Here is a 72,089-nt window from a genome sequence, read left to right on the forward strand (position 1 = left end):
ATATCAGGGTGACAGAAGCGAAGAAAATCCGCTTCTAGGTGGACTCACATAATTCAAACCCACATTGCTCAAAGGTCAATGGTATCTGTGTCTTTTTATATTTGCCTCAAAATTTTTAGAATTACTAATTTCAATGGGACATGCTCATTTTAAAGCATTCTATTAGACAATATCTGACTATTATGGATTCTATTTATTTTGGATTAAAGTGATATTAAGTAACATTCAATCTATCCAGTACTCTCTAGAGCAGTGATTGCATACTCCATAGTCCAGAGCTAAATAAATAACTTAGGAAATGTTGGGTCCTATAGTCAAATAGAACCACACGGTCCTTGTGAAATACATTGGTGTTACCAAACTGACTGTGTCACTCAGCAGTGAGGTCTAGTGTCGTGAGAGCTTCTAAAAGAAAAAAGCAATCCATAAATAAAATTAAAGTTTGAAGTTTAAATGCCAGACATTATGTTGACTTTTACAAATATTTTCTAGACCTAATACTTTATACAATATTTGGCCTATGGCCCAACAGATTACCACCTCCATGGATAGTCAATGCCAAATATATTCCAAATTTTTCTTGAGAAGATCTGGATGCATGACCTTATTATCTTGACTTGCTAAATTGTATTTTATTTTCTACCATCATATCTTACAGAATTGATATTTATGAAGTGCAAATTGTATTTAGTATATTCTCTACATTTTCCAACAAATTGCTAAGGTAGGCTGAAAATCTGTAATCAATGCACTTCACTGTATTAACCAAATAAATAAGAACCTAACAGAAAAAGTGCATGAATATATCTAATATGTAAAATGCTTTAAACAGAGTGCAATGTCCATTCATGATAAAAATTCTTAGCAAACTAGAAAGAGAAAGAAGCATTCTCAGTCTGAAAAGGGATATCTATAGAAAATCTGCAGCTATTAATAACATTAGACTTCATGATGAAAAACTGAATTCATTCCCCCAAGAATCATGAAAAAGTTATGAATATTTGTTCCCACCACTCTTAGCATCTTACTAGAAGTTTTAGCCAGTACAAAAAAACCCCCCCAAACAAGAGAAAGAAATACTCCTACACAGATTAGAAAAGAAGAAATAAATCTGTCTCTATTTGCCCACAACTTTGTTGTCTATGCAGAAAATCCCAATAAATGAAAAAAAAAAATCCCCAAAGTCTCATTGTAATAATAATAGGTTTAGAAAAGTTGCAAGATATAAGGACAATTTATTTTTTATTAAATCATAGCTGTGTACTTTAATGCAATTATGGGGTACAATGTGTTGTTTTTATATACAATCTGAAATACTTTCATCAAACTGGTTAACATAGCCTTCACCTCACCCTTAGTAGATTTAACATGTACCCTTGTAAAATGCACCATAGGTGTGGTCCCACCAATTACCCTTCCTCTACTCATTCACCCTCTCCCCTCCCCTCCCTCTCTTTTTTCCCCTTCAACTTGGGCTAGAGTTGGGTTATAGCTTTCATTTGGAACTGTGGGTGCTTAAAAATTAGTTTCATAGTAGGGCTGAGTACATTGGATACTTTTTCTTCCATTCTTGAGATACTTTACTAAGAAGAATATGTTCCAGCTCTATCCATGTAAACATGAAAGAAGTAAAGTCTCCATCTTTTCTTAAGGCTGCATAATATTCCATGGTGTACATATACCACAATTTATTAATCTATTCATGAGTCGATGGGCACTTGGGCTTCTTCCATGACTTAGCAATTATAAATTGGGCTGCAATAAACATTCTGGTGCAAATATCTTTGTTATAAAGTGGTTTTTGCTACTCTGGATATATACCTAATTGAGGAATTGAAGGATCAAATGGCAGGTCTATTTTTAGATCCCTAAGTGATCTCCAAACATCTTTCCAAAAGGAACGTATTTGCATTCCCACCAGCAGTGGTGATGTGTTCTTTTTTCTCCCCCATTCACGCCAATATCTCTGGTTTTGGGATTTTGTGATATGGGCTAATCTTAATGAGTTAAGTGATATTTCAAAGTGGTTTTAATCTGCATTTCTCTGATGTTTAAGGATGATGAACATTTTTCATGTGTCTGTAGGGCGCGCACCTGTTTTTTTCAGAGAAGTTTCTCTTCAAGTCCCTTACCCACCCTGAGATGGGATCACTTTTTTTTTTTTTTATTAAAATGTTTGAGTTCTCTGTGGATTCTGGTTATTAAACCTTTGTCAGAGAAGGTTTAATAACCTGCAAATATCTTCTCGCATTCTGAGGGCTGTCTGCTTGCTTTAATTACTGTGTTCTTGGCTGTGCAGAAGCTTTTTAGTTTGATCGGGTCCGAGCAATGTATTTTTGGTGTTGTTTCAATTGCCCGAGGGTCCTCTTCATAAAATATTCTTCCAGGCCAATTTCTTCAAGTGTTTTCCCTGCAGTTTCTTCTAGCATTTTTATAGTTTCGTGTTGTAAGTTTAAATCTTTAATCCAGTGAGAGTCTATCTTAGTCAATGGTGAAAGTTTTGGGTCCAGGTTCAGTCTTCTACAGGTTGCCAGCCAGTTCACCCAGTACAATTAAATAGGGAGTCTTTCCCCACTGAATGTTTTTAATTGGCTTACTGAAGATCAAATGACAGTAAGTGGCTGGGTTCATCTCTTGGTTCTCTATTCTGTTCCATACATCTACCTCTCTGTTTTTGTGCCAGTACCATGCTGTCTTGATCATTATCAACTTATAGTATAATCTGAGGTCTGGTAGCATGATTCCTCCTGATTTGTTTACATTTATGAGTAATGTCTCAGCTATTTGAGGTTTTTTCTGATTCCATATAAAATGAATTATTATTTTTTCAAGGTCTTTAAAGTATGAAAGTGGAGCTTTAATAGGGATTACATTAAAATTGTATATTGCTTTGGGTAGTATGAATATTTTAACAATGTTGATTCTTCCCAGCCAGGAGTATGGTATGTTTTTCCATTTGTTAACATCTTCGGTTATTTCTTTTCTTAGAGTTTCATAGTTCTCTTTATAGAGATCTTTCACATCCTTTGTTACATAAACTCATCAATATTTTATCTTCTTTGGCCCTAATGTAAAAGGAATAGAGTCCTTGACTGTTTTTTAAGCTTGACTATTGTTGGTATATATAAAGACTACAGATTTGTGAGTATTGATTTTGTAACCTGAAACATTGCTGTATTCCTTGATCACTTTTAATAGTTTTGTAGTTGAATCCCTGGGGTTTTCCAGATATACAATCATATCATCTACAAAGAGTGAAAATTTGATTTCCTCTGGACCTATTTGTATACCTTTGATTGCCTTTTCTTGCCTGATTGTGATGGCTAAGTCTTCCATTACAATGTTAAAAAGTAGTGGAGACAGTGGGCAACCCTGCCTGGTTCCTGATCTGAGTGGAAATGATTTCATTTTAACTGCATTCAATATGATATTGGCTGTGGGTTTGCTGTAGATGGCCTCTATCACTTTAAGAAATATCCTTCTAAACTCATTTTCTTAAAATCCTCATGAAAGGATGCTGGATATTATCAAAAGCTTTTTCTGCATCAATTCAGAAAATCATATGGTGTTTCTTTTTTATTTTGTTTATGTGATGAATTATATTTATAGATTTATGTATATTGAACCAGCCTTGAGACTCTGGGAAAACCCACTTGGTCATGGTATATAATTTGTTTGATGTGTTGCTGGATTCTGTTTGTTAGGATCTTGTTGAATATTTTTGCATCGATACTCATTAGAGATACTGGTCTATAATTTTCTTTTCTTGTTGGGTCTTTTAAGGTTTGGGGATCAAGGTGATCATTGTTTCATACAATGTGTTGAGTAGTATTCCTTCTTTTTCTATGTTTTGGAAAAGGTTAAGTAAGATGGGTACTAGTTCCCCTTGAAAAGTTTGGTAGAATTCTAATGTGAAGCCATCTGGTTCCGGACTTTTCTTTGGGGGGAGATTTTATATAGTTGATGCTATTTCAGAGCTTGATATAGGCCTTTTCAACATTTCCACTTCATTCCAGCTAAGTCTAGGAAGGTGGCGTGCTTCCAAGTATTGGTCTATTTCCTTCAGATTTTTGTATTTCTGAGAATAGAGTTTCTAGTAATATTCATTAAAGATTTTTTGAATTTCTGAGGTATCTGTTGTTATTTCATCTTTGTCATTTCTGATTGATGATATTAGAGATTTTACTGCTTTATTCCTGGTTAGTCAAAGGTTTATCTATTTTGTTGATTTTTTCAAAAAAACAACTTTTTGATTGATTGATCTGTTGTATAATCCTTTTGTTTTCAATTTCATTTAATTCTGCTCTAATTTTGGTTATTTCTCTTCTTCTGCTGGGTTTCGAATTGGAATGTTCTTCCTTTTCCAGTTGCTTGAGATGTCTCATTAAGTTGTTAACTTCCTCACTTTGCATTCTCTTAAGGAAGGCTTGCAACACTATAAATTTCCTTCTCAGGACTGCTTTTGTGGTATCCCAGAGGTTCTGGTAATTCGTGTCTTCATTATCATTTTGTTCCAAAAATTTGGTGATTTCCTTCTTAATCTCATCTATGATAGATATCTAGATATCATTCAGCATAAGGTTATTTAGTTTCTATGTTTTTGTATGAGTATGCAGATTCCTGTTGTTACTGAGTTCAACTTTTATTCCATGATCGTCTGAGAAGATGTAAGAAATAATTTCTATTCTTTTACATTTGCTGAGGTTAGACTTGTGACCTAAGATGTGATCAATTTTGGACGATGTTCCATAGGCTGATGAGAAGAATGTGTATTCACTTTTGTTAGGATGGAATGTTCTGTAGATGTCTGTTAAATCCAATATGTTGAATGGTTAAATTTAAGTCTAAAATTTCTTTGCTTAGTTTCTTTTTATTTATTTATTTATTTATTTATTTATTGTTAAATCATAGCTATGTACATTAGTGCAATCAAGGTATAATGTGCTGGTTTCATATACAATCTGAAATAATATCATCAAACTGTTCAACGTAGCCTTCATTGTATTTTCTTAGTTATTGTATGTAGACATTTATATTCTGAATTTAGTAAATTTTACCTGTACCCATTCTAAGATGCACCATAGGTGTGGCCTCACCTATTACCTTTCCTCCACCCTAACCTCCCCTCTTCCTTCCCCTCCCTTGGCCCTTTTCCCATATTCTTCTGCTATAGTTGGGTTATAGCCTTCATGTGAAAGCTGTAAATTAGCTTCATAGTAGGGCTGAGTACATTGGATAGTTTTTCTTCCATCCCCGAGATACTTTGCTAAGAAGAATATGTTCCAGCTCCATCCGTGTAAACATGAAAGGGGTAAAGTCTCCATCTTTCTTTAAGGCTGCATAATATTCCATGGTATACATGTGGCACAATTTGCTAGTCCATTCGTGGGTCGATGGGCACTTGGGCTTCTTCCGTGACTTAGCAATTATGAATTGGGCTGCATAAACATTCTGGTACAGATGTCTTTGTTATATTGTGATTTTTGGTCTTCTGGGTATATACGTAGTAGGGGAATTATAAGATCGAATTGCAGGTCTATTTTTAGATCTCGGAGTATTCTCCAAACATTCTTCCGAAAGGACTGTGTTAGTGTACATTCCCACAAGCAGTGTAGAAGTGTGCCCTTTTCTCCACATCCACACTAACATCTCTGGTTTTGGGACTTTGTTATGTGGGCTGCTTTTACTGGGGTTAGGTGATATCTCAAAGTAGTTTTGATTTGCATTTCTCTGATGATTAAGGATGATGACCTTTTTTTCATGTGTTTATGGATTGTGTATCTGTCTTCTTTAGAGAAGTTTCTCTTCAAGTCCTTTGCCCACCCTGAGATGGGATCACTTGTCCTTTCTTGCTAATACTTTTGAGTTCTCTGTGAATTCTGGTTATTAGACCTTTATCGGAGGTATAACCTGCAAATATTTTCTCCCATTCTGAGGGCTGTCTGCTTGCTTTACTTACTATGTTCTTGGCTGTGCAGAAGCTTTTTAGTTTGATCAGGCCCCAGTAATGTATTTATGATACTGCTTCAGTTGCCTGGGGAGTCTTCCTCATAAGGTATTCACCCAGGCTGATTCCTTCAAGAGTTTTCCCTGCACTTTCTTCAAGTATTTTTATAGCTTCATGTCTTAAGTTTAAATCTTTTATCCAGTGAGAGTCTATCTTAGTTAATGGTGAAAGGTGTGGGTCCAGTTATAGTCTTTTACGGATCACCAGCCAGTTCAACCAGCACCATTTATTAAATAGGGAATCTTTTCCCCACTGAATATTTTTTATTGGCTTGTCAAAGATCAAATAACAGTAAGTAACTGGATTCATCTCTTTGTTCTCTATTCTGTTCCAGACATCTACTTCTCTGTTTTTGTGCCAGTACCATGCTGTTTCTCTATAAATAGAACTATGAAACTTTAAGAAAAGAAATAGCTGAAGATGTTAACAAATGGAAAAACATACCATGCTGATGGCTGGGAAGAATCAACATTGTTAAAATGTCTATACTACCCAAAGCAATATATAATTTTAATGCAATTCCTATTAAAGCTCCATTGTCATATTTTAAAGACCTTGAAAAAATAATACTTTGTTTTATATGGAATCACAAAAACTTCAAATAGCCAAAATATTACTCAGCAATAAAAACAAAGCAGGAGGAATTATGCTACCAGACCTGAGACTGTACTATAAATTGATAGTGATCAAAACAGCATGGTGCTTAGTTTCTTATTGGAGGATCTATCTAACACTGCCAAAGGGGGTTTAAAATCTCAGAATATTATGGTGTTGGAGAAAGTCAAGTTGCTCATGTCTGTTAGAGTTTCTCTCATAAATGTAGGCCCATTCTGGTTGGGTGCACAAATGTTAATATTTGAAATCTCATTATGTTGAGTGTTTCCCTTAACAAATGGATTAATAAATTGTGGTATATGTACACCATGGAATACTATGCAACCTTAAAAAAGGATGGAGACTTTACTTCTTTCATGTTTACATGGATGGAGCTGGAACATATTCTTCTTAGTAAAGTGTCTCAAGAATGGAAGAAAAAGTACCCAATGTACTCACCCTTATTATGAAACTAATGTAGGACCTTCACATGAAAGCTATAACCCAGTTACAACCTGAGAATAGGGAGAAGGGGGAAAGGGAGGGGAGGTAGGGGGGAGGTAGGTGGAGGGAGGGGGATTAATGGGATTACACCTGCAGTGCATCTTACAAGGGTATATGTGAATCCTAGTAAATGTGGAATGTAAAGGTCTTAGCAAAATAACTAAGAAAATGCTATGAAAGCTATGTTAACTAATGTGATGAAAATGTGTCAGACGATCTATGAACCAAGTGTATGGTGCCCCATGATCATATTAATGTACACAGCTATGATTTAATAAAAAAAAAAAGCTGCAGAAACATCAACAAATATGAATTGACCATCCTTATCTTTCCTTACTTTTGTTGGTTTAAAGCCTATTGTGTCTGTGAATAAAATTGCAACACCTGCTTTTCTTTTTTTTTTTAATTATTAATTCATAGCTGTGTATGTTAATGCAATCATGGGGCACCATACACTGGTTTTATAGACCGTTTGACACATTTTCATCACTCTGGTTAACATAGCCTTCCTGGTATTTTCTTACTTATTGTGTTAAGACATTTACATTCTACATTTACTAAGTTTCACATGTACCCTTGTAAGATGCACCACAGGTGTAATACCACCAATCACTCTCCCTCTGCCCATCCTCTCCTCTCCCTCCGGTCCCTCTTCCCATTCCCCCTATTCTTACGTTATAACTGGGTTATAGCTTTCATGTGAAAGCCATAAATTAGTTTCATAGTAGGGCTGAGTACATTGGATACTTTTTCTTCCATTCTTGAGATACCTGCCTTTTTCTGATTACCATTTTCCTATATTATAGTTGACCATCCCTTTACCCTGAGTCTATATTTATCTTTTAAGATAAGATGAGATTTGCGTATGCAGCAGATATCTGGCCTGAGTTTTTGTATCCAGTCAGTCAACCTGTGTCTATTTAGAGGACAATTTAAGCCATTCACGTTAATTGAGAATATTGATAAACCTGTTAGAATTTTGGGTATGGAGTTTTTTGAATGTCCAGTGGACATTTTTAATCCTTTCACTACTGTAGAAGCTGGAATTTGATCAAAAGTTTCTGAGTGAGTTTACTTTGGTGGTAGAGGATTGTGCTGGTCATTATGGAGGATAAGTCTGAGAATATCTTGGAGAACTGGTTTAGTTATGGCAAATTTCTTCAACATGTAAATGTCATTGAAGTATTTAATTTCTCCATTGTAAATGAAATTCAGTTTAGCTGTATACAGAATCCTGGGCTGAAAGTTATTTTGTTTTAGGAGATTAAAAGTCAATGACCATCCTCTTCTAGCTTGAAAGGTTTCAGCAGAGAGATCTGCCATCATTCTAATATTCTTCCTCTTGTAGGTTATGGTTTTCTTGGGTCTGGCTGCTTGAAAAAGTTTCTCCTTCATATTAACTTTGGTGTAGTTAATTATAATGTGTCTGGGAGATGCTTTATTTGGATTGAGTTGTTCTGGGGTTCTGAATCTGTCTGCTATCTAAATTTCAGAATCTCTTGCCATGTTTGGGAAGTTCTCCACAATTATCTCTTGAAGTAGAGCATCTGGGCCTTCTGAAGCAACCCCATCACATTCAGGAATTTCTATAAGGCTAATTAGTTTTCTTTGAATTGTCCCAGAGCTCTCTGAGAGAATGATCCATTTTTGCTCTCCACTTCTCTTCCTCTTCGAGTGACAAATCAAAAGATTTGTCTTCAATTTCACAAATCCTTTCTTCTGCCTCCTCCCTTCTGTGATTGAGGGATTCTACTGTATTTCTCAGATCTTTGAGGGCTGCAAGTTGTTGCCTCAATGTGTCAAAATCTTTGGTAATTTTGTCTTTGAATTCATTGAATTCTTGAGACAACTTTTGAAATGCTCCTTGAATTTCTAATTCCAACTTTACCTCTATTCTCTTCATCTTATTTGCAATCCAAATTTTGAATTTGATTTCTGAGATGTCAGCCATTTGATTATGAGTGGGATCTTCTGGGATGTCCACCTTGTTGTTCCTTGGGGGAGTTGATCTACTCTGTTTATTCATGTTGCCAGAATTTTTCCACTGATTCTGCCCATGATTATTTTTCATCGTTTGGCTAGATAAGCAGATAAGGTGAAATTGGATTGAGGGCTCTTGGAGTAGTGATTAACCAGCCCTTTGCCCAAGAGCTTGGACTGGTGACTGCAGGTTTTCCCCCTACAGCTTTGCAAAGGACCTGTATAGTACTATGTCTGAGACACTGGGGACCTGCTTGGTGCGGTGGAACTAAGTGGCTCTGTCTTGTTTTCCGCTGGCCTCTATCCAATCCTAGTGAATCAGTAATTTTGGGTTGAAGTCTCACCTGTTGTTTGTTTCCTGGAGGTCACAGCTTGCCTCAGCAGGGGTGATGTGTGCTGTTCAATCTTCTCTCTTGGCTCAGCTCCAAAGCATCAGCTTACTTGCTAAACTTTTGTCCTTTAACTCTCCTTCTAGACGGGAGCCTCTGTATAAAGCTGGCTCCAGTTGACCATCTTGCCTCTCCCAAGGACAATTTATAAAATCAATTGTAGACTGCTTATTTTGGCTCATGCCTGTAATCACTGTACTTTGGGACTTTCTGCAAACTAGCCACAAATCATTGGAAATCTAACTTTTAGAAAGTATATTATACAGTAACTGCCCTCCCAAACAGAAAAAGATACTGACAATATATGTGTTGTGTTTATATAGGAACACCACAAATACTAATGAATTAAATCAAAGAAAAATAAATGGAGAGACATACTATGTTCATTAACTGGTATAGTCAAAATATGAGTAGTTAAAGATCAAAATTCTTCTCAAATTAATGCAATTTGAATCAAAATCCTACTAGGAATTATATGGTTATACACAAGCTGACTTCATAATTTTTATGGAAAGGCATAGGATTATTTAAGATAATTTTGAAAATTTTCTCACTCTTAAAATTTTAAACTTAGTATAAAGCTCTGGTAATCAAGGCAGTGGTATTGGCAAAAGGATAGTCACACAAACAAATAGAACATAATAGTGAATCAATGAATAAACCTAAACAAATACAGTCAATTGATTTTTTGATGCAAGTCTAAAGGCAAGTAAGTGGAGAAATAAAAACCTTTTCAAGGAATGCTAAGGAACAACTGAAATGATTTCTAAGTTTATATTTATAATAAAAAAGATGAGCCAGGTGCTGTGGTTCACACCTGTAATCCTAGTAGTCTGGGAGGCTGAGGTGTGTGTATTGCCTGAGCTCAGGAGTTCTGAATCAGCTTGTGCAAAGAGTGAGACCCCCATCTCTACTAATAATTCACTGAGCATTGTGGCTTGTGGGTTCCTATAGTCCCAGCTACTGAAAGGCTGAGACAAGAGGATCTCTTGAGTCCAAGAGTTTCAGGTTGCTGTGAGCTATGACACCATGGCATTCAACCCCACCATAACTGAGTGAGACTCTGTCTAAAAAAAAAATAAAATAAAATAAAAAGAAAAGAATAAAAGATAAATTCAACAACTATAAAATTGAAAAACTTTTGCTTTGCTAAAGACACTAAGAGAATTCAACTCACAGACTAGAAGAAAATACTTGCAAATCATACACTTAACAAAGGCCTTATATCCAGAATACATAAGAAAACTTAACAATAAGAAAACAAAAACTCGCTTAAAAATGAGCAAATGTCTGTACATACACTTCATTAAAGAAGCTATTTAGAAGGGAAATTAAGCACAGGAATGGATGTTCAACATTATTAGCCACCAGAGAAATGCAAATTAAAGCCACAACAAGATAGCACTGATTACAAGGAATAAGAAAAATAAAACTTGAAAATTCCAAAGGATGGCAAAGATACAGAGCAGTAGAAATTCATCCCTTGTTGTTGAGTATGCTTAGTGATACAGTCACTCTCTGGGAAATAGTTTGGCTATTTCTTCTAAACTTAAATATACCATTACCATGGCACATAGCAATCACATTCTTAGGTATGTGCCCTACAGAAATAAAAATTTATATTCATACTAAATCTTGAAAGTGAATATTTATAACATCATTATTCATAATGACCAAGAAATGGAAACAATGAAATACACCTTGCTGGAGAATGAATAAACAAAATCAATACACTAGATATGTGCACAGATATGAGTGGTTCTTCACTGCAGTGCACCAATGGAAATAATTCAGTCTTGAAAGTTTACTTACTGCACAATTCCATTCATACAGGTTTCTGGAATTCACAAAACTACAGAAACAGAAACTAAAAGACTGTTTTCCAGGATTAGGGGTGCAGGAGTGTTTGACTGCTCTGATTCTGTTTGTGGTGGTTGTTATATGAATCTATGTATGTGTGAAAGAATAATAGAACTATACACCAAAATAGTGGATCTTACTATTTCTGTACTATACTAATAAGACACATAGTATTCTGTACTTACTGATAGAATATAAATTAAAATAAATGTAATTGTTAAATAGCTGCCAAAAATAGAATTGCTAAGAATTTTATTCTTAGCAATTTTAAGAAAACATCCTTCCTATGTTACTAAAAATTTTTATCTCATATTGAAATCCCAATAATTCTAAGCTAAAATGGAATCAAATGAATATAGAATAAAATGGATGAAACTTAGTTTTAAAATCTTGAACATAAAATATCTCAGGTAAAAATCAGAGTAAAATACACATATAGAGACATTCTTGATGTCAATTTGTAGGGCAGGGATATTCTAAAGGTATAGAGGCTGTTTCTCTGGGATGACAATAGACTTTTACAGATGAACTCTTGACACCATTAGAAAAAAATGGCACTTTATTTTTGTTTGTTTTCTTCTTTTAGTACCTATGAATTCTAATGGTAGATATGTCAACCAGTTATATTTTTATCCAGCACACTTTACCAAGTACATAATTTTTCCTCACATGCAATCTCGGGCTGTGCATCTCATTGATTTACCGTAGTGAGCTTCATGGCAGGCTGAATTAAAGCAACTCTACTCAATCTGTTCAGATTGGAAACATGTCAGGAAGAGAGCCTTTGGTGGGTTACCAACAATTTGCCAAATTTGCTCCAAGCTGACAAGTAACAGCTAACTCCCTTGGATGGTTCTCTTAGAGGTATGCATAGCATCTTATACACACACACAAACACACACCTTTATTTGGGTAATAAAACTCACTTATGCAGATAAACTCTCAAAATATGTCTTGTGGAAATAAGTGGTTACCAAGGGTTTTTCTTTATAAACTCTCTGTGAATGAGAGAATGTCACAAAATTACCACAAGAGTTCTAAATGTGCATAGTTGGGGTATGAGGACTCATTTCCAAATGCTTTTGACTCATGTTGTGACATGTAATTGTAAAGCACACAAATGTTAAATATTACTTAATTCAAAATAGAATTTTATTATAATTTCCTTAGCAATAAATACTAAAATTGCAATTCCATTCTTGTAAGAGTGAAAAAATATTTTATTTTCAAGGGGGTCATTATACATAAGATTGGAACCAATGTAGGCACTGTAAATCATGACAGGCATAATTACATTATTTCACTTTGTTGCTGCTTTATAGTGTAGTGAGTTGAGAAATGTGCAGCATTTTTGAAGGAATCTAATATTAGCGTTGGTATATGTGTCTTTTAAAAGATCTATATTGAAATTTTATTGGATTCTAATTTAAAAACACTACTTAACAAAAACAGGGAAAACTCAATATAATTAGCTCTAAGAATACTGGATGCCAAGATCAGCATAACCAAGTAAGAAATAGAGGCAGGTGGTCTTTGCAGAGAACATGAATGCCACCACACTAAAGAGTCCTCACCACCAACTTCTCCTGCATTCTTCACTCTCGCTTTATTCTCCCTCAAATACTTTTCTTTCACACCAGTTACAGAGTTAGAACTGTAAGTTCCCTATCTGAAAGCTCACTTCAGGTGTGTTCTCCATATTTTCCTGAAATTAATGTAAACCCTTTAGAGCCTTTTAGATTCACTCTATGAAAGATATTCCCTTAGTACTATGTGCATTTCCTGTTGGCCAGAGTAAAACTAATTCTTTACTTGAACCCAGACAATTGATCGCATTATCATTTGGCTGACTGCTTTGAGCCCATCTAGTTAGTCTTTCTGACAATAATTCATACTCATCTTGATGGGCAGCTCTTTTGATCTAGTGAATTGAGTACTTTCTGCTGTATTCTAAGTAACACCTTCATGGCTCTAGTTCATTGGTATAAAAATCAAGCACAGGAAATATCTCAAAGTACAGAGCAAAAACAAAAAATAAATAAAGTAAAATCAGTTAGAAAAAGATAAATAAACCTTAGAGGTGGATCTAGACTGAACATAAGGAACAAAACTCTTGTTCAAAAGGAGAAAGGTAAACAGATATGAGAGGGACAATATTAAAAAATGTACCCATACATATATTGTGAGAAAATTTCATTCAGCAAATAAAAGGTCTGGACCTGAAGATTAAGGAATAGAAAATTTCTGGTAAAAATATATCATACATACACATATATATTTTTAACAAGGTCCTGACAAAGAACAAATTATCCCCTCTTCCATAGAAAACTGCCTTTGGAATATTTGTTGGTAGTCATGAAGTCATGAATGCTGGAAGGCATGGGGTTATCAATAGCCTAGTGAGGTAAAAAGACTTGCTTTAGAATCCTATACTCAGCCAAGATAATACTTACCTGCCAAAAATTTTTTATTTTAAATTAAGGATATTCAGGAACTTAGTATATCACTGAAATTCCCACCGAAAGAAAAATATTAGAAAAAATATTCTTTAAAAAATAGCAAATGAAGCTCTACAAATCATTGACTTTGGGAAAGGGGCAGATCTTGGGAAGAGAAAACAGGGATGAACAATTCATGAATTCATCCTAGAAAAAGTGCTGCATATGCTATTGCTGAATATCACTATGGTCACCTTTGGAGAACTCCCCTTGGGAAGCTCTGAACCAATGCCAGTGCCTAGAACACCCTTCAAAGTAATTTTAGAACCCCTTTTCTGGAATGGCCATCAGATCTGAGCTGATATTACCCCGGATGTGTTGAATGTCATCAAAGTTTCTTCCTTTCAATATTTTCTTTATCTTCAGGTAAAGTATAAAGTGATTGCGAGCCAGACCAGGTAAGTAGGAAGGGTGTTCCAATACAGTTATTTGTTTACTGGTTAAAAACTCCCTCACAGACAGTGCTATGTGAGCTGGTGCATTGTCATGATGCAAGCACTGTGAGTTCTTGACCAAAAGTTCAGGTCATTTTTGTAACTTTTCACACAATGTTTTCAACACTTGCAAATAGCAAACCTGATTATCCAGTTGGTACAAATTCATAATGAATTATCCCTCTGATATCAAAAAGGTTAGCAATATTGTTTTGACTCTTCATTTAGATTGATGGAACATTTTTGGTCATGGAAAATTGACTGACTTCCATTGTGTATTTTGACACTTTGTTTTAGGATCATATTGGTACACCATGTTTCACCCATGTTTTATCACCAGTAATAACACAGCCTAAACCATCATTTGCATCTCCAAAATGTCTTGGCAAACTTCAACTCTCCTTTGCTTTTGTTCATTGGTCAGCTCCTCTGGGATCATTCTTGCACAGACCTTTTGTACGCCAAGATTTTCAGTAAAGATTTTCCTTTTTTGTCTATTGATTTTTACTTAGTCTGCTAAACTCCTCACAGTCAACTGGTGATTTTGATGCACAATTTGATGACATTTTGCAGTGTTTTCATAAGTTCTCCTTGGTACTGGCTGCCCTGACCTCTGTTGAGCAGAGACACTTTCTTTCTCCTCAGAAAAATACTACCATTTGTATGCTGCTGTTTTCTTCACAGCATCATCACCATGAAATTAGACTAACACACCCTAATTTCACTTCCACTCTTGCTAACTTTAACAAGAAATTTAATGTTTGTTCTTTACTCCAATTCAAGTTCTGACATTCTTGTGATGATATACAGAAACATGAAGCAACAATAATGAATGCCACTCAGCAAGACATTGCCACACATCAAGTCTAACACAGCTGTGAGACACTAATATATCAAGATTATAAAACCTTGTCAAGCTGTTTGTACAGTGCTGCCAGAGTAAGCACATGCTGGCAAGTTTGTGAACTTATCAGACCTTGTGTATGTGTATTTAATAAGTACAGAGCATCTGGAAATGTATAATATGAGTTGAAGGAAAATTATTGAAACGGAAGAGACATGAGGTAAATACAATAAAAATTTTCAGAATTATCCCAGCAAAACTTAGAAATGGAGAATAAAAGCAACAGGAAAAATTTCTGAATTTCTCACTAAATGGAGGGAAAATGTAGGGGATGAGAATGAGAATAATAAGAGAGGAAATATTCTGTTGTGGATGAGATTAGAAAGAAGATGAAGATAATTAGAAAACTCTACTGGATGGCAGATATGTAAAAATAATTTTAAAAACGATTAGTCTTAGGCTTGGCACCCATAGCACAGTGGTTACAGCGCTAGCCACATACACTGAAGGTGGTGGGTTTGAACCCACCTGGGCCAGCTAAACAACTGCAACAAAAAATAGCCAGGGTTGTAGCAGGTGCCTCCCAGCTACTTGGGAGGCTGAGGCAAGAGAATTGTGTAAGCCAAAGAGTTTGAGGTTGCTGTGAGCTGTGATGCCACAGCACTCTGCTGAGGATGACATAGTGAGACTCTGTCTCAAAAAAAAAGAGAGAGATTAATCTTAAAGTTTTCAAGGATGAAAGTAAAATGAAGAACAATTGTGAGCTAAGCAATAAAAATAAATCAGTAAAAATAAGGAAAAGAAAAAAATATAAAATATATAAATAAATAGAGTAGATGGAGGGGTTCCTTCTTATACATTTTAAAACATACTGATAGCTCTAAAATTAGGATATAATCACAATTAATAAATATAAACATTTAATAATAAAAAAGAAATGGTTAAGGGGTACAAAAGTTTTAGTCTTGCAAGATGACTAAGTGATGGAGATCTAGGATACAGCCCAGTATACTAACCATTCGGTATTATGTACTTAAAAGTTGCTATGAGGGTAGATCATAGATTAAACATTTTACCACATACACACAAGGCACACTCCCCCCACCCCCACTATCATCCTCATCATTATCATTATCAAGGGGATGGCAGGAAACTTTTGGAAGGTGATAGGGGTGCACATTTTATAATTTTATACCACCTTCAAACTCCTCAAAATGCACACCTTAGATGTGTACAGCATTTTCTCTTAATCATACCTCAAGGCAAATGTTTAAGAAAAATATACAAGCTTAACTATAATAAAACTAATATATGAAGTATGTAAATGTACTTTGTGCCATGATATATAGAAATTGTAAAATAAAAATAATAAAAATATATTAAGAAAACCTCAATGAATACAGTAAAAGTAGTATATCAGGGAATAATAATATTTAAAATGCTGGTATTTATAGAGAAAAGATAATAAAAAATATAAGTAGATAATGTCTCTGTAATCTTAACAAAGGCAAAAAATAGCAAAAATACCCTAGAAATGAGAAGGGCAATAAAAAAAAATAGTAGGGATGAATACAGACATTGGTTGGCAGAAATTTGAAAAACTGAAGAAATAGAATGTTTGCTTGCCAACATATTGTCAAAGTATTAAAACTGATATTACAAATTTGAAGAGGTTAACTACCATTATGGAAATTGGAAAGGTGAACAAAGTTAGTATGAAAGAAGATCAGTAGGCAGATGGCTCCAGAGATGAGTTTTATGTAACCTTTTATGTAACCTTTAAAGAGCAAATGATTAGAAAATATAATATAAAATATTATAAAATATAATATTTAAAAAAAATAAATATTTAAAAACTAGGATAGCTTTATTTCTTTCCCCTGATATCATTACACTAAGAAAGTCCAAAACTTTTGAGAAAAAGTAGAATTCTTAAGAGAATTTCATAATGTGAATAAATACAAGATAAATATCCAAAATAGCTTTTTTTTTTTGCAGTTTTTGGCTGAGGCTGGGTCTGAACCTGCCACCTCTGGCATATGGGGCCAGTACCCTACACCCCTTTGAGCCAGAGATGCCACCTCCAAAATAGCTTTTTTATACTCTAGTAATAAAGTCCCAAAAGTGAAAATGGAAAGGATATTCCAATTACAATAGGGACAAAAAACAGTCTTAAAACACTAAGAATATATAAATTTATATTACATCAATAAATAAATAAATAAATAAATAAACATTTAAATAGTTAAGATTAAATTCTTAAAATATCAACATTAAAATATAATTTCCTATTCCAGCAATTGTTTATAAGTTGAATGCAAGTCCATGAACATTTTGATAGACTCGTTTGAAAGTGCATAAAATGATTTAAGTCCACAGTGGATAGTAAATATCTTAGATAAGATAATGAAGTTATGACAATGAAGAAAATGAAAGCCTTGCTTACTAGGTATCATAACTCACTATGTTCCTCAAATCAGTGAGATACAGTAGTTCTTTCTTATCCATGGTTTCATTTCTTGCGATTTAGTTACCTGTAGTCACCCATGGGCTTAAAATATTAAATGAAATGCTCCAAAATAAGCAATTAATAAGTTTTATATTGTTCCTGTTGTGAGTAATGAGATGAAAGGGGGGCCTTTAGTCTATGTCCAGCTTCTTGTTTCACAAGGATTCAATTATTGTGAAGAGGAGGATTTCCAAGAAAGAAAGGAAATTTTAATGCAACAAATTTTGTTGGGAGAACGGGAGTAGCTGCCTCAAAGTCATCTGCTCCACTAATTGAGATTTTTTTATTTATTTATTTTTATTAAACCATAGCTGTGTACATTAGTATGATCATGGGGCACCATACACTTGGTTCATAGATCGTTTGACACATTTTCATCACATTAGTTAACATAGCTTTTGTAGCATTTTCTTAGTTATTTTGCTAAGACCTTTAAATTCCACATTTACTAGGATTCACATATACCCTTGTAAGATGCACCGCAGGTGTAATCCCATTAATCCCCCTCCTTCCCCCTCCCTCCCCTCCCTTTCCCCTTTTTCCCTATTCTTAGGTTATAACTGGGATATAGCTTTCATGTGAAGGTCCTACATTAGTTTCATAATAAGGGTGAGTACATTGGGTACTTTTTCTTCCATTCTTGAGACACTTTACTAAGAAGAATATGTTCCAGCTCCATCCATGTAAACATGAAAGAGTTAAAGTCTCCATCTTTCTTTAAGGCTGCATAATATTCCATGGTGTACATATACCACAATTTATTGATCCATTCGTGGATCGATGGGCACTTGGGCTTTTTCCATGACTTAGCAATTATGAATAGGGCTGCAATAAATATTCTGATACAAATATCTTTGTTATGGTGTGATTTTTGGTCTTCTGGGTATATGCCCAGTAGGGGGATTACAGGATTGAATGGCAGATCTATTTTTAGATCTCTAAGTGTTCTCCATATCTCTTTCCAAAAGGAATGTATTAATTTGCATTCCCACCAGCAGTGCAAAAGTGTAAAATACTAGAAGAGAGTGTAGGGAAAATCCTTGAAGAAATTGGGTTGGGCGAGTTTTTTATGAGAAGGACCCCCCGGGCAATTGAAGCTGCTTCAAAAATACACTATTGGGACTTGATCAAACTAAAAAGCTTCTGCACAGCCAAGAACACAGTAAGTAAAGCAAGCAAACAGCCCCCAGAATGGGAGAAGATATTTGCAGGTTATGTCTCCGACAAAGGTTTAATAACCAGAATCCACAGAGAACTCAAACACATTAGCAAGAAAAGAACAAGGGATCCCAGTGCAGGCTGGGCAAGGGACTTGAAGAGAAACTTCTCTGAAGAAGACGGGCGCATGGCCTTCAGACATATGAAAAAATGCTCATCATCTTTAATCATCAGAGAAATGCAAATCAAAACTACTTTGAGATATCATCTAACTCCAGTGAGACTAGCCTACATCACAAAATCCTAATTGAGATCTTTTAAAGGGAGAAGCCACATGCGTTGGGGCAGGGTGTGGTGTTGCTAACAAGGCACAAAGGTACACTGGAGATAGGCTGTGGGAATGGGGGGTCTTAGTGTCAGGAAGTCAAGCCTGGAGGTCTTCCGAATCTCAGCTCATTGTCTTGTAGAAAATCTACCACATCTGGGAAATAACTCAAAAGATCGGGTAGTTAGTTAAAGGAGAAGAGTATTAAAAAAAGTATATATATATAATATACATATTTTATATATATATAAAATCATACATCCAGTTCCAAAATCTGGCACTGACATGCTGTATGCTGCCTGGACCATGAGTCCTCCCTTTGTCCAGCATATCCATGCTATGTATATACTCTACCTGTGGTCACTTAGAAGCTCTCTAAGTTAACATATCCACTGCCTAAAATAGAAACTCTAAATTTGGTCTTTTTCAAATATTAAGACCACTGAAAGTCTGAGAAAGACATATAAGGCTTATCTGGTATGTTAAAAATGTATAGGAAATATTGACAAATATGAACTGGTGGTTAATTTTGTGTTTATTATATACATATATATTTTTTCTAATATTATAAAATATTGGTCTACCTTAGAGTATGTTGTCAGTAATAACTTTAATTCGTCTCAGAAAGGGTTTTCATAACTGGCTAAATCCAAAATTTGTCTTTTAAAGAAAGTAGTAGAAAGGCTAGCAAGTTCTCTCGAATTCAAATTTCTGATGACTTTGGAGGTTAAATATCATGGGACTAGACACAAACTTCCAGGACTTTAATTAGAAAGCTAGTATGTCCATAAGCATTGCTAACCTAACTTCAGGCAGAACAGAAATCAGTTACATGGAACTGAGATGACTTGTTATCACTTTTTGTTTGAAACATTGCTGGTTCTTTCTGCGTTCTTTTTTCCAGAAGTCAAGAAAATCATTTTCTGTCTTTTGAGCTATTTGTAGCTTTCAGCAATGTATGTTCTTACAAGCAAAATTTAAAACATTTTTTCTCTCTCCTTGATTTCTCCAGAATTTGAAAACCATTTTTAAATATTTTCAATTTCTGTCAATACAGTTATTTGCATAAGTTCAATAAGAATCTGTTTTGTACATGGGGTGCAGTGGCTTTTGCCTGTAATTCTAGCACTCGAGGAGGCTGTGGTGGGTGGATTGCCTGAGCTCACAAGTTCAAGACCAGCCTGAGCCAGAGTGAGACCTCGTCTCTAAAAATAACTGTAGTCCCAGCTACTCAGGAGGCAAGAGAATAGCAAGAGAATTACTTGAACCCAAGAGTTTGAGGTTGCTGTGAGTTATGATGCCAGAGCACTCTACTGAGGGTGACAAAATGAGACTCTGAAAAAAAAAATCTGTTTTGTTCTATAGGATACAATGAAAAGCACTGTTTATTTTACCAAGACTTTGACTGGAATAGCATTGTCAGAAAGTGTCCAGAGTGCATTAAGGAATTAAGGTTTATTTTATAAGACCAATAAAAAAACTCATTGGAAACACTGTCCAGATACCTCATCAATAACATTTCCTGATTGATCTGTGGTGAGTAAAGAGTGCCACTTTCTGACAGGTCCAGGAGTCACAATTTGCTTTGGGACTTCGAGAGAAGAGGAATTTTACCCAATGCATACAGGTATTTAATGACATAGATAAAACTTGGGCTCATGGAAGGCTTTCAGGTCTAACCCAAGACTCCTTATAAAAAGTTCCAGCAAAGCAATTTTAAAAGAAAGAAAAGTCTAAATGGCTAATAATTATTCTTGCTGCACTGTATGCAAATAATATGACCCAGTATACTAAAAGTACAGTTTATTTTGGCACTTAAATTAGTTCTGCTATAATTTATTTTGTAAAGAGAAAAATTAGAGAGAGAAAAGTAGTTCAAAAGGAAAAAAACTGCAGCCCACCTGTATTAAATTCCAGCCTTGCCTGCAATGCCAACTCATAAAATGAGACATAGATGTTTAACTAAACTAATCTGCTAAACGGGACTAAGAGAATGGCCAAAGAATATACAATTATATACAGTAGTTATATTTGCCCTGAAGCCTTATGGTTCAACAATGCTTGCCTTGTTGGCTATACTGGAAAAAATTGTAAAGTATTAAACACAATCTGCTGTGTCTATACAGTTATCTGAGGAAAAATTGGAACCTGAATAAAAATTTCCTAGTAAGTGGTGTGGCTGCAATATGGCCTCATAAGTGACCCCACACCCAACTGATGTTCAGGAATATTCACTTGAATTGCCCAGAACTTTGGATCAGTTCTACGGGGACGCTTCAAACTGGGTATTATCTTAAGAACTGTGCTAAGATTATAAATAAGAATACTAATTTTCTCATTGTGTGAAGCTTAGCCTCGTAATCCAGAACTTGTAGATATTTGTAGGTGACTGCTAAATGGTTTTATTCTCTTACCCAGGACCCAAACTTGACTTCGTCCCTGTCGGTGTAGGAAAGCCAGAAAGCCACAAACATAGGCAAGGTGGCTGAGGTCATGCAGAAGCCAGATGAAAGCCCTGGAGATTTCTATGAAAGACTGTGTGAAACACACAGATTGCCCAAACCATTGTACGAAGCCATAAGGAAAAGGGCCAACTGAGTAGAAATCTGGCCAACCAAAAGCCTTAAAGAGTCTAAAGTAAAAACTGCAGGCAGCCCTGGTGCTAGGCCTCCCTGACCTGGCCAAGCCTTATGAACTGTACATATCAGAAAGAAATAGAATAGCTGAGGGAATGCTCACCCAGAGGGTAGAATCCTGGGCAAGACCTGCTGGCTTATCTCTCTAAATAACTTGATGGGGTCTTGAAAGGCTGACCCCCGTACCTAAGAGCACTTGCAGACACTATCATCCTGGTGGAAGAGGCTGATAAATTGACTTTGGGACAAAACTGAAGAGTCTTGATACCATATGCAGTCATCACTCTTATGAACACCAAAGGGCACCATTGGTTGACCAACTCATCCCTCACTGAATATTAAAGCTTACTGTGTAAAAACCCAAGGTTTGTTATAGAGGTTGTATGCATGAGTCCATGCACTTAGAAGAAAAAAGAAAATTAAGAAGCTTCTGGGGAGATACAGCTACATTCCCCTGTTTGCCACCCTTGCCAAGAAAGTCATCCAATATTGTGAGACAGGCAACCAACATGTTAAATTGGGAATATTGCTGCTGCCTGAAATTCCGTCCTACAAAAGGCCCTTTTGGAGATGTGCAAATGTACAATAGTGAGTAGTCCAGGTATGGAGGAGACCAGTACTTACGAATTGTGGTCTGCATGTACCTGGGATAGGTGGAAGCCTTCCCCACCAAGATAAGGAAGGCTCATGTTGCTCAGAGAAATCATCCCATGGTTTATGTTGCCACTCTGGTTTGAATCTGACAGTGGAATTGGCCTTCGTAACAGAGATAGTGCAAATGACCCCCAAAGCCTTGAATATCACCTAGAATCTACACGTGGCATATAGGCTCAAAGCTCAGACAGGGTAGAGTATATGAATAGAACCATAAAAGCAGGAATCAGTAAACTCTGCCAGGAACCACAGCTTAATTGGGTACAGGCCTTGCCACTGGTCTTGTTCAATATTAAATGTACCCCTTCTAAGAGGTCAACATACCTCCCTTATGAGTGAATATATAACAGGCCTCCACCAGTCCTCGGAAATTTACCAGGGACTCCTAAAAGAACTGGGAGACTGAATTGAACAGACAGTTGGAAGACCTAGGAAGAGTAGCAAAGCTCTCCACTGGGGTCATTAACCACGTTCTGTGTAGTCTTTTGTGTCTGTATGTCCTTTCTCTCCAGGGGATCAGGTCTTGGTCAAGGATTGGTCCCTGGTCCCCCTCAAAGCAAGGAAGTAGAAACCCTACCCCATCATCCTGACCACATCCACAGCAGCGAAGGCAGAAGAGATCCTCGCCTGGATCCATCACAGCAGACTGAAAAGCATTTCACTGCCCCCATGGGAAGCAAAAACAGATCCAGCCAACCCCTGCAAGGCGAGTTTTGAGGCGGTCCACTTTCCTTGCTCTAGCCACATACTGGAAGCTAGCTGGTCAATGCACAACTCAACCCGAGGAAATTCCTCACAGGACTTGTCTTAATTGGTCTTTGGACTTTGGGAAAGGGGGAGGAGGAATGTGATCTTTCCCACACCACTAAGATAGGAAAAATGGTGACTCTTTTATAGCTTTTATGAATGTGAAGGCACCCACAAGTGAACTTGTCATCATAATCTGATATAATACTCATTATGTGACACAGAGAGAGGTGAAACGCCATATGTATATTACAATGCACGGTACAGTTAAGACCTGGGTAGAGGACTCCACAGGAGTCACAGTCCCTGAGATCTGAGTGCTAGTCCAGACCAGGGAAATAGAAAGCCCAGCCAGGTGACTCTGAAGTTTAATGTCTGTAGCACCATGCAAAGGTGCTGCAGTGGAAGGACCTAGGAAAGAAACTATAGGACAGATCAGAAATACCTCTGTGCCTTAGTTTTTGTAGAAAAGTGGTGTGAGGGGGCAGCGCCTGTGGCTCAAAGGAATAGGGAGTCACCCCATAGGCCGGAGGTGGCGGGTTCAAACCTAGACCCGGCCAAAAACTGCAAAAAAAAAGTGGTGTGAGGTCGAATGTGAAAGGTGAAACTGTATGATAGAAGGTACCTGAGACAATGAGAACTGCAGCAAAAGAAATACCATACTCAGAAAAGAGAGTGGGGACAGATTGCTCCATAGGTCAGTGTAACCCCTGCAGCTAGTGGCTTTCTCACTATGTATAAATATATATATTTGTGTGCTTGTGTTTAATACAAAGAATAGTCATCAAAACGTTTATGTCAGTTACCTTCATTCCAGGACTGAGGATTACTACGGGCCTCTGTTTCTTTATACGATATTATTTGATTCTTCTAATGTGTATCTATCATCTATATTTTAAGCAAATACACAAAGAAAGTAAAACAATAATAAAAAATGTAAGTCATTTTACTGGAGAGTAGAGAAGAAATAGCAACCTCTATAGTTAAATGCCTCCAAATTAGCTCTTTCTTCTTTCAGTTCTCAGTGTAGTCTCAATTCCACTTAAGAATGCTTTTGTTATTATTTTTCTGGGGTGGCAATTATGGCACCCTTCCCTCACACTTTGGTCGGCACTCTCCTGAAACCCATTTTTATTTTCATAAATAAATATTGGCTTTATTTGAGATTCTACATTCAGTGTTCTCATTTAGGAAGACGAACTCCCTGCCCATATCCCTTCTTTTAAAATCTATAGTCCAGGCTCAGTGCCCATAGGTCTTTGAGTAGGCTGCTGGCCACATGCACTGGGGCTGGCAGGTTCGAACCTGGCCCAAGCCTGCTAAATGCAATGACAACTACAACCAAAAAAATAGCCAGGCATTGTAGTGGGCGCCTATAGTCCCAGCTAGTTGGGAGGCTGAGGCAAGAGATTCGCTTAAGCAAGAGTTTGAGGTTGCTATGAGCTATAATGCCACAGCACTCTACTGAGGACAACATAGTGAGACTCTGTCTCAAAAAATAAAATAAAATAAAATAAAATAAAATAAAATAAATAAAATCTATAGTCCAATCATGTACAAGTATGAGAGGATAAATTAGTATCGTTGATCTCTAATTTAATTTCACAATTCAGAAACTATAGATCTAAATGCTAAAGAGAAAATACTGATGTTATTGGACAAAGATTGTTCAGCTACCTGTCACTGTCTGGCCAATTTGAAGAGAGAGGGTACAGGTCCAACGAGCTTTATTGTCAGAAGGACAGCAATTCTGCAGAAGAGTGAGAGTAACCTCTCCAAGATTGTTCTGCCCTTCTATTTTCCAAACTATAGTTTTATACATAAAAGTTCAAAGCAAAGACAGTGTCAGCCCTTACCTTAAATAACCACAATTAGCTCTTACCTTAAACAAACAATAACCTGTATAACCCATGACCTGTAATAAACAGTAATCCACACAACCCATGGCCCAAAACAACATTTCTAATTCAAAAGTGAATTTCCTAAATCAATTGCTGTAAACTACCCAAGATATATACTTTTAGGTTAAGTTGAACTTACAAAACACCAAGGATGAAAGACATGAGGGGAAGGTCATGTAGGACCTCAACCGGCCAGACCAGCTGTGTCATCTTGGCCATGGCCTGACTGACCCCATCTGATTCTCACTACACACACTCTCACAGATGCTCCTGTCTATTTAGAGAAAATGTGTAATTTTAGGGTAAACTTCATTGTTCAGAGTCATAATACCATGAGGATATCTGACTCACATCTTTAGGGCTAAACATATAACCTTACATTAAATCTCAAGTGAGCAGTACCATGTAATCAGGGCTGCCAAGAGTTTATTAGCTTGGTTGGGTTTTTTTTTGTTGTTGTTTTACAGTACATTTGTGGCCAGTTTTACTGTTCCAAACATCTTCAGGAGACATTATTTTAAATAAAATTGATCGCAGTATGGTTATTTAAGTTATCTAGCTATTAGATCTATTTAAAAATTTTGCTGAGGAAACACTATTTTAGCAAAATTAAATAGAGAAAATTGTGCCAAAACATGCAGCAATAATTTATTTTGCAAAACAAAAAGCGTATAACTGCTCTCTAATTACTAGCCTTTGAGGCATTTGCAGCTAAATTAAAATCATCATTAGCTGTTAAGTGTGTTTGCTTTCATTAGTTCTTGTTTTATGAGGTGTTAGGCAGAAGTAATTTTGTGGCATTATTAATGAATTTAATGTTAACTGGGGGGAGAAAAAAAAAAAAACTTTTGTTACCTGACAAGGAGCAACTCCGAATTACCAGTTTAAATTTTGTCAATAGAGGGATTCTTCCTAACGTATTTGCTAGGTATTAAAAATAATTACATTTTTTAAAAAGTATCTTCAAAACCAGTACAATGAAAAAAAAGAAAAACCAGCCTTAGTCCCATAACCATTATGGCTGAATAACATAGTTACAAAGTAGAAAACCATGAAGTTTGACCATAGTCTCGTATTTCACCACTCTGTCAATTTGGACCAGTAACTTAGCCAACTACACTCAGTTCTTCATCTATAAAAATAGAAATATTAACTTCTTTCCCTAAAGAATAGTTTTAAAGATTAAGTAAAATAGTGAATGTTAAGTAGCATAGAGTCTGCAGTATGTGCACTCAGGAAGAGTTAACCTCCTTTTTGTCTCCTTTGCACGTTATCTAGTGTGTCTAAAGGTATTAGAAAAGTAATTCCAAGCACTTATCCAAAGATAAACTGAGAGATTTAGCATATTCGTGTTATTATTGCACTTGAATTTTGGACAGAGAAATAATATGAGTGTATGTGAACTTCCTGTTTTAAACAGATAGTAACAGAAAAAAAAAGCGTGTTTTTCATCACGCTTTAATTTTTGTATCAGTGGGAAGATGATGCTTTAAATATCATTTTATAATTTTCAGAGGGGACTTGCGAATGCCTCAATCCTCTCTGTTACACTTAGTACCCAAACCCGGTGATTAAACTCAACTGCTTCATGGATCCAGATGTGAAGAGCTACATGAAGGGAGCTCAAATGTAAAGAAGCAGCAAAACTAAAAACAGAGGAGCAATTAGGAGGTGGCCATCACTGCATTTATATGACTCCAACACCATCAAACTTTAGACATGTGGTGCCTTTGACTCCCTTAAATCAACTCTTACTCATCAAAGGTTAATCCTCAAAAAGTAAATATCATATTGAATATTTATTGTTTATGCTAAATATATTTGCAATATGGTAACTTAAATTTCAACCATTGCTATATGACAGGAAGACATGAATTTTTGTGTACAGCAATGAGATGAAATTTTGATGTTAGCAACATTCTTTCTCCTTGAGTCATCCAACTCCTCTGAAAACTGTAGCCAATGTCATTATAAAATTATACCTACTTCCCAGAGTTCGAGTAAAAGAAAAAAAAGTAAAGAGAAAAAAAAATGCACTGTTTGTATTAATATTATTTTAACCTACTTATTTGGGGAAGAGTTACATGGTTAGAAAATGACCAGAAAGAGATTTTAGGTAGGAAAATGTCTCAATATTTTGTCATGAAAGATGAATTGCGGTTCATATTTAGAGTATACATCAGGATAGGAAAGGTTCTTGCAAGTTTCACAGGACCAGCACTTGTTTGCAAACTGGCCAGGGTAAAATTAATGACAGGTGGAGACCATTTTATAGCCCCATTGGCATTCACTCTGAAATGATACTACTGCCTTTTGGATGAGGAATGTTGAGAAGCAGCTCTCCATCATAAGCTCTGTGCAGATTTTATATTCAGCTGTTTTTCATAAACTTTTTCTTAAAGTTTTCTCTTCATTTAGATAGCCACAAGCATTTAAGCTATTACAGGTGCATACAGATTGGAACTGTGCTGTTTGGATAAAAATGCATTACTGGGAAGATATAGGCATTGAGTTACTCACACGCCATATACCTACTGCTTGATGGAGTTTGCCTGTGGTGTAACTCAAGAGCTGCAGTTCAGAAATCTCAAGCCATTAAACATTTGAGCCACAAAAGCTATTTTAATTAAAAAACAACAACAAGGATTTGGACTAGAGAACAGAAGACTTGCAATTACAAAGTTACTTTTCATTTCCAAATTTTTAAGAGTAATGGTTTTCTAAAAGTTGTAAGTGTGTAGCTATAAGACCTAAGTATCACTGAGATAATCCATCCTTAGATTTGCAAATCCAGCATTTGCTAAAATGCAATCCATGACCAGAACACAAGGATTAACCCATTGACTCTTACACAAATTCATTATATGTTTATCACCCATTTTCATGAGCATAAAATTGAAATAAGATAGCAAAAAAATCACCAAATCCCAATAAATTTCATAACACTTGCAAACAGGCTGCAAACACCAACGGAGATCTAGAACCACAAAGGAAGCACAGTTTTGTTTCTCTGACATGTGACACAAAGGGCCAGGCAGGCTTCATTATCCACCAAGATCATGTTCTGCCCCTAAGCAGTCTATAGAGTGCAAACTGGTTTCACTAACAAATGCCCCACCCAATTCCCACTTCAAAAACTTTCCTGGATAAATGACTTTATTGACAAGTCTCCATTGATATTTGTGACTTGCTAGATTCGATAATATAGAGTCTAATTATGTTAGAGCATTTTCTATAATATCCTTGCAAAAGTTCTTTGCCTTTTAGATTTAATTGTATTAAGCCATTGATAAATTGGCTTGGTCCTCACTGATTTATTGTAAAGTATTCTAAAAGAATAGTAGCAGAAAGAGTGCATTTTTTCAGCTTGACCATTGTTGGTGTATATAAAGGCTACTGATTTAGGAGTGTTGATTTTGTAACCTGAGACGCTGCTGTATTCCTTGATCACTTCTAAGAGTTTTGTAGTAGAATCCCTGGTGGTTTCCAGATATACAATCATATCATCTGCGAAGAGTGAACGTTTGATCTCTTCTGACCCTATGTGGATACCCTTGATCACCTTTTCTTCCCTAATTGCAATGGCTAAAACTTCCATTACAATGTTAAAGAGCAGTGGAGACAATGGGCAGCCTTGCCTGGTTACTGATCTGAGTAGAAATGATTTCAATTTAACTCCATTCAATATGATATTGGCTGTGGGTTTGCTGTAAGATGGCCTCTATCAGTTTAAGAAATGTCCCTCTATTTCTGGGGGGCCAGGGCCCGGAGGCTCATCCTGGCCAGCTTTGCTGTCTGGCTTGCTGTCCTCACTCTGGGACCCTTGCTGCTGTGGCTGCTGTCTTACGCCATCGCTCAGGCTGAGTGATCCTGAGTGGCCTCTGCTGAGAGCCAACCAAGACCTCCTAGATCCTGCAATTACAGCATTGCTAAGGTCCGGTGACAGCAGCGGTCCTTCTTGGTTGGAAGGATGGGGACTCTCAAGGGGCTGTGGAAGAATTCTTCTAGCCCTTTATAAAACAAGAGTATCAGCTAAAACTGATGAGGGGAGGCCAGTCTGCTCTGTTCTTTCAGAGCCCTCTACCCCCTTTCTCCCCCACTCCATCAACCCCATCCTAGGGGCCTCCACCCACAGGAGGGGTTGAAGACCAGGCCTAATTTTATTAGAGTTTGTGTGGTAATAAAAGACTTTTTTAGTGGTAAAAAAAAAAAAAAAAAGATGTTATATGAAGATGTTAACAAATGGAAAAATATACCATGCTAATGGTTGGGAAGAATCAACATTGTTAAAATGTCCATACTACCCTAAGCAATATACAATTTTAATGCAATCCCTATTAAAGCTCCCCTGTCATACTTCAAACATCTCAAAAAAATAAGACTTTGTTTTATATGGAATCAGAAAAATCTCGAATACCCAAGACATTACTCAGAAATAAAAACAAAGCAGGAGGAATCATGCTACCAGACCTCGAACTACACTATAAATCGATAGTGATCAAAACAGCATGGTACTGGCACAGAAACAGAGAGGTAGATGTAGATGTCTGGAACAGAATAGAGAACCAAGACATGAACCCAGCTACTTACCGTTCTTTGATATTTGACAAGTCAATTAAAAACATTAAGTGGGAAAAAGATTCCCTATTTAACAAATGGTGCTGGATGAACTGGCTGGTGACCTGTAGAAGACTGAAACTGGACCCACACCTTTCACCATTAACTAAGATAGACTCTCACTGGATTAAACATTTAAACTTAAGACATGAAACTATAAAAATACTAGAGGAGAGTGCAGGGAAATCTCTTGAAGAAATTGGCCTCGATGAATATTTCATGAGGAGGACTCCCCCCCACTCCAGGCAATTGAAGCAGCATAAAAAATACACTACTGGGACCTGATCAAACTAAAAAGCTTCTGCACAGCCAAGAGCACAGTAAGTAAAGCAAAGAGATAGCCCTCAGAATGGGAGAAGATATTTGCAGGTTATGTCTACGACAAAGGTTTAATAACCAGAATCCACAGAGAACTCAAACGCATTAGCAAGAAAAGAACAAGGGATCCCATTGCAGGCTGGGCAAGGGACTTGAAGAGAAACTTCTCTGAAGAAGACAGGTGCACGGCCTATAGACATATGAAAAAATGCTCATCATCCTTAATCATCAGAGAAATGCAAATCAAAACTACTTTGAGATATCATCTAACTCCAGTAAGATTAGCCCATATCACAAAATCCCACGACCAGAGATGTTGGCGTGGATGTGGAGAAAAGGGAACACTTCTACACTGCTGATGGGAATGCAAATTAATACATTCCTTTTGGAAAGATGTTTGGAGATCACTTAGAGAACTAAAAATAGACCTGCCATTTGATCTTACAATTCCTCTACTAGGTATATATCCAGAAGACCAAAAATCACACTTTAACAAAAATATTTGTACCAGAATGTTTATTGCAGCCCAATTCATAATTGCTAAGTCATGGAAGAAGCCCAAGTGCCCATTGACCCATGAATGGAGTAATAAATTGTGGTACATGTACACCATGGAATAGTATGCAGCCTTAAAGAAAGATGGAGATTTTACCTCTTTCATGTTTACATGGATGGAGCTGGAACATATTCTTCTTAGCAAAGTATCTCAAGAATGGAAGAAAAAGTATCCAATGTACTCAGCCCTACTCTAAAACTAATTTATAGCTTTCATATGAAAGAATTTAGAATTTAGAATTTAGAATTCATATGAAAGCTATAACCCAATTATAGCCCAAGAATATGGGGAAAGGGGAAAGGGAGGGGAGCAGAGGGGGGCAGGATGGATGGAGGGAGGGTAATTGGTGGAACCACACCTACAGTGCATCTTACAAGGGTATAAGTGAAACTTACTTAATATAGAATATAAATGTCTTAGCACAGTAACTAAGAAAATGCCTTGAAGGCTATGTTAAACAGTTTGATGAAAATATTTCAAATTGTATAGAAAACCAGCACATTGTACCCCTACCCTATGACTGCATTAATGTACACAGCTATGATTTAATTAAAAAAAAAAAAGAAGGAAAAAAATGAAAGACTGCATTTTTTTTCCTTTATCTTTTTAAACTTTTGGAGGTAGGCATGAACTATTCCTATTCTGTAATTAAGCATGCCACACGTTTCAGAGAGGTTAAAGACTTCAAGAGGAAGAATATTGTAGCACTAAACTTTCATCACTTTGCTGTACACAAAAATCCATATAGTAAGAATGGTTGAAATTTAATTTTTTCACTCTGGAAATATTTTATATCACCAATATCCAATACAATGTCATTCTGAGGGTTAGCCGTGATGAAGATAGGGTTGATTTGTGGGAGTCAAGTCACTGTATTTATAGAGTGGAAAATCATCTGATGGCATTGGAGCCATGGAAAGGCGGTGATGCAGCCTCAAGCACCTCCTAATTCCTTTTTTGTTTCTTCTTTTCATTTCTACTATCAACATCTGGACCCAATTCTAAATTTTAATAGTGTAATTAAGTTTTAATAGAAAATGATGACAAATGCAATACTGTTATACAATTTAAAAAAATCTAGAGGGTGGTGCCTGTGGCTCAAAGGAGTGGGGCACTGGCCCCATATGCCGGAGGTGGCGGGTACAAACCCAGCCTCAGCCAAAAACTGCAAAAAAAAAAAAAAAAAAAAAAATCTAGAACTGTCTTCTGCCACTAAATCCCCAGTGATATCATCCTTCATGATTATAATTATAATCTCTGAAAAGTTTTTAGTATTTTGAAAACCAAGTGAAACTCCCTGAATTATTTTTGTTATTATAATACTTAATTGATATCTCATGTAAGATTTGCTTTGGGAACTCCTCAAGAGAATACTAACAGTATAAAGTAAGAGACATTTTACTCTAATTTCCTAACTAATGTATTTCTCCAACTTACCACAGAAAATGATAACAACAATGAGACTTTTCTTAGCCATGAAACAAGGACATGAAAATGGGGCCTCTTTTGGCACTTGTTCTAATTAGTCACATCAGTAAAGAATGAACTGAAGCAAGATGTTGTAATCTGGTGATTTTTATCTTTTCTAGACATAAAATACAAATTGAAATAACCTGGTGAAAATTAATGACAATAAATGGTACTACATTTTTATGGTAATTACTTCCTACCTCAGAATAACTTTTGAATTCTTGGTTTTGCATCAGTGCCTTTCAACTCCAGAAGGAAATCTTGTCCTCAAAACTAATGTGTAATAGAAGAAAATTTCATAGCAGTATGTTATAGACAGAATTAGCCATGCAGACCACATATGCTAGTTTCTATGTATATCAGAAGATTTAGAAACAATAATTTTAGATCATTTGGAAGAATATAAAATATAAAACTATACTGTTTTCTATAATGAAATTGTATTTGCTGAATTAATAAGGAGACTTAGTCATGGTCAAATAACTATGTTTTGTTAAATTGGCATAAGAATCAAGATTTAGTGAATAATTTTTAAAATTAGAATTGTTTTATCTAATGGAATTTTCTGAGGTCTATTTTTCACTAATGCAAATGATCCTGGCAAAACACTGTTGATTTTTAAGTAATAGTTCACATAGATAGAGATATGCCTCATTTATCTATCAGATTCCATATCTTAAAATAATCAGCAAGGCTTAATGTAATGGTAATAGGCAACTTTGGTTTTCCATGCATCATCTCATTTTTTTTTTTTTCCTCAAGAAATCTATGGGGTTGGCTCTATGACTCCCAATTACATTTTAAAAACGAAGTGTCTGTGAGTCAGAGACATTAAGTCAATTGTCAGTTTTATCAACAAGATGTAGAGGTGGGATTTAAATCATGCTGCACATTTGAAGGTACAACACATAGCAATTAAAATTCCTGTGCCTGCCCTTTATTTTTTATTCTTTCATTTGATTTTATTTGTGATACTTTTTAAATTATAGAAATGTAGAAAATTAACGTAACAGCCACCTATGTCACCCCGACTCTGATTTCACAGATAATGATATTTTGTTTCAGATCCTGTTTTTGCTGTGGCTCATGTATTATTGTTTCCCTTTGGAAGTAAAATATAATAAATAGAGCTAAGCCAAGCAGTACCAGGAAACGAACCGTGTGTGGCTACTCATCTCTTGCTTCTTTGTCTCCACACCTACAATCTCTGCTCCTTGCCTAGAGCTTTTCTCCTGGACTATGTCAACAAACTCATGTGCTGTCTCCCTTGTTCCCGTCTGTCTTTGATCAAGTGTAATGCTTATACAACTGGCGTGATAATGTTCTCCAAACATTGCATTCCTCCTGTCAGCCTCCTTTTCAAGATTATACAGAGCCTCATTGTTATCTATGTTATCAAACATTTGGCACTCAAAGCCCTGTGTCACTAGGGTCTTTCTTTTTTTCCAAGCCCTTCTGCCCTGTAGACCATTCCTTCCCCCTTACACTTACCAACTTCCCATTACTCACAATCTTCATCTGGTTCTGCCATCAAACTAATTAAAAATATGCCTCTTTCAGGAAGTATTATCTACGTAACTACATTGCTTCCCTTCTGAGTACGGCTTCAGTATTCGTGGGTTTAGTGATATGTAAATACCATTTAACATTATTCTTGGTGCTGATACCTGTTGGTACAAGATGGTGGCCTGAGAACATTCATAGCCCTCCTGTCTCTAAAAAAATGCCATTGAAATGAAAAGTGTGCAAAAGTAATATGCCCACAACAGCAAGAAAATAGAATTGAAGGCCAACAGTTGACTAAAGTTAGTAATATAATTCTGAAAGACAAAGAACAGATGTGTGCGTGTGGTGACAGGGGAAACAAAGCAGAAATAACCACAGAGTAAACAGAGGCTATGTTTAAAAAGAGATATCTGGGGCAACTTTCCTGAGGGCTCCAGGAAGAGCTTCCACACTCAGTCAGCAGGTGCCCAAGAGGGGTACTGCCAGTGAGGCAGTAGGGGGGAGTAATCACTTGGTAACAACCTCAATTTGTGAGTCCCGCCCAAGGCCTCATGAGTGCAGCATGACTGTGAGCTTGAAGTTTGGACCACGAGAGGAAAACTGGAGAACTACCCTCTAAACTTTATTTCCTAGAAATAGCTAGGATTCTATTGAGTTTACCCTGACAGAATACAGGTCTTCTCCCTCTGATTTGAGGTCTCCCTGCTCGCTGTCATACCCTAAAATGAAATAAACAAATTGATATAGTCACCAGGTATCCAAGGAGTTGAAGATTTTGCAGCATGAAATAAGAACACAATTTTATGACCAAGAGAAAAATCAAAGCATAAAAAACAGCTTTTAGAAATTCAAAACATGACTGACAGGAATTAAAAATGTTATTATGGCAGTGTTTCGGAGATAGCAATGAAGCTTTCTCTCAGATTTTAAACACAAAAATGCAGATTGAAAATATAAAGGAAATTGAGCTCTGTGAGGCAAAGTTGAGTGAAAAGGGAATTGAGAGATGTATGAAAGAAAAGAGATAAAGGCCTTCAGATTAAAAGGCTACTGGAGAACTAAATAGAATAGAAAATAAAATCCATTTTTAGAAGTATTTTTGTGAAATTTTAGATCTCCAAGGACAAAGAGTAGATTCTAAAAGCTTCTGGTAAGAAAACATCCACACAAAATAAAATTTTTTTATACACAAGAATATTCATGCGGATACCCAAGTTCTCAGCCTCCACACTGATGCCAGAAGGTAATAGTGTAATACTTCACAGAAAGAGAAGATGCTACTGCTTTCTTCATGGTTTTTCTTCTTCTTCTTTTTTTTTTTTTGCAGTTTGGCCAGGGCGGGGCTTGAACCCACCACCCCTGGTACATGGGGCTGGCACCCTACTCGTTGAGCCACAGGCACCACCCTGTCTTCACAGGGTTATAGAGTTTATGGGACTTTGTATGTGGTTAATACGTAGAACCTCCCTGAATGTTGACCACCCAAGGGACTGTATCCCACTGGTCAGCATATGGAGGTGGTCAACATGAGGAACTAGGCATACTGTAGCAACACGTATGTGTGGCACATGTCTGGTCTATGAAAATTACATCAATTTAAGGAGATGGCCAATGTTGTGATGGTCAACTGTGGAGACTTAGCTGTATTTGTTACCTTGATCAAGGATATGAAGATGAATGAAATCTCTCCAATCAGATATAACCCTTTGGCTACTCTACCTATCACACCACCTTATTCGTTAGCCAGATTTGGAATATCTCACCGTGTGGCACCATTGATTTCCCTCATTTGGACAACATTTTTAAAACTTACCGGTGTACCTTGGGAATGTTTCCCTTTTACATAGAGATGGATCTTAATCTTCCCCCACACTCCAGCTTTTTTGGTGATAGAATTCCCATGCAATGGAATTCTCCCATTCAAAGTATACAATTCAATGATTTTAAGTGTAATCACAGTGAGGTGTAACCGTCACCACCAATTTTAGAACATCTTCATCACCACAAAAATAAACCCGTATGGTTTTGCTAATATGCTCCTATATCCCCAGGTTCTCCCATACCAGCTCAGACAAATAGAATCTACTTTCTATAGAATAAGGTTTGCTTATTCCTATGAATGGAAACATGCAACATGTGGACTGCTGTGACTGACTGCTTTTGCTTAGCATAATGTTTTCAAGATTCTTCTGACTGGTACCACATATCAGCAATGAATTCTTTTTTATGACTGTGTAATATTTCATTGTAGGAATATGCCACATTTTGTTTATCCATCTACAAGTTAAACATTTAGATTGCTTTTACCTTTTACCTATTTTTGAACATGCCACTGTTAATATTCATGTGGAAGTTTTTGTGGGGGCATATGATTTTTGTGTGTGTGTGTGTGTGTGCACACCTGGGAGTAGAATTGCTAGATCACAAGGCAAATCTGAATTTCCCTATTTGAACAACTGCCACACTCTTTCTCAAAGCAGCTGCACCATTTTGCACTCCCCCAGCAGGGTCAGTGTGTGAGAGTTTCTGTATCTCCCCATCCTTGCTGACACTGAACTTTTTGATTCTAGCCACCCCCCTGGGGTCCAGGTCACTGTGGTCTTCATTTGCATTGGTGAGTAATGATGTGAAGCACTTTTTCATGTGTTTGTTGGTCATTTGTCTATCTTCCTTAGAGAAATGTCTACTTTGATCTTTTGTCCATTTTTAAGTTGGGTTATTTCTCTTTTCATTAATGAGTTGTAAGAGTTTATATGTTCTGACCTGATATCTTTGGGTATCATTATCCAGCACAATACAGCATCCAATACAGAGGCTTTTTTTGGTCATGGTTTTATCCTGTAATCTTTTCATGCTGTTAACTGTGTGTATGTACACGTGTGACTACAGAGTCTCTAACAGTATGCCAGTCTATTTAATAAGAAATTTGGTAGATCTTTGATACATATTCATGAATGACGTTATCTTGACATCTTCTTGAACCCACAAGTTTCTATAGGCAGAAATGTTTAAAGTCTTGATACTTTCCCAAATCATATTTCAGCGTGGAGTCCTGCATTTGTTGAACACATCATCATCTCGGCAGTTAATTGCCTACCAATGAATTGTTATTCATAACTACATGAGAAAATTTACCCTGGTTGGACAATGACTGACATTTTCATTAATTGTGTTTAAAAAATTTATGACAAGCTCATACAGTGGACTCACTTCTATCCTACATCAAGTTAATTTAAATCTGTCCTGTGCCTATCATCATCACATTCTTAAATTTTTTTAGTGTTACCTATTGCCACTACAGCAAGGCAGTCATTTATTTTTGTGGTCACAAACAAACACACACACATATACTCTACAACAAAAGTTGCCTTATATATAATAAGGCAAATAATACATGTAATATATAATACGCAATTTGCACATTGAGGAGTATAGAATTAAAAAGCTCCAAAGAGCTGTGGATGTTGACTCTTTAGGTTTACTCACTCACTCTTCTTATCTCTTAATCACATACCAAGGGCCCGGGGGTCAGGGATGGTTTGTTTTCACTTGTCCCTGCCACCCCTCTCATTAGTTTGCAACTATTAGTGATTTGCAACTGTATGGCATCCTTACAGCCTGTGCAATTCAAAAATTTCAAGTGGCCAAATTATTCATTAGCACATGTCATATTCCTTTGAATTTGCTTTAAAATACTCAAAATTACAGTTGTAAAAATCTATTCACCTTAAAGATCGTCTTAATAAACATCTGCAAATAGTGAGAAATAATGTTACCTTCCTTTCCATCATTCAGAGACATTTAGTTAGTGGGGATTTTCAATGGGAGAGTGACCGAGTTGGTGAGGTTCTCAAGATCAATAAGAATAGTTGAAGGATATGGGATAAGATTATCCAAGAGATTTGAAAACTCCTCAAATAGCAAAAGTACTTCCATATGGAGAAATCATTATAGCTTGTTAGCTTAACCACAGAGGGTAGAACTAGGACAGACAAATATAACTTTTAAAGAATTCAGTTCAAAGAAGAACTTTCTAAGAATTGGAACTGAACATTCTTGGAATCAGATGTCATGATAGGGAGTGAATTTTACTGACTTGAATGTTTCAAGTTGAATTTGGTCAATCACCTCTCATCGGTTAACAGTGGTGATGCCGAAGAAGTGTTAGGATGTTAGAATAGATATCTTTCCTGCTTTTTTTTATACCGTAGATTCTATTTTAAGTTCATACATGCTATAAAACATTTAGGACTTAATTTAATAATTACCAGAGGGCTGAATGTTATTCCTTTGTAATGACATTAAAATTTTACTATAGCAAGAAATATTAGAATTTATAATCTAATCTCCCGGTCCTTTCTGACTTTAGATGTTATTGGTAAGGGGAGCAGTTCAGCTATTAGTCATTCTGGAGAAGCAAAATTGAGCTATTATTGTCTTAAAGTGTTTCTGCAAAATATAATTTTCTCATGATGTTCATCATATAATTAAATTGATTTTTACAAAATATATAGTATGTTACCAGTACCAACAAAGGAAATGGTATTGTAGTCTTGACATTTGCCTTACATACAAATAAATGTACATTTCAAATTTCTGGATGGTTTTAAAATGATAAGTATAATTCACTGAAAATTGACTCATAAAAGCATAATTTGTATGAAAGCGTAAAAAGTTTATATAGAAGCCAATCACACTTTCCTTTATATAATTTTGTTTGCCCTGTACTGAAATATGTTATTATTCCATTACTCTCAAATATTAAAGGGATGGTCAGTTTCTTTGGTTTTAGAATTTTACTATCTGTAGATTGAGTAATTTAAAATTAGGAATTATCTTTTAAAGGGTTTTTCATAGAATGCTATAATTGTGCATCTATAAATAGATGATAGATATTGTGTTGGCACTTTTAGGAATATGGATGCCCTATTTCCAGAAAACTAAGTTCCCCTTATTAGTTGATCTATATGTCATGTGGAACAGATGGTATAGAAGGAGAGGGGGAAGAAGATGAATTTTTACATATAAATCAGTGGAACAATACTTAGGAACTATGGTAATTCACAAAATGAGCTTCAGTTTCCTAAAATCTAATATGAATATAATAGTACTCACCATGTATTATTATGTTGTATGATAGTTATAGCAACCTTATATAGCAAGTACTACTATACACATACACATGTTACATATAATGAAATCTTAGCAGAGTGTAAGACAAAACTGCAGGAGCATTTTCAGTGATATCTATTACTACAGTAAAGTTGACCTCAAACAATGTGAGTTTTAACTACATGGGTCCACTTGTATGCAAATATTTTTCAATAAATATTTAAGAAAAATTTTTTGAAGTCGGAGCCTTGGAAAAGCTCACAGATGAACTATGTACAATAGAAATATTAAAAACATGAAGAAAACATGTATTAAGAACATATATCATGCATTCATAAGATAGATGTAGATACTAGTCTATTTTATTATTTACTCCCATAAAATATACACAAATCTAGTGTTGAAAAGCTAAAGTTTATCAAAACTTAGGCACATAAACACAGACTATTACTGGTACCATTTACAGTAGAGAGAAACGTAAACAAGTGTACTGATGCAGCATTAGTCATAACTGCATACGATGAAGTGTAGCACATACTTCACCATTGTAATTTCGTGGCCACCTCCTGTTGCCATTGCAGTGAACTCAAGTGTTGTATCTGCTTAAAAGTCTGCATAATGCTATCATCTCCATGTGAGCACCTTGTCTTTCCAGTAAATTATGTACTGCAGTAACAAGTGATGTCTCATGGTTCTTGCAACACTATAAACCTTGAATAACAGCATGGAACTAGGTGAAGTGCCACTGGTGATGCTGGAAGTGCTCCCAGTTAGCAAAGTTACGACGATGTAAGAAAAAGCCGAATTGCTTGATGTGTAGCACAGATCGAGGTCTGCCGCTGCAGTTGCCTGCCATTTCAAGATAAATGAATTAAGTGTAAGGACAATTGAATAAAAAAGAAAATTTGTGGAGCTGTTGCAGGTGGAAAAACCTCACCCTTTTTTTTTGCAAAATATCTTTCTACCTCTTATTGAAAGTGCAGCTTTTATATTAGTGCAAAGTTTCTGTTGGAAAGGCATATCTGTGGTTCCTAACTTTTGAGAAAAGGTGAAGTCTTTATATGACAATTTAAAGCAAAAGGAAGGTTAGAGAATTTAAAGCCAGCCAAGGATGGTTTGATAGTTGTCGAAAGAGATTTGGCTTAAAAATGTCAAGATAACAGGAGATGCAGCTTTTGTCAATCAGAAGACAGAAGACAAGTTCCTAGACACCATTGAGAAAGTCATTAAGGAGGAAGGACATCTGCCTGAATGGGTTTTTAATGCAGACAAAAGTGCCATGGAAGAAAACCCTGATAGAGCATCGTTGAAGATGCCACCATTACTATAGTGAAAACCACGAAAGCCTTCAAGCCCAAGGTCATGTTACACACGACCTTGCAAGATTTATGGCAAAGCCAAACAATGATATCTTGAAAGAGATGTGGATATGGCAAAAAGCTGGGGAGTGAAGGGTTTCAAGTTATGGGTGTTGAAGAAATTCAAGTGCTAATAGACACCATCCCAGAGGAACTAACAGAAGGTGACTTGATGGAGATGAGGGCACCTGAACCAGTGCCAGATGATGAAACGGAAGATACGGAAGCAGCAGGGCCAGCAAACAAAGTGACATGAAGCGATCTGTAGATGGGTCAGATTTTATGGCTTTTATGACATGGATCTTTCTATGACACAGGCAGTAAAAGAAAAGAGAATGGTGGAAGAAGGATTAGTACAGTGCAGAAAGGAAAAACTAACAGTGTAAGAAAAAAGCAACAATGTTATTTCCATAAGTCACAGGGAGTGTCTCTGCCTTCCCCATCTCTCCTTCCACCTCTGCAGTGCCAGAGATAACAAAATAACCCCTCCTTGTCCTCCCCGCTCCTCAGCCTACTCAACTGGAAGACATTGACAGGAAGACCTTTTTGATGAGTCACTCTCATTTAATGAATAGTAAATATATATTTCTCTTTCTTACAGTTTTCTTAATAACATTTTCTTTTATCTAGCTTCTCTCTTATTATAACATAGAGAACATATACAATATGTATGAATCAACTGTTTATGTTATTGGTAAGGCTTCTTGGCAACATAGACTATTAGTAGTTAAACTTTGGGGATTCAGAAGTTACATTCCAATTTTCAACTGATTTGGGGGCAGTCAGCATTCCTAGCCTTTGTATTGTTCGAGGGTCAACTCTAGCTTTTATTGCTACTACTGTTATTTTTTTTTTAAAGAACTTTGCAATGGCAGTTGATTTTCTCTATTACCTATCCAATCTCAAGCCCACTGTACTTCAGCAAGATATTTAAGACATAAGAGATAACTCATATTGATTATACTTCTTTTTTTTTTGGCAAACAGGATTTTTTTGAAATGAACTTTGTTAAAAACCAAATTGATAGCCCACCTACTTAGTGCTAACTCTGAAAAGTTAATCCGATTATGGAAAGTAGTAACATTTCCCTAACTCTCTATTTCTTTTAGAAATTAAGTAAATAACCCACCGCAAATGCTGGTATTAGTTGACTCTAATATACAGAAAAAAAATTGTATTGTGATACTTTACTCTTACTAATAAAGAAATTAGTGTATAAAATTGCTACCATTGTGCAGATAGCACGTAATTTATGATCCTTCTTCTTAAGAATTTTATGAAATATTACGATGAAAAATGCAAACCTACAACTCCATTTAGTTCCGTGCTAGAAGTAGTTAAGCACTGCCAATTCTGTTTTTACTTAGAGTTTAGGTACTCCTGGTATAATTTTTAGTTTATAATTTAACCCATTCTCTTCTATTTCTCATTTTCTTTACATTTCCCATCCACCAACTAGCCCCTTTTGGGTTTTTTTTTTTCTCTTTTCTTTTATTTTACAGTTATACACCATCATTCATGTGTTATTTTATAATGTGTATCCCTGCTTCCTGTTGCATCATCTATACCTCACAGAGAAAGCAAAGTAGGTTATGTTTCAACAAACTAAGACACTACTCTGGGAAGAGCTGTCATACTAGGTGCACCTCACAGTCCCATCCATTGTGGATTGCCTTTGAATGCTTAGTCTTGACCCAGTGGCTGCCTGGGTGACAGAGCTGGCATTATCACACAGCATGGCCACTCAAGGCTGCACTTGCCCTGAAGAGCACAGTAGATATGGCTACACCTCCCTGGCCTTGACCCTTATTAGTCAAGACTTCACACCCTTCTGTGTTGATGTAGTTCCTTTTCCTGTTCTCCTGAACAACTTTCCTGCAAGTGTTTCCCGATGTACCCAAGATAGTAAATGCTTTTAGAAAAATTGACACAACTGTGGGCTGGGCACAGTGGCGCCTGCCTTTAATCCTAGAACTCTGGGAGGCCAAGGAGGGTGAATCACCTGAGCTCAGGAGGTAGTGACCAGCCTGGGCATAGGGCTTGGTCACTACCAAAATCTTAAATCTTAAATTTAAGATTTCAAAATAACAGATATCTAAAATTTCTCTACTAAAAATAGAAAAGTAGCTAGGCATTGTGGCGGGCCTTCTGAGTACCTGGGACTACAGGTGCCCGACATAACCCCATCTAGTTTTTCTACTTTTAGTAGAGATAGTGTCTCACTCTTACTCAGGCTGGCCTCTACTAAAAATAGAAAAGTAGCTGGGCATTGTGGCAGGCCTTCTGAGTACCTGGGGCTACAGGTGCCTTCCATAACCCCATCTATTTTTTTCTACTTTTAGTAGAGATGAGGTCTCACTCTTGCTCAGGCTGGTCTCCAACTATTGAGCTCAAATAATCTACCTGCCTTGCCTTCCTGGAGTACTAGGATTACAGGTATGAGCCACCACTCCCAACATGGCATGACTTAAATTTAATGCTAGTATTTTCCTACAATTCTTGTATTATGAAATCCATTTTAATGTTGCATCAATGCATACTCTCCCACATTTTATTTTGTAAAAATAGGACCTTCTCCAATTCTAATACTGTCTAATCTCTGCAGCACCATCAGCGATTGGTTTTCCTTCAGTCTTCTTTTCTAAATCCCTTCCTCCCATTCATCTTCACAACCCAGTGGACATTCTTCAGCTCATCATTAAGACAAGGTTGTTTTCCAGTGTTCCACTCATAACCCTGTACCTTTGCTCCCATTAGTAAGTGTGCAGTATGAGCTGAAATACTTATCTCCAGAGAGAATTTTTTTTGAAATCCAGACCTGAGTTCTTTGGTAGGCAGCTATCTTTGGGTCTCTACATAAAACAAAAATTCAGTAAGTTCACAATCTCCACATGCCCCTCTCTCTGCCCTTCTAGATTTTATCATCTACTTAGACAACTAAGTGAAAAATTCATATATGTTTTCATAACTCCAAGTATGATTTATGTCTTTATTCCCTCGAGAAAAGGATATTTATTTTAGGATACATACATTTTAGATTTCTGTTATTTTGAAATCTTAAATTTAAGAAAATATCAATTCTATCAAAGAAAAAAGTGAGATAAAAGAAGTTGGCAGTTTAGAAGATCTGTCAGTCCAAATGAAAAAACTGGAAAAACTATTACAAGATAACTAGATAACAAGATAACTTAAATGACACTAGCAAAAATAAAAAAATAAAAAGACACTGGCTTCAAATTAACAGTGTAAACTTTTGAAGTTTCCCAAGAATATAAATGGTTAAAAAATTTTCAAGACAGAAAAAATATTTAAAAAAATAGAAGAAAAACTTCCCTGAACTAAAAAGAGACATCAATTGGGGAGGGGATTATGAACCAGGAAAACTGATGAAAAGAAGAAAAAGGTACATCTAAGCATACACATTTTAAATTTCAGAGATGAAGATATACTTTTTTAGTGTCTAAGTAGCAAACAAAGTTAGATTTTAAAAAATAGGGGATAAGCTTTTTATTACCTATAAAGGTAGATAATGGTATGCACTAATAATATTTATTATGAAAATAGTAAATCTTGGGTGGAGCCTGTGGCTCAGTGAGTAGGGCGCTGGCCCCGTAAACCAAGGGTGGCGGGTTCGATCCTGGCCCGGGCCAAACTGCAACAAAAAAATAGCCATGCATGTGGCGAGTGCCGGTAGTCCCAGCTACTGGGAGACTGAGGCAAAAGAATCATCTAAACCCGGGCAGCGCCTGTGGCTCAGTGAGTAGGGCGCCGGCCCCATATGCTGAGGGTGGCGGGTTCAAACCCAGCCCCGGCCAAACTGCAACAAAAAATTAGCCGGACGTTGTGGCGGGCGCCTGTAGTCCCAGCTACTCGGGAGGCTGAGGCAAGAGAATAGCGTAAGCCCAAGAGTTAGAGGTTGCTGTGAGCTGTGTGACTCCACGGCACTCTACCCGAGGGCGGTACAGTGAGACTCTGTCTCTACAAAAAAAAAAAAAAAAGAATCATCTAAACCCAAGAGCTGGAGGTTGCTGTGATGCCACTGTACTCTACCAAGGGTGACAAAGTGAGGCTCTGTCTCAAAAAAACAAACAGAAAAAACAAAACAAAACAAAACAAAGAAAAGAAAAGAAAATAGCAAATCTTTACCAATCACTTATTTTTATCACCAGAACTATTGTCTGAGTCTGTTTAGTATTGCTGGAAAAGGCCACTGAAGCTGGGTAATTCCTCAAGAAAAGAGGTTTATTTAATGTGCAGTTCTGCAGCCTGTACAAGAAGCATGGTGCCAGCTTCTGCTTCTGGTGAGGGCCTCAGCAAACTTCCACTTGTGGAGAAAGGGAAAGGGGACACAAGTGTGTCACATGACAGGCGAGAGAGAAGGAGGAGCGAGGATGGAGCTAGGCTTTTTCCAGCTGGACTGTGGGGGAAATAATAGAGCGAGAAATCACTCCACTGCCATGAGGAATGCACCAAGAGGGTCACCAGGGATCCGACCCCATGCCCTGAACTCCTCCCTTAGACCCCAACTCCAACACTGGGGATCAAATTTCAGTATGAGATTTGGAGGGGACAAAGATCCAACTATATGAGCTCTGCTGTGTACTTACAGACATTATTTCATTTAATCCTCAAAACAACCATAAGACACGGACATCCTCATTAGTCACGTTTTACAGATGTGTAAACTGAGACTTAGAGAGGTTAAGAAATATGTTTATTGTCTCAAAAGTAATGATTAGGAAAGCAGGGACTTGAAGTCTTTAGATGCCAAACAATAATGCCAACCATCCTATGGTGGCTTTCAAAGTGAATTCCACAAACCATCTGCATTAGAATTATAAGGACTCCTATCAGGAATCTGTATTTTAAGAAATAACACTGGCAATCCTTTTTATACATAATTCTATACTTCCTATATGCTATAGCTTCCGTTACACTAAAATTATAAGCTAGAATTTTATACTGTACGTTATACTCCCCTTTACAAGAGAAGTCATGACCCAAGGTGTCACTGATTAGTTGTAGTAAAGACATTATACAATACCTCCATTGAAGAGTCATACTGTGAACTACCTAAAGTATTTTTCATGAAAAATGTATTTGATGACATATTTCAGGAACTAGAAAGATGAATCAAATAAAGAACCCAAGAAGGGAGTCATAGTGGTTTGGAAGTTCGGCGACTGTGGTGGTGCCCAGCTCTTTCAATGTGGGAAAGTCATTCAGCCTCTTTGTCTTTAGTTTTCACATCTGAAAAATGGGAATCTGTTACTGAGTTGCCGTGATAGTTACATAGGATAGTTCATAATATGCCTACACCAGAAAAGGGTGCTGTAAAAAGGATAGCTGGATTTTACAATCTTATTTTTTAACTTGTAAGAGCAGATATTCCAAAAGAATACTAATTTCAAGGAGTTAGGTCCTGGAGAGAACAGTCATCTGTGGAAAGAGATCATTTAGTCTGGTGAACCAGAGCTGACATCAGGCCTGCAGTTGAGAGAACAGTACTTGTAGTCAGTTGAGGAATTTACTCAAATATCTCTCAACAAATTTGTGTCTTGAGAAAAAGAATGACTAAATGTTAACTCAAGTAAGGGTCTCATTTATTCCCCCAATGAAGCATCTTAAATGGGGGAGTCCTCTAAAAGATTTGCTCTCTGCTTTCACAGAAGACAGTCTCACTGTTCCCCCCATATGGGTTGAACATCTTTGTGCCTGGAAGCAGTTATACGTAGCAGCAGCAACAGCAAAAGTTAACAGTAGCCCAGGACTATCTTGGCAGTAGAGATGAAGAGCAGATTACTGATTCCAGAGTACCCTCTGATATTGCCTAGGGACTTCCTAAGTAGAGGTCAAGGTCCTACTGTTATACAGGTAGGGGTTAATGAGCTAGCAAATTAGGATATTAATATTAATGGAGCATCCTTAGTACCCACAGGCTAATGAAGTCTGGGGTCATTTGGGTTATATTAACATCAAACAAAGTAGAATTTTAGGCCGAAAGCATTTACCGGGATAAAGAGAGCAATTTTACTGATTAAAGAAGATACAATCTGTAGTTATTGCCTGGAATAAATAACATAGTATCAAAAATACTACTGAAAACATAAGGAGCACCTGACAAAAACACAATGTGTCTCAGATTTTGACAAAAGAAGAAAATGCTAAATCCTTTTAGAAAATATGAATAATATAATTAATGAGATGATGCACCTATATGAGGGATATATATATACACACACACACACACACCTATGTGTATATGAGTGTAGACAAAAATATTCTTGATTTTAGAAAATGTTGGTGATTAAAAGTAATAATAAAATAAAATAGATTCCAACAAAGGAGAGAAAGTATAGGTCATAGTCAATGAGGAAATAAATTGTATATAAAATCAATAATAAAGGACTAAAAATTTCCTAACCACTGGATATAAACAGTATCAGAAAGTATCAGTATTGGAAAAAATACATATTAAAATCCTAAGAGGAACTCATGTACTATTAGGACAATGCCCTTGAAAAGCTTAATGCTAAGCTTTTTAGTGTTTGATTGAAGAAAGAAAGTATTCAGTCAATTTCATGTATTAAAGGTAATAATAAAATAAATCAGGATATTAAATAAGAAAACAATTAGTACTGCTAAAAACTTAATGATTAACAACAAATAAAATAGAATAACTGATGAATAAACCCTGGAGTGTATTCTTTGAAAACTAAACAGATAAGGTATGATAAAAGAAACAGAAAACACAGATGTAGAAAAAAATATAAATTAGGAGATAATTATGCTAAAAATATATAAATCACTATCCTGATAAAAGATAAAGCTTTCATGAAATGAATTCCTATGAAAATGCATTATTTTAATTTTCCTTAAAAAAAATCAATGAAGATTGATAAAAACTCTAATGGAACATTTCCATGTTGGTACTTATAAAAAACCTGGTTACCAGATTACCTTCAAAAAATGCTAAACTGAACTTGCTTCATAAATTTTCTAATGTTTTCTCTTTGTAGGTACAATAACCATGCAAATATAAATATTTAAAGTTTCTATCTATCATTTATTACAACTTTTTATGCTAAAATGACAAGTGAAGAACAATTTCATTTATAAGAATATGCACAAAAACTAAAGTAGAAAATTGAACACATCACCATGCTCAAAAAAACAAGTAATAATAAGTCACAACTAGGAGGGATTTGTAATGAATATAAGAGAATATTATATTAAGAAATCTAATTTAATTTATCATTTTAACAGCTTAATTTAGTAAACTATCTTATTAGAATGTTATTTATTCTTAATATATTAAATAATATGTTTCAAATCAGTAGACTGTTATAGAATTAAATGTATTTTCCTTCAATGCAGAGGATCACAAATTTTTGATGCTTGGTCTTAAATAATTGAAAAATAACACATTAAAATAAACTAAAAATGAGAAAATATATGCATGAAAAAATATAACCCAAAAAACAATAAATTTGGAAAAAAAATATGTAAGATGGAGGTTTTTCCAAGCCAATTGGAATAGTGTTCTGGAAAGAAAAAAGAAATAAGATCTATTATTTAAAAATTAACAAATACTATGAACAGGCAATTCACAAAGAAATGCAAATATTTTTAGATTATGTTAAGATGTTCAACCTAACTGGTATTAGAAAACAAAGTTATGAAATAGAAAATGCTTGAAAATATAAGAAACCTGGTGTGACCACGGTGATAAGAAACACGTGCTCACATGTGCTTTTGATGGGAGCAAAAACTAGCATTTCCAGTAGAAAAATTTTAATATGAAACAAATCTTAAAATATGAATTTGGGTTTAAACTTTCTGATAGCCCTACTCATGTCATTTCCAGAAATTTATTCTAAAGGGAAAATTCATGGATGCGAGTAACAGTTGCCAGGAATGAATTTCTTGTTTCCTTTAAGTACTAACAAGATGCAGTGAGCTCCCCCACCTGATCGGTGAGGTAAGAGTCAGTTCCACGGGCCACGGTTTGTTAAGTCCTGGCCTTCTCTAATTACACTTCACAATTCTGCTGAGTTCCTGCCCACACGGGCCTTCCAGTCCATCTTCGAATGTGAGTGGCTCAGGCTTATTCACATTTGAAGGTGGACTGACTCAGTAGGCAGAGCTTTCAGGATGACACCACACTCATTGATCGCGGCTCCAGGGTTGGTGGCTGGTGTTGTCTTGGAAGTGAGTGGCGTACAGGTAGCTAACGTTTATTGAGCAATTTCTGTGTACGAGACACTGTTCTAGGTGCTTCTTATAGATCTTATTTAACATGTAATAAGGTAGGTATTTCTGCTATGCTTGTTTTAATCTGGAGGACACAAAGACAGATAAGTCAGTCACTGCCCTGCACCCCCTACAACACTGGTACACATCAAAAGATTAATTTGTATACATAAAGTTCATCAAAAGATTAATGTTTTCATAGATCCATGCTCTTGGTGGTATTCCAAATTTCCCCTCAAGCACTCAGCAGAACCCTTCAGAAGTACACGCATCTCCCTCCTTCTGAACTGAATTCAGACACACGCTTAAAGAGTGGGGGAGGAAGAAAAGGAAATAGAAATCTAGAAAGACTAGGTAGCAAAAACAAAATTGAGCAGCAGAGGGAGAAATCAGAGGATAGAGGTGTGAGGGAAACACGAGAAGATCTTCCTCTGGGCTGACCATAGGTCCCTCAAACTTGATAGGAAGTGCTGAAAATAACTGCACTATTCCCTGGCCTGTAAGTGGGGGAGGCAAGGAAGTGTTAAGTTTTCTGCTCTCACATTTCAGGTCTTCATAAATATTTTCAATACTTGCAGGTTCCAGAGAAGAAGAATGAATCTTCTCATAGTTTTTGGACATGAGGGAATTTAAACTAACCTCTGAGAATTAAACCTTAAATCACTGAAAAATGAATGAGAACAGAGATATACAAATTTATACTAAAGAACCTGATTTTTGCAGGCCAGCAAGGTTTTATAGTTATATAATACAAATGTGCTTTGAGTATGAGTCCTATGAAAAGTGCTTCAGAGGAAAACCAAGGCCTCTTATGGTCACATTTTGGGGAATGACAGGGCTCATTAGTGTACTAAGGACTCTGAGGCATCCTGCAAAACTAAGACTTTTGATTCAGTGTTTTCTGCACTTATTGGATAATATTGCTCCTTCTAGGGCCTGGGAGGCCTTAGTGATTTACACTTAGAAAAAATAAAGTGAAAGACTGTAGTGGATGGGTGATATTTAACATGCTAATGTAAACTGACTATTCCCTGGATGTCCCAATATGGTGGAATTAACATGAGTTCTGTGATCCTTGTGGGTGTCCCTTTACTGTCCTGATGCTGCCTTGTCAAAGGCCATACTGGCAGAGTCACCAGCGTCCCATGAATCAGGTATAAGCGATTTTGCCGGGGGTAATTTTGTGGCTTCTGGCAAGTTATTTTTAGAATCTGCCTGTTACAGCTGAGCCCTGGTCTGTGTGCGTGTTATGAGGATGGGGAGGGTGTTGTCTACACCTGTGTTTATCACATCTTTTCTCTCCTGCCAGTTCTTCCCCCAAATGGGTATTTTTGTGGGGTGCCTATCACAGAATGCACACAGGCCTAGATCTAATCTCCCCTTTGTACAGAATGCAAGAGGAGGGCCGGGGTGGGGGCTGGGCTGGGGTCCTTTGTTGATTTTCTCCTGTGGTTCTAATGTCGATCTGCTCGTGAACGTAAACTTTAATTCTTATGCCGACTCTCTCCCGGCTCTTCTTTGACTGCTACTTTCATGGAACTGTTTTATTTGGGATGGGGGTGGTGCACATAAAGCCACATGAGCTTGATTCTGTGCTTTATTTGGTTGAAAGGCAGCACAAGATGGTTGAGGAGGCAAATTAACAAATACAAACACTGGGAGAACACTTGAGCAAGATCACATAACTTTTAATGCGGCGTTTCCTCGCTTCTTCCATTACTGTAATGGAAATTCCTTTAGAGATGTTAGTTCAGTTTATTTAGATTATGTCATTTAAGAGTTTGAAGATAGTTCTAGTTTCACTTAAACTTAGAGCAATGTTTATAAAACTTCTTTGGGCCTTAAAGAAACAGCTGATGTATTTCCAGGGCAGCCAATTTGGAATCAAAGGCAGACCAAGCTCCTCACACCATTTAAATAACTGATTCTCCCCATGGGCAGGCTTACTATTGGGAAGATTGCAGCAGGGCTGGCGCTTTTTTGTTTTTAAACTCTGATAATAAAAAGATACACTAGTTGTTTTAGATCACAGAGTATGTCTAAAGCAAATAATTGATTTAACCCTCCCCCACCTTAAATCCTTGGAACAATAAATGAAGGGTCTTCCCCATATGCTGGTAGGAAGTAAATTTTTTTGAGAGTTAAGTTAGTCCTTTTGTAAGAACAAGAACTTTTAAAGTCCCGAGGTTACCATTGCACAAATTATTGTGGCAGTTTCCTTAGTGATACCCCAGGGCCCAGAAAGATTTAATGAGCCTTTGAAAGTGCCAAAGTTTCTTTTAGGGAGTAACTTATAACTGGGGGAATTTTGCTAAACACGAGAAAGTTTCTTTGGATGGCTGTGTAGTTCAAGGCCACATAAAAAAGGATGCATTCCAACTATAGAAAAAAACTTCTCTATGAAATAAGCTTTATTTTATCCTATCAAATAGTATTATTAATATTATATTTCATATACAATGAAAACAATACATGCAGAAAAATGCTTTTGAAAATGTATTGCTTGACTATATTTACTCTGTTGTCTTAAGATCAATATGCTTATAAATACATTCTTGCAGGGTTTGAGAGATACTTTTTCTTTTTTTTTTGCAGAGACAGAGTCTCACTTTATGGCCCTCGGTAGAGTGCCGTGGCCACACACAGCTCACAGCAACCTCCAACTCCTGGGCTTAAGCGATTCTCTTGCCTCAGCCTCCCGAATAGCTGGAACTACAGGCGCCCGCCACAACGCCCGGCTATTTTTTGGTTGCAGTTTGGCCGGGGCCGGGTTTGAACCCTCCACCCTCGGTATATGGGGCCGGCGCCTTACCGACTGAGCCACAGGCGCCGCCCGAGAGATACTTTTGAAGGTAATCATGTTAATTTTCTGTTGAGGGTATTTATAGTTGGAAATACTATACAGAAGGAAATAGCTGGGAGTCATGTTCATATACCAGGGTGGTTTGGTTTTGACACCTGCAGAGGTGAGTCTACATTACAAACAGAGCTTCTTAACATTACGAGAATATCAGAAAGAGAAATGACTTTCTCTTCATATTTTCCAATTATCAAAGAATTAAGTAACTTGGAATAATTCTCAGCGCTGTGGAGAAAAAATGACTAGGGTTCTTAGATGGACAGTCAGTACCGAAATGTTATGCCTTACCAAGGATCACATTGCAGTCATTGGTATATGTATAAATGCAGAAGAATACACACGCACACACACACACACACACACAAAGAGGGTGCTGAAAAATGCATACACATTTTAAGAGAAAAAAAACTGTTTAAATAGTAATACTATATACCAATAATGTTTATTATCTTGTATCTTGTAGCTCTTGTAATTGCAGAAGTCAAATGTGACTTGAGTATTACAATTTTAATACAGTTTCTTCCTTTCATGAAATGTGTATACTTTTTTTGTTACACACATTTCTGAGTATGTGTGTGTGTGTGTGTGTGTGTGCGTCTCCTCAAAAGGGGAAGGTCTTAAGGTCATTTGATATTAAACTACCAGAGTAGATCCTTAGGACCTTCTGTGCTCTTTACAAAAAGTTGATATCAAACATCTTGAAATCAAGTGTGATTTGGCATATTTTACGATCTTAGCTTGCTTCTTCATGATTCGTATGTTATCTGGGGACTTTTAAAATATAATTTGCAGAAATATGCTAGTTATTAAAAGGTTTCTTTTTTATACAAGGTACTTTTTGAATCACCTATTACAGGTACCTACATTTATCAGTGGTTTCTTTGCATTGCTGTGGACTGGTCTTCCCAGAAATTTCAACTTACTTCAACACACAGAATGATAATGCTAAGAAAATAGTAGCAGTGTTTACTATCCCCAGTGATACACTTTTGATTCCAATTATTTTTGTCTAAAGGTGATTAATTAACAGAGGAAGCTGAATGCAGCTGTAAGGGAAGCCAGGTGTCATGGGAACCCAACTCTGTGTCCCTGCCGGGGGGCAGGTCAGAAAATGACACCCCAGGTGAAGGCCCGGGAAGCAGGTCTCTCTGACCTTTTCCTGTGCTTCTCTTTCTCACTCATTCTCACCGAGGCAAGACACAGAAACCAGAATCCCTCTGCCCCAAGATGGGTCATAGAAAACAGAACCCCTATTTTCCAACGTAGCTCTAAAGTCTAAAAATATTGCTCTACCCTCTCCCCAGCTCTGGGCTTTCTGTAGAAGAGCTGGCCATGAAGAAATTAAGACCTTCCTTGTAGAGGGGCCCTATCCCATACCCCAGAGGGAGGACTCCTACAGAGAGGCCAAGAAGAATCTAACAGAAGGTTCTTGCTGGGTTACTTCACTTGGTCTATTAGCATCAGACCACACCCTTTCAATCTGTTAATATTTCTGCACATCTTAGTCATATTTCATAGAACCTAATAATAGAAATGGGTCATTTCCCCTATATCTTTGGATCTTTAAAGAATTCCATAAAACTAAAGATCAAATACATTTATATGCCTTTTCTGTTAATCTGCCTTTCGTCAGTTGACTTTTCAGGTACCCCTCTGTCCCTCTGTGCTGACTTAGTCCAAGCTCTGAGCTGGTCTTGACCAGAAAGAGCCCCGTGGTGTGAAGGTTTGCATGATGCCAATTGAAATCTGTGACAGGGAAAACTGGACCAACTAGCCCGTATTTTTCTGTCAAGACAGCTCCAAACCAGTCTCAATGAGTGAAAGCAAGCGCCCAAAGGCTGCTGCAAAGTTTCCTTAAAAAGTGAATATGTAAATATTCTGTCAAAGATATTACTCTTAATTTTTAAAACCCATTTGTTCTTTTCTTAAAATTCCTCTAATCTGAGGCCGGGTGGTGGCTTACACCTGTACTCCTAGCACTCTGGGAGGCCAAGGTGGGTGGATTGCCTGAGTTTATGGGGTCAAGACCAGCCTGAGCAAGAGTGAGACTCCATCTCTTACAAAAAAAAAAAAAAATCTAGCTGGGCATTGGCGGGGTGGGGGTGGGCACCTGTAGTCCCAGCTACTGAGGAGGCTGAGGCAACAGAATCACATGAGCCTAAGAGGTTGAGGTTGCTGTGAGCTGTGACACGATGGCACTCTACTGAGGGTGACAAAGTGAGACTCTGTCTCCAAACTCCACCCCCCAATTCCTCTAATCTGGTGTTTCCTAAATTTTATTCCATATTAGAATCACCTGGGGGACATTTATGCAACTTGATGTCCAGGTTGCATCTCAAACCACTTAAACTGGACCATCTGGAGGAGGAAGCAAGGCATTCATATTTTTTAAAGAACCTTTTCATTCCCCCAAACCAAAACTCTAGACCTATTAAACAGTAACTCCCCATAATCTCCTATACCCTTTCACATTCCCACCGGTCCCTGGCAAACACTCTTCCACTTGCTACCCCTCTGAATTTGACTACTCTAGGCACCTCATATCATACAGTCATACAATACTTGTCCTTTTGCATTCGGCTTATTTTGCTTAGGATACCGTCTTCAAAGTTTATCCGTGTTATAGCATGTGCCATAGTTTCCCCCTTTGCAGAGCTAAACCGTGTTACTTTGTACATACAGACCACGCTTCGTTCATCCATTCATCTGTTGATGGACATTGGTGTTGTTTCCTCCTTTCGGCAATTGTAAATAATGGTGCTAAAACTTGGTGGGCAGACATCTCTTCAAGGCCTTGTTTTCAATTATTTAGGGTATACACCTAGTTCGCAGGATCATGTGGTAAGTCTATGTTTAATTTTTATAGGAACGGTCATACTGTTTTCTACAGAAGCTGCACCGTATTACTTTCCCACCGGCAGTGTACCAGGATTCCAGCTCCCCCACATTGTCACCATTTGCTTTCTGTGGGTTTAAAACTTATTTTTGTGATAGCTATCCTAATGAGTACAAAGTGGTACAATTGCTTTTAGATTTTTGGCTTTGGTTTTAATTATTGCCTTTTTGACGTTAGAACTTAGTTTCTCAAAGTGTGGTCTGTGGAACTCCAGAACAAGCACCATCCAACAAGCTTTTTACAAACAGCTTTTTACAAATCTGCTTTTGAAGGTCTCCAAGTGAGGCGTATACACATTTGGGGAAGTACATAGTCTATCATCAGCTACTCTTGACATCATTTTCAAGGATTTTCCCATCTCTGTCTTCCTGCTGCACAGACGCCACACTCCTAGAACTTTCAATTAACCAAGCATCTATATTGGTGCTCCTATGTCCACAACTATTTCTTGAACCACTTGGTCTCCAAAGGCTTTCCCTTAAAATAGCATTCAATTAACAATCCTGACTATTGATTTCACCCACAAGGCTGAAATTTTCTGCAACACTTAAACAAATGATTATGTCTTCCTGGAATTCAACTGCTGCACTCACCTCCCAGGACCTGAATTGGCACCTGTAACCCTTTGTAAGAAATTATTTCTGACAATGCTCCTTCCTCTCCAGTCAGGTTAGGGCTCCATCTTTTAACTCCTTAGAACACCAGTGCATGATTGCACTGGAGCAATTTTCAAGCTGCACTGTAATTGTTGCCTAGATTGTCTCCAAAATACAGACAGGGAGCAAAGTGAAGACAAGCATTTCAAGCACCTAACCCTATTTCTGGTATATGGTAGGTGCCCATTGTGTTTGTTGAATGGTTGAATCTGAGATATTCAAATCCTGAATATCTCTCCGACACTCTTGCCCAATGGCTGGGCATTGGTAACAGCAGTTCCTGCAAAATGTTCTATTCCTGCACAACTAGAGGGTGTATTTTCTGTGGCAGAGAACCACAGTACAAGTTTTAAATTCCTGAGACAATGGTTTCCTTCATGTGTGTTAATTTCAGTCTCATTTTCCATTAATGAGTGGAAAAGTCTGATTTATTTTTCATTTTAATTAGTGTGGAAAGTATTTGAGCATTTTATTATTACCATATAAAATTGATTCTCTAATCTGAATCTGAACAATCTCTTCAGCATTTCCAAGACCAGTCCTTCTCAGACTTTAATATACAACAAGGTTGCCTGGGATCTTGTTGAAACATAGATTCTGAATAAATTCTGCATTTGTAAATCTGGATTGGGCAGGGTTTTTCTTACATACTCCTGAGAAGAACCTATCTGCTGGGCTGGGGAACACACTTTGATTAGCAACATCCAAGACCATCACTTCATGTAAAATCTTCACTTTTAATTGTGTAAATTAGACCATTGTGTGTATCCATATGTAAAAAATTAAAGATCAATTAATTGATAGCTACCTCATTTCCAATGAATTAGTATTTGTGAGCCAGTAGAGGTAGGCAAAAGAACATGAAGGATACTTATTTCTATAGTTGTTTTTGTATACCAAAGGCAATTTCAAACTGGGAAAGATTAGTTTGGAGTGATTTATGACTTAAGACTCGAAGTGGCATCATACAACTTGAGGAAGAGGAGATTCATGTCACGAGACAGGGCAAGGTCTGTCTTCATATCTTCCAGCCTGAGTTAAAAGGTAAGGGTGGTGGTAGGGTTTCTTATTTCACTGGGCATGATGCAGAGCACTTATGTGCACCAGCCTGGGGTGGAGGACAGGAGGAGGTATAGGGTCATGTACAGCACGTCCTTCTCAGGCGTCTGTCCAGCAGGCTGCGGTGGGCCAGATGGCAGTGACCTTGGTGCTGAGCAGCAGGGAGGCCCTGCAGTTAGGCAGGTTGGCTCTCAAAGTGGCGGTGGGTAAACTGGTCAGATTCTGAGCAGCAGTAGTCACAATCCTAAAATGGGGAAAAGGCATGTTTATCCAGCTAGGCTGGTCCATCCAACACTCCTAAATCAGTGGATTTTAACCCCGACTGTACATACAGAGTCACCGGGCCTGCATGTAATGCCCCCTCACTGCCAGGGACCCAACCTTCACAGGTTCTGATGTAACTGGTCTGTGGTAAAGTTCAGGCATCAGTAGTTTTAATTTCCCAGGTGGTTATAACATGTGCAGTGTGGATGAGAACAATGACTTTGAGTGCACCTAGAATAAAAATCCTCCTCCACAGCTGGGCTGGTTCACTCCAATTTGCAGGCTAAGCCTCTTCCCCTTCTCTAGGATGATAATTGTCAAACTTCAGTGGGCATTGGAATCACCGGCAGGGCTTGTGAAAACACAGGTTATCACATAGATTCTCGGGGCCTTATCTAGTAATTTCTTATTCCACAGGTCTGAGGGGGGCTGAAATGTGCATTTCTAACAAGTTCCCAGGTGGTGCTCAGGCTGCTGCTCTGCAGACCTCACCTTGAGGACCCAGGACAAGGCTTATTTTTTAGATCTTAATCCCAGGATGAAATCCAGTCAGTGTTATTCTTAAATCCTAATGATTCAATCATGAGATTTGAATTTAGGCCTTACTGCTGTGACTCAGTCTTATCCTGTGTGCCAGTTTAGATGTTTCCACAGCTTTCCCCGTATGTCCTAGTTTCCAATTCAGAATCAGAAACCTCGGGTATCCCAAAGATGCTAAGCAATGGGTTAAGATTAGATGCCATTTAGAAAATCATCTCTGGCTGTGGGGTTGAGGACAGGTTGGAGAACAGATAGTGAGAACGGTTACAGGAAGAGTAGGAGGGGGCATGTGACATGGACCTGGCAAGGGCAGTGGCGCTGGAATGGAAGGAAGAAAACAATTCACAAAGCATTAAGGAAATTGTTTGACACAATTTATTGACTGATGATTATATGCTAAATTGAAGTAGGAGAAAGAATCAATGATAGTTCAATACGATCCATGATTTACCAGCAAGATAACCAAGAACAATCATTCTAAAGCATCATCACTACTTACTATTCAATACTATATAAATTAGTTGACACTAACTGGTGTGATGCACAGTTATGTCCTTCAGGGAAGGAGTCACGGTGAGGGTATGAAGTGTCTAACTTTGACCCTGTCCTACTTTTATCTTTCTAGAAAGGAACAGCTAGAACAGATGGTTATCTAAGATCCCTCAGCGTTTTTCACTAGGAGCTGTTATCATGTTCTAGTAGGTTAGATTTCTTGGGGGAAGTGCATTAATTCTTCCATGACACGAAGGAACTTCTAAGTAGCTGAGATTAGAAATCTATCAGACCTCAGAGGAGGGAGGCTCAGCATTTTGGCAGTGCACACCAGAAGTCCGTGAGCATTTTTCAGGACGATGTGATTTCTCATTTTTAGCACTCGCTCCTAGCAAAATTTCAGATCGTCTCATTCTACTTCTTGGAAATGAACCCAGTAAAATGGCAAATACGCTGAGTGAGCCAAAGAAAACATTTGAAGTTGAATTTTATGTCTTTGGTGTTTTTCTCTTTGTTTTAACTGCTCAAGGACTTCTTTGTCTTTAAACATGAGATTGGCATTAAATTAATAGAATGATCTAATCAAGTCCCCTTGGTTTACAGTTCAGAGAATGCTAAGAAATGAATAGTCAGTATTATAGCTAAGTTTTCACATGGCATGAATCATTGCAATTTCCTTTGCATTTTCTGGCCAGAAAAATAATACAGAACCAATAACAACCAAAGATGAGGTGTCAAGGAAAACAGGAGCTATGAAGTAAAGTATGTAAAGTTTTATGGAGCTGCCTGGAAATCAAACTTGTTTGTATAACTCAGAAGAAGTAATCTGATCTGGTGTTCCCAAAATTCCTTAAAATATTCATCTAGAAAACAGAAGATATACTCTGGCATCTTGAAACACTTTCTGTCTTATAAGACTACATCTCCTCCAAACTGTGATCCAGGATAAAGCTAAATGAGAGCAAAAAGGAATAACAGTTGGTAGAAATATAACAAGATAAAATGTACAAGACAGAAATATCCAGTGTAAAATCCCAGATGTACAGAAGTGATTTGTTACTTCGGCAGTCATTGTTAAATCTTAAGCTTCAGCTTTTCATAATTTTTAGAATTACAAATTACTGAATGTTGTAAAAAATGTTTTTAATATTAGCAAAATTCGTGTTTCTGGTTTTAAGCAGATGCTAAGTGCGATGATACTGAAAGGAGAAAGAAATATTTCCATATAGCCAAATCCATTTTCCCTATAAATTAGTTGAAACTATTTTTAGGCTAATTCCAATAAACCTTAGAAATTTAGATATTAATGTTTACACAAGCACACACGCACATGCACACACACATACGGTGGGTGCCAATAAATGTATAGACATTTTAAGAAAGGAAAAAACTGTATTAAAATTATAGTAGTCAGTAGGGTCCAAAAATAAAGGATGAAAACATGTCACACTGACCACCTTTTGCAATGGCAGAAGTCAAACGTGAGTTGAGGATTATAAATTTAATTCAGTTTTTTTCCTCTCCTAAAATGTGTATATATTTTTGGCACCCTCTGTATATGCACATATAGCTTTAGAGCCAAGTCTTCACTAATTTAAAAACTTGTATTTGGGGTGCCATGAGCGCTATCTATGAGATTCAACACGTTCCATATATACAAGAACCTCACTGTAAGCAGTTTAAACTTTTGTAAAAATCTAATATATGAAAATAAACTTCACATGATTTTACATGAGGGAGGTTAAACATTTGTTCAGGTTCTTCATATGTGGAAAGCATGCACAAGAAAATGGAAAATAATCTAAAATCAGAGCAAGCAAAGTGGTGGTCATCTCAGTTTTACTTGCAGTAAGGGTATAGTGATAATAAAGACCATAAAAGTTATAAACTACATTATAGCAGGGCTGAACGTCTTTGATTTTTACTATTCCACAAGCACCACATTTTGCTTTCTGGAGGTTAACATTGCAAGCTCTAACACTGCTCAAAAGTCAGAACAACCTCTGAGGTTGAAAATTACTGCAAAATGCAGTTAATGAAACTCTGATCATTCCATTTCACCTTTTAGATTAATATAATTGATAATTCTCTTCAGCTAACAGGTTTTTAGAAACCTGATATTTCAGAGCATTAATTATAGACTTGCCGAACAATAGAACCAGCCCTGGATCTTCCCAGGTGTGTGTACGATAGACTAACTGTAGATGCGCTGAAAAAGTAAGGAAGGACACAATTGGAGCGAGCAGGAAAACCACACCACACAAATTTAAAATGAGAATGGAAGTTGGACATTCAAACATGTTATTCTAAAGCAAGGCTATCCCCCTGAAACAATAATGGTGGTTCATCAGAAGGCACTTAAATTTTTCCTTTTTAAAAAAGTTCAGAATATAAGGTGCAAATAAAGTTTACATTGTTTGCATTTGTTAGGTAATATCCAAATTGTGATTGAGCCCTCACCCAGGAGGTGTGCCATGTACCCCTACATGATGCCCCTTAGGTAAGAGCTTACCAATCCTCCCGCTCCCTCTTCTCTCCCTCCTCCCCTTCCCCTCACTTGAATTTAACTGTGTTTTTCACTCGCATGGGTGTGTAGTTGTTTATTGGTTTCATATTACTTTCGAGCACACTGGATGCTTTTCCATTCTTGTGATATCTTACTTAGGAGCATGTTCTCTAAATCCTTCCAGGTAAATACAAAAGATGTAAAGTCTCCACATGGCTGAATAGTAGTCCATGGTGTACCTATAGCACAATTGATTTATCCATTCGTGAGTTGAACTTAAAGGTTTTGAGTGAGAAAATATAAAACAGTATCTTCTGATTTCCTGGGTTCCTTTAATGTGAGCCAACTCCTATGCAATCAGATGAACCATTCCACAATAATACTGCGTCTGACCAATAATGGGTGCATCTCAATTTACCCTATTACCCAGTCTTAATGTTTTTGATTCTAACTACTAAGAAAATGCTGCTTATTTCACATTCTTATGCACAATTTATTTCTTACAATAACACTATAATAATTCTTCCAAAGCTAAGGGTTACTTCAGTTACATTTCTGCTGGGTGTTTTGATTATCAAGTTTCAAAGAATTTCATAATTCCACTAGAACTCAGCATTATGAACTCCACAGCATGTAGTGTTAGATGTAAAATTTAACAAGCAAGTGTCATCTAATGAATAATTACTATTATGACTGCTCAGCATATTTATACAAATTACATTTTTAACTTCTGTGATGCTTTCTCATCTCATGCTTTCTCATAAAGTTTGAAAGTTCTCACCTCTTTCAAACTTTATGAAAATCCTATAAGATAAATCAGATATCTATTATTATCTCCATGATATCTTAAGTGAGGATATTGAAGTACATAGAACTTCAGTGGTTTACACTATCTTAGTGCACTAGTCCCAATGAAATAAGAAACTGAAATTGAAGAAATTTGTCCCAAGACCTATATATTCAGAAATACACACACACACACCTGAATTCTCTAGGTTACTATTTGGGAACTGGATACGTGTTTCAGGGCCAGGGAGTTTGACTTGAATTATGGAGCTGCTTTGGGTCCAGGTAAGGGATGGTGCATTTATTTTGCATATGCAAGAAGGTGTTGGGTTTCTACAGAATAAAATACCCTGGGTAATGGACATATAAATTTCACCATTGGGAACTACTAAGAAAAAAACATAATGGAGTAAACTTAGCTTTAAAATTATTTAGATACATTTCATGGACATTTTTATATAATCGGTCAAAAATGAAGGCAAGTAGAAACCTAAAACTATTAGTAGAGCATAATGTTTTGAAATATAACCACAAAACATTCTGCCCTTCTATACACAGTATTCAGAGGTGTTAAAACCAGATATTCACTGCTGTAAGATCGATTTTTTTTTTTTTTTTTTTTTTACAACTAACTCAAATGCTATAGGATTAGAGTTATTGGTCTTTTGATACTAAATAACAAACATCCCAGCAGGGCAATTTTGTGAGTTAGATATGATGGCATAACCATACATCAAAGCAATTGAACTTAAGAAACTCATATCACTTCCTGGGACAGAACATTCTCTTAAGATTATAGATAAAGAACAGTCTCTTAAGGAAGGAGTAAAGACTAATTTGACTTTGAGCAATGGTGAGAATTTTGTGTAAAAGATTTAAACGCCGCTCAATCTTAGGCCATCTTCCATCTTTCTCTTTTCAGGCCTTTGATCTTTCCTTCATTATTGTGTTAATGACTCAGTGTCTCTGTATATATTTTAAGTTCCTTAACTCCTTTTTAGAAGCACTTGGCTGTGAGTGTTTGTAATTGATATACGAAATAAGTAGCTAGAGGTCTGATATTATTGGGCCACTTAGTGAAGAAAAAATGTGACATTGGTCAACATCAGAAAGGTATGGATTAGAGGAACTATTAAAAGGCTATAAATAGAGGGCCACCTGAAGACTTAAAATTATGTTTCTTAGGCTAAATTTGAGGGATTTTAACTGAAAGAGCGACCACTCCTACTTCTACTAATAGTAGTTATTCGGTGAAGAGAGAAAACTGCTCCATTCGTTTAATGCCTGGACAATGTTCAGGATAGGATATCATGCTACTAATCATAAAATATGCCCACTGATTAGTTTTTCAGGTGTAGCAATGGGGTTATACTTAAATAACAAAGCAATATGCAATTTTAAAGTCTTGTTAACTCTTTTAACTTCCTATTTAAAAGTCATAATTGGGTAAATAGTTTCCCAGAAAAAAAATAGTCTAAAATGAGTAATGGCTGATCCTTGGTCCCCTCCTGCATGTCCTGGTGCTGCTCCTGATAGAAGGCCAGGTGAAAACACCACATTCTTTTTCTCTTCACCTGCCCACCCCAGTGTCCCTGTGCGGTGGAACCGCCATATCAGGTTCAGCTGGTATTTACCACCTAACAGGCACCAACTTGCCTCAATAATACGTGGTAAAGGTTTCCTAGTGTCCACTCACACTAGGAAACTGAAGCTGACAAAGGTATAAGTGACCCCAAACTCCCCTCTCTAAATCCATAGGCCACAGATGATCATACCCACTTAAAATAAATATAGTAGAACCTCCCTAGTGGACCACCTCCTTACATTGACCTACTTTTTATAGATCGGACATAAACCACATATATGTGTCAGTACAGTAGGGCTAGTTCCTAATGTTGACCACCTCCGTATGTTGACCAGTTTGTGACAGTCCCTTGGATAGTCAGCTTATAGAGGTTCTATTGTAATAAAAGCACATTTAACTGTTAAATAGCAGTCCTTCGATAAATGAGAGTAAAAGAAACACATTGGGAATTCTAAAATCTTTTGCTTTGTCTTTCAAAGCTAACCTAACAGGTCTTACGGTGTCTAGGCCATGACTCTAAATTTCTTTTTTTTTTTTTTAAATTTTTTTTTGTAGAGACAGAGTCTCACTGTACCGCCCTTGGGTAGAGTGCCGTGGCGTCACACTGCTCACAGCAACCTCTAACTCTTGGGCTTACGCGATTCTCCTGCCTCAGCCTCCCGAGCAGCTGGGACTACAGGCGCCCGCCACAACGCCCGGCTATTTTTTTTTTTTTTTTGTTGCAGTTTGGCCGGGGCTGGGCCTGAACCCGCCACCCTCGGCATATGGGGCCGGCGCCCTACTCACTGAGCCACAGGCGCCGCCCCTCTAAATTTCATTAGTGTAATTTTTCTAGGTACTAATCTGATCAGATCCAATGTACTCTGCGAAGGTGGGAAATATTGGTGGGGGATAAATGGATGGATAAAGAGGGAGGACTTATCATTGAAAATTCTTTCTTTACCCTTCATGCTTTTTGGTAGAACTGCCTGTGAACTCACAATCTCACATATCTTTGAAACTATTCAGTGCTTTCTGTTTGCTGCATATAAGCAGATCCCAAAGCTTTAATGTTTCACTCAATTTTCTGCAGGCTATTCATGAGTACTCTACCTGACTGTAATAAATTATAAAGCCTCGGACCCATGTGAATGCATGCAGCTTTGGGTACCTTTTCTTACAGATAAAACTCATGGTAGGTCTGTATTGAAGTGCATTCTCTGTAATGTGTTTCCATTAAAAGTGAAAGAATAGCTTTCATAAAGACTGTATATAATGAATGGCAGTGACACCGTATGTAGGTGAATGATATCTTTTATCCAGTGTGTATGTCATTTATGTTGTTAGGTGATGTTTATTACTATATTCTCTCTCATCAAACTATTCACACCCACAGGGTTTATTTCTGAGCCTATTCCATTAACATGACTTATTTTTGGTTATATGTTCAAAAAAAATGTCTTAAAAATTTAACTTGGAATATTGCCAGCCATACCTTTTAAATATTCCCTCAAAAAAACTATTTGAGAAGCAAATGTGGTTTTAATTTTCTATAACTATTTATCTTTTAGTTGCGCAAAGTATTTCCTGTAGGTAGTTTATGCTCATATCCAGGTGAAGGGAGTTGCCAGTGTTACATCAAAAACTTTTAAAAGGGCTCTCCAAAAGTAGTGTTTGGAAACTATTCATTTGACCTTCAGTGACAAAGCTTATGCCTTGCAAATTGATTAATACAGATACAATATCAAATCATTTTTCATACAATTTTTTAATGTTTGTTAAGTGCTGGAGCAGTATGTAAACAGAGTATTTGGCATTTTTATTAGGCTGCGGAACTCAGTCATTTCCTTTGCAACAACATCTCATAAACTATTTTGACAGTCTAATAAACTATAAAAAGCTGTGGTAAAAACTGGCTCTGAATGTTATAACCGTACAAAATGGAAAGAGCAAGAGAAAACATCTATCACCGGGATTATTATCACTGTTGCTATGGCAACCTGGTTGCAATGGCAATATCTCCACGGTTCTGCTGTTTGTTATCATCTTTCTTGATTTTACATCATTGAAATTGTAGTAATTACACTGTGCCTGATGAAAAATGCATGCTGTCATGGCAACTAAGTCAAATATTCTTAATCATTTCACCTCTTCAATCTAAAATGTAATTGTTTGTCAGTAAAATAGGTTATACAGAAGGCTTCTATGGACTTATGATTGCCTTAAGTGTTTTGCAGAAAATAGTGCTTTTAGGCTCAAGACCCTAAGCTAAACTAATAGCTTGAGATGGTAAACAATTACTCATTATAATAAGTAAGTAGCATTAATTGTAGAGTGACTTCTCTGATGTGGTAAAATTATAAGCCATAGTGACTTTAATATAGTACTTAAAATCAAAGACATAAGAGAATATTTTCAATCGTCCTAATGTCTGCGGCAAATTGTTTGAATCAGATGTTATTTCATTTTGGTGTGTTCCACTTGCCTTTTATGAGTCAGTGTCTTCTGATGAATATACTTCAGAATGTTTTCTTTTCCCTATGTATAATTAAGGCACAAAGAAAGACTCCTCTTTGCAAAAATATATAAAATAAATAAGACATAAAAATAATGATTTTCAAAATAAAGCCATTGGGTATAAGTCCATCAAGCTGATCTTGAAACTCACATGTTTTGCATAGCATGTTCAAAAATCCATGATTTTCCTTGCTGTTTCTACCAATGTATCTGAATGACGTGTGTGTCCTATCAAAAAGGAATATGTAAAGTTGTGCTATAAAATGCCCAATTTATCCCCCTGAGTAGAAATTCATAAAGAAATTGTAAAATTTTGACATTAGCATGAAAACAATGGCGCACATTTTTATAATTACCTCAGAGTTCTATTTCCTCAGAAGGATGGGAATTTTGCTTGAGTAGGAAGAACAATTGAACAATTGAGTCAAAAATCTTTTGTCTTGATACTAACAGCATTTTTCATAGTTTAATTCTATTTCTCTTTTGTTTAATTTTTGATGGAATGTTGCTACACATGAGACAAGCAAAATAACTTTATGGTTTTTCGAGAATTTATGAATAGTATAATCATCTTTATTGTTGCTGTATGTACTTTACATTCAGAAACACAGAAGCAGCTAAATATTATATTCTCTAGGTTTCAGATTTATGAGAAAATTTTACTGCATATAGAAAATTATACGTCTATTTCAAACATAGCTCACCATCATTCCTCTCTCTCTCCACCTATATTTCTCTTTTTTGTTAACATGTTATTATTTTTCCATTAGAAACAGGTACCAGCTAGCTGTAATATGATTAATCCATTTCTGGCAAAAGCAGAAGATGTCTTTGCTATTGTAAAGCCTGGATTTTATCAACACTGGGGGAGGGGTGGAGATGAAATACAAGTGAGTGTGTATGCTCAGAGCTTGAGCACCAATGTGTTTATAACGATGATAGTAATTTGATTGTGATGGTGGCTATTTGCTTCATCTTTAATGGATTTAATCATAAAATTGCTTTAAAACTTATTTGTTGCTTCCACATGAAAACAAAGTATCACACAAATAAAATGAACATAAAACACAGAAATGGAAAAAGACCGGTCATTAATAATAATTTTAGCTAAGATGAAATCTTTTAATAAAAACATCAGAAAATACATTTAAAGAATAGACTGAAAATGTTACTGAGATGTGCAATAGGTTAAAAAAAAATTATGCAGCCGGTGACTATTAGCATATATCATATAGGTGACAAGCAGTGGACAGTTGTATATTTGAGGGATATTAAATGAAGTCCTTAAAGTGGCTTAGAATGAGAAATTAATAAAAATATAAATTGAACAACTATATTCAGGCTAGAGACACCAAAACTGCAAGGTAGCTATCTAGGAAGATAGCATTTGTTTGAGATTCCTAGTATTTTTAAATACCGTAAATATTTTTCCATAACTCTAAGCTTCCTCAAGAATATGTCTGTAGGCGGGTGGGTGGATGTTGTCACAAAAATAGCAGCCACGGCTGTAGTCACATCCCCTGCCCTGGCCTCCTCTTACCCCACCAGGAATATGATTAATATTAGACTGAAAGATTGTTAAAAAAAAAAAAAAAGAAGAAGAAGAAGAAGAAGATGATAGAAAAAATATACATATATGTATATGAAAAGAAGAGGAAATTTTCATGGCTATTAACTTTGAGACTGTCTCTGGCTTTTCTTTTGCTTAAGTATGACCTGGTAATTGATCAATTTTTTGTTTTCTAATTAAAATAGCTGTGAGAAATGGATAGGCTTGTCTCATCCTTGTTTGGGACAAATTTTGCCTTGGGCCACCACAGCTGCTGGCCTTCCCCAGAGCAGGGTACCGCAGGCCACTGCCCCCTTGGTCTTCTCAGCAGCCCTGTCCCCTCCTTGGAATCCCCTCCCCCGACCCACCCATGCAGGGCGGGGAGTGATGCAGGCCCGTGGGGAGGGAGGGGACCGTGCAGTGCTGAGTTCTCAGCGGGAAGCAGAACGTCCCCGACTTCACGAAATCCCGACAGAGAGTGGACGATGGCCAGGACCTGTTGGAGGCAAACGGGGTTTTGTTCACACAGGCAAATCCCTGGCCATTGTGGGCTTCCAGGAAGCAGCCACCGATTTCCTTGGAAGATGCCGAGCATGGCAGACACTGCAGGTCACTAACGCCTACCTGTCCACCTTGTCCTGCCGGGGACCCAGTCGGGGAAAGTAACAAGAACAGGTGAACTCCAGGGGTACCAGGCGCACAAGGGATCGTTATGATTTAATCTAATTTCTCCTGCCCTTCAGGAAAATTTCTTCTCCATTCTTCTCACTGTCAGTTGCGTGCTCAGGGAATTCAAATGAATTTAAAGATTAGATGAGTAAAACATGATTAGGAAGGTAAATGTTCTGGGGGTGGGGAGGGCAGCAGAAAATGCGTTCCAGACTCTGGTATAAATGCCGCTGTGTCAGCTGCGGGGTCTCCTGTTATCTGTGCTACCGTCCCCTGTTCCTGGGCGCAGACAATCTGAAGCTGGCTAAAGTTACACAAGACATCAGACTGTATAAAAGGCAACAATAAGAATTTAGCCATTTTTAGGAGCAACTTTCAAAAACTTCCTTGCATAGAGGTAACTTAAAAATACAAGTTAAATATGATTTTCAGTATTGTGTTAAACGGACATATTTGAATGAATAAATTCTAGCCTGAAAATAGAAGTATACCCTAAATATGAGCTGTATATTGGGCTGGAGCATTTTCCCAATTGTTTCTATAAAATGCACAAAGGCCGCAATGTCATGTGGGGTGGAATCTGTGAGATCTAAGTCATCTAGATCTGTTACTTAATGTGTGTGTGTGTTTAACAGTTTTTACATAATGATAAATTTCAGATTTTTTTTTATAAACTAGAAGCCTCTTTACACCTAGAGCAAAACTCTGAAGAGGAAGTTTTCTTTAAAGTTAAGGGAAGTTATTAGAAGTATAATTGAAAAACATTTTATTGCTTATTTTTTTCCCCTTTGAAGAAGTCTGTTAAAATACTCATAATTAAAGAACAGCATTTTGGAAAGGGTTTGATATCTGGAAATCAGATTTACATTTCTTATGAAAACATCTTGAAAAGTTAAAGATACAGAAACTTGGGGGAAAAAAGCATATTGTCTTTGTGAATCACAAGTTAAGTATTAAATATTTTTTACAGCCTCCAAGGCAAAAATACTATTAAGGTATTGAAAATCTGAGCAACCTTTCTGTGCCGCATTTAAACTTCATTGATGGAGCTTTTAGGTCAGGATGAAACTTCCAGACTCAATAATGTGAATTTCATTTCATTGTGTAACCTTCAGAGGACTGCCTGAAGGCTCAGACTAATAATACTTCTAATAAATGACATGCTTTTTAAATGTATGAATTCAGTCCAGCATTTAAGCTAAAAATGTTTGAAAAGGAAAAAAAAAATCTCATTTATATACCCTGTTTAGATATTGGAATCTCAAGGTTAAATAAACAAAACTAGCTCATAATTTGAAAAACATGAATTTTAGAAATATTCTATACTTTTTTTAAAAAAAAAGTTTCTAAATCACAAATCACGTGGTAAGCAAGACAAGTCAGTATTAGAATGCTTAGTATTATTTCTAATCACTTTTTTTTGTTTTGCTGTTAAACAAAGCTAAAATTGTCAAGCCATTTAATTTATGTTAGTCAAGGAGACAAAAATCACGCCTTCATTTGGTAAAGGTACTGGCTGATGGGAAGACCAACTTTTGTGGTTCACTATGCTAAGATGTTATATGAGTACTCAAAACAAATCGGAACAGGACATTAAAATAAAAGCTAAAATTTAACAGAAGCAAATCCATATTAGCCATCTAGTACTGCATCTTAACTTCGAGGGATATTAAAATTTAAGTGGATTCTTATTCTCCGTAGCTACCTTCTGTAGAAGATTAAAGTCAGAGTCCCAAAACTGGGGCACAAAAGGAAGGATAGAGAAGTATAATCCAAAGCAATTTCTTAAAAAAAAAAAAAAGAAGAAAGAAATAAAAGAAAGAAAGTGCCATTTCTCTGATACATGAAATTGTCTTCTTTAAAACAATACTATTTTTATTAGGTAAACAATTTAAATCCCACCCAGGTCATAAGTGAATGAAAACCTGTGGTGGACAGGGGCCCTGATGCATAGAAAATGCATTCCTGCAAAGACAAAGTCTGTGAAGAGACTTAAACTCACAGAGCTTCATAGTTTTCTTCAGAGTGTCAACCTGAGATCTTCCAAGTGAAACCAAAAAATGGGTACGAAAGCAATAGTTTTCTTAGAAGATTATGTATTGCTAACTCTAAGGGAAATGTCAGCATATTGCAGTAAATTACACTGTCCTACACGAAGGCAAATATTAGTGTATTAAGGGAAATTCGAGTATAGCAGTAGGTTAGTAGACCCCATCTCTTCTGCATCTACTATGTATTTTAGAAATATCTAAAAGACGGTTATTGTTTTCGTAGGACTTTTTTAAGTGACTAGAAACACAACCCAAACTAGCTTCAGAAAAAACAAAAGCAACTGTTGGCTTGGGGGCTCCAGCAGGTCTGAGGGCTTCTTTCTCCACCTCCCGTTTCAGCCTCAGCAGTGCCCGGTAGTAAAATGACCACCAGTTTCAACCTCATTCCCTTTCAGTTTCAACCTCAGTAGAAAGGAGTGAGTGATCCTTAAAGGAAACCCTAAAAAAAAGAATGAAAGATCCATTCTGCTTATCATCCTTCAGGGGACTTGGACTACATCACTGGGACGAAAGGAATAGGTCATGTTCTAGTTTAGGCCTTGATTTTGTCCCTCTGGATTGTGGGTGACATAGCTACACCCTAAACAGGAGCGTCACAGGAAGCATGGATCCTGAAAGTGCAAGTCACATGGCTACAAGAATGGAGAAGACATGTGGGTGGCACACTCCACACAGGGACACCACTGATGCCAACATCCCATCATGCATTTTTAAAAAAACTATTACTATTTCCTTTTGTGCTCTGGTTTCTTTTAGCACATGGAACTCCCTTTCAATAAAATGCTGACTTCTGCTTTGTGACTCTATTCCATGAGAGACGTGATTGTGTATTTGGGTCCCATGATCTTTTTTAGTTTAATGCACTGAGTTAACTGGGACACGATGGGGCATCACGGTGACACCAAAGGAAGGAAAAGTGCTTGGCGGCCCTTGGGTGTGTAGGATTCTCAGAGGTAATAATAATACAAGGGCTTTGGGTAGCTTCAAATTACTTTTTCTTTCTAATTGCCAATTAGTTCTAATTAACTTTTAATTAATATTCAGTGTTTTCTTTAACAAATGGAGCCCTGATGAGATCACATCTGTTAATACCACTCACTTTCTATTTCAGTGTTCTACAGTTTTGCATTATGACTGTAGCAAGTGCAACTTCAGACAGAACAGTGATCACCTTTTAGCTAGGATGAAGAAGTTTCCTGATTTAAAGTCGTTGTGCTTTAAATGTAATGTTGGCAAAAACTAAGACTCTGAAATTGGAGTTTGCCCTGTACTCTTAGAAGGTTGTATCAGGAATTAGAAGGTACAGTCTCATTTTTGTGGCTTCAGTGAACATTCTTTTCAAGAATTGAAAACTGTATAAAAATCTCTTTTTTTTTTTTTCCATGATGGATACATAGAACCCAACATAGAACATAATGCATAGAAAGACAAATAAAATGTCTCTTCCATCCAGTTGTTTTAAAGATAAAGCTGAAATCCAAAGAGTTTTGGCTTGTCTGCGCATTGTTATACAACTATTATTAAAAGGAATAAAACCAGAGAAATCGACAGATATTTTTACCCTGTATGAAGTTGAACCTTGCAAGAAGAAAGCTCTACTTTAGTATCATACTGACACAGGGCAGGTGGTTCCCCTGCTTGGCTGCCCCAGCTGCCCAGGGGTACCTGTGGTGTCTTCTGCAACCGCCGTGGGAGATCTTGGTGTGGTGGGACCAGGAAGGTGTGGGCTGGAGAGCCAAGTGCAGTGGAGAGGGTTCCTAAGTGAGGGAGACCACGTCACAACCTGCTGCTGCCCAAACCACCCCTTCTTTCCCCATATTTCAAAGTATAGTATCAACCAGTGCGAAGCTGAGAATGACTATGCTACAGGGTTCCCCCATTCGGGGCTGTAGAGGGTACCCCCATTTCCTAGGCCTGGACAATTTCCTAGGACTGTAACCATTCATTAATACGTTCATTTACCTTGTCTGATTGCAAGGGACTGTATCCCTTCCTTAGGCTGCATATACCCCGAGACAAAGGACCTAGGTGGAGATTTTCTGACCTCCGTCTTTCCCCTGCCTAGAGCTCTGGTGCTTTTTCTGCATTTCTCTGTGGCTAATAAATCCTATCATACCACTAATCTGTGGTCCCTGGGTTCATTCTAGAATCCCCGACACCAAGGACCTACTGAAGAAATTCCCGTGAGAATACCGTTAGTTCTCTTGGTTTTACCTAGTTCTGCTACTTTCAAACTATTTGTTGACATCATTCTAATATTTTTCTTGTTTCATAGCTTTGTAGTTCAGTTAGTGTTTTGGTTTATGCTTTGGATAATTTTTTTTTTATCTCTCTCTCTCTTTTTTTTTTGTTTGCAAGCAAGCTTTTAGTAAATGCTGTGGCTATATGTCTTCTCAGATTATCTCAGTCTTACCAGTGCTGATTAGGACAATGTTTCAAATATGCTTCTGCAGTTGCTCAATATTAAATAAAACTAGAGCCATTTTTCATCATGATGTAGAAATTAAGTAGAATAACTGAGTCCATCTAGTAATTTCTCATTTTCAGGTAGAAGTCAGAGTGGGTGAACCACAGATGCTTCTGGCTAATTTTGGTTTAAACATCGAATTTCATTCCCTTTCGGGAGAAGACAAAATTCAGAACTTTGTTTTAGAGAGACAAAATTCAAGTGGCTGACTATTCTTAATGTCAGAATTGTGATGTAAGGATAAGCTTATTCTAGAGAGATTTCGGCCTTTCTCAAGTAATAATTAAGATAGCTATATTTGGGTAACTGGGTTGTAGTTATTTTTTTTCCAGCTTGAAAATGAGAAGTAATTTTCCAAAACCCAAATTTCCTTTTCTCCATTGATCTATTACATCAAACACTTTGGAAAAATGAATAAAGTTTTTTTTAAGTAAACCACCTCTATAATTATAATAAATAGATTAAATATTATGGCAACAAAAATAATATTTGATGAGAATCGAATCTTTCATCTTGAGTACGTATTTTTAGAACAGTACATTATGTGGATTGATAATATATGCTATGAGAGACTCTTCATTTTGGTAAGATACTTGATAAAATGTTTGTAATTGTTAACAAACTTTCTTGGGCCTTACTAAACATTGGGATGATAGGGTTTTCTTTTTGACATGGAAATTATGATGAAATAAAGGAAAACATTATTAAGGACTGATCACTTCCAGATTGTGATAACACTATTAACCAAATTTTCCTAAGACTTAGGTATTATTTTTCTTTTTTTTTAAATTTTTAAAAAATTCTTAAAATTTTTTATTTTTTATTAAATCATAGCTGTGTACATTAATGCAATCATGGGGTACCATGCTGGTTTTATAGACAATTTGAAATATTTTCATAACACTGGTTAACATAGCCTTTCTGGCTTTTTCTTAGAGGTATTATTTTTTCCGAAGGGCTTAGATTCACTTTAAATCCTGAAT

Source organism: Nycticebus coucang, chromosome 13, assembly GCF_027406575.1.
Source record: "Nycticebus coucang isolate mNycCou1 chromosome 13, mNycCou1.pri, whole genome shotgun sequence".
In the NCBI taxonomy this organism is placed as follows: domain Eukaryota; kingdom Metazoa; phylum Chordata; class Mammalia; order Primates; family Lorisidae; genus Nycticebus; species Nycticebus coucang.